At 42.5% G+C, this 72,089-nt stretch overlaps 1 pseudogene; it reads right to left on the bottom strand.

Moving 5' to 3' along the window:
• Positions 1-61,846: 61,846 nt before the first annotated feature.
• Positions 61,847-61,964, bottom strand: LOC126237566 (5S ribosomal RNA; annotated as a pseudogene).
• Between the last annotated feature and the right edge of the window lie 10,125 nt (positions 61,965-72,089).

The following is a 72,089-nucleotide window of genomic DNA, read 5'->3' as shown; positions in this document are numbered from 1 at the left end:
CAACAACAACAACTTGTGTCAACAATGTATTTGTTTAAATAAATTACTGTGTTAACTGTTTCACATGAAACGGGGGGGGGGCATATCAGTGTAATTTGTATGTAGCAAGAATGCATTAGTTTAAATAATGTAAAGCGCTGTGGTAGTTGTTAAACATTAAAAGTCTTGCATTTGTGATAATCTACGTGTGTATCTGGATGAGATACGTGAAAGATAGTTGAAAATGGGTATTTTTAATACTGGCAAGATGTCTGAAAAAATTGTAACAGATTGTCCCAAAACGGTAAATAGAAGTTTAAGGTGGTCGTACATTGGCGTTCATGCAGGAAATACCACTGGGTAACGTATCATTTTTCATACATTCTCTGTAATTTCGAAGTGTCTGATGTCATTTTTAGTTATAAATTATAGTAATTCAGCCGTGCCACCGTCACCTTATTGGAGTAGATGAGTGGGATAGGGTGCAAGGGGAAGGTGGCCATTTTTTGGGTCGTTAATTACAAGCATTAAAATTAGACTAAAAGCATCTGATCATAAATTAGTCTTGCATGAATATAACTTAAGAGCACAAGTGGCCATTTTGTTTACGCACCGAGAAAAATGGGTAATGGTACAGCTCCACTGCTGGCAGGTACTACACCAGTAGTGCCTTATTTTGCTGTAGCTCACATGTGCATTATGTATAAATCCACACTCTCAGCTGTACGTCATCCTTTACTGGATAAAGCCGTTCTCCAGACTTTTCCTTGCAATACAGCCTTCCATATCATCCTGCATGTTTTCTAATGTCGTTCACGCAACGTCCATTAGAGGACACCATTTTTATTTATTTATTTATTTATTTATTGTTCCGTGGGACCAAATTAAGGAGAAGCCTCCATGGTCATGGAACAAGTCAATACATGAAATTACAACACGATATTAGAAACAGATAAAATGAAACATAAAAAACGTATTCAGGTGACAAGTAAGTTTAAATAAAGAAAATCAACAATGTAACACTGGAATTTGCTTAATTTTTTAGATCTTCCAGGAGCTCGTCGACAGAATAGAAGGAGTGATCCATCTGCCATCCATTCGCCTGTCTACATGACCCATCCTCCTCCATTTCATTTCCACTCTGGCCATAGTTACGCCTCTGCCGCAGCCTGTCCCCTGAACCATTACTTTTTCTGTTTCTCCCAGTAATTTCGAAATTACACCTCACCATTGCTCACCGAATTCGGTTTTTCATGGTGTTTGCATTTAAAGTCTGTGTTTCACTGACATAAGTTGAAACCCGTAACATGCACTGACTGTAAGATTTCTATAACAGCCACATTAGACGCTCAGTTTCGGAAACACTGTTTAGATCAGCGTAAGCCTTCCATTCTCACCTATTTATTTTTCTCTGTCCATCTTGTCATTGTCTTCAGCTGTCGTGAATATAAAAACTGATCCTGTGTTCTATGATTTCATTGTTTATTTGTACTATCTGATTTTCGATATGTTGGCCATACACAATTTTCAACTCTGCTTTCAGACTTCTTCCATTATCGTCTTCTTTAAGTTGTTTACATTTGTTTTAGCTGCAGGCAAACAGTACAATGTCATGAGCAAAACTAAGGTGATTCATATCTATCCCATTAAGACATACTCCTTCTTAGTTTCCGCAGTTTAAGAATTTGAAAACTTCCATCAATAAAATAGTACTATGTGCTAGTCTTTTGAGTAATGTGCACCCCAATGCAGAGAGTCTTCTTAGGATAACGAATAACCATCGAATAACAAGAGCTGATGGTTTTATAAAAACAACCCTATGCGTCAAACATAAATTTGTACTTTCTATTTTGTTTCATAAGTCTCAACAACTATCCATGTGTACACGATGTTGACGCTTTCGAACGTGCGTTGTTTCTTGTCAAACATATTAACTCTACGCCAAAGTACACCTAGAGTATAACCAGTCGCATGTATACTTCAACCTAGTGAAGACAGACTCTAGCTATACCTACATATCCAATGATAACGGCTGGGATTCCCCAAAGCTATCCTGATTTTGTGATAATGATGAACTTTTTCTAATGTACATTTGAAGTCCTCTATAAAAACATTTTCACTTAACATTTAGTTGGTACACTGAACTATATTTTTTAACTTTGTAAATGTCTCTTTTTTTAAATAGAGGAGTTACTTTAGCTGTTTTTAAACTACTGTGTAAAGTACGAATTAAGAACGATGTTTTAACCATGTACCTTGCATTAGTAGTTTGGTGATGCAATATGTCTTTTAAATACATAATGTGGAACACGTCAAACCCGCACAAATACACATTATGTATTTAAAAGACATATTGCATCACCAAACTACTAATGCAAGGTACATGGTTAAAACATCGTTCGTAATTCGTACTAGGTGTAAAAAATTTAGAAACTATATGATAAATATAATAAAAAATTCCAGGAGACGCGATAATGATAACTACATTTCAGCCTAAAAAAAAGGAATGGCTGTCTGACAGGTGATCAGTTCAGTAAATGGCATGGAGATATCGTATTTTAAAAAATAATTCTTCTGATAGAAAATAAGCCTCTCAGATAGAAGAGATGTAGCTGATCATTTTAATGAGTATTCTGGCAACACTGTAAGTCAGCTGATTCAATAGTATTATGCAGATAGCCCCAAGTGACTTTTAAAACGTTTAAATATTGCTCTAGCTCAATATTCCTTGAAAACCTTACACAAATAGAGATGAACCAAATATAAAATCATTCCAAAACAATATTTGTGCGGGTTTCACGTGTTCCACATTATGTATTTAAAAGACATATTGCATCACCAAACTACTAATGCAAGGTACATGGTTAAAACATCGTTCTTAATTCGTACTTTACACAGTAGTTTAAAAACAGCTAAAGTAACTCCTCTATTTAAAAAAAGAGACATTTACAAAGTTAAAAAATATAGTTCAGTGTACCAACTAAATGTTAAGTGAAAATGTTTTTATAGAGGACTTCAAATGTACATTAGAAAAAGTTCATCATTATCACAAAATCAGGATAGCTTTGGGGAATCCCAGCCGTTATCATTGGATATGTAGGTATACCTAGAGTCTGTCTTCACTAGGTTGAAGTGTACATGCGACTGGTTATACTCTAGGTGTAATTGACCATGGTCTTCTCATCTCATTCTTAAACTGAATTTAAAAAAAAAAAGTGTATAAGGCATCCCAAGCCATTGAATAAGATCTTAGAAGAAATGGTTGGACGCCAATGTAACTTCGCTCATGTACACGCCATTGACAGCCATATAACTGATTAGATTTGCAATTCTCTTGACAGGTATAATGGCCACTGGAGTACATTAGTGTTGTTCACGTTTAGTTACTAGGTCTGGTGGAATGTATAAGGGGTGCAAACAGCGTCACATGCTGAGTGACGAGGCCCACGAGAAAGACAGGACGCGGCGCATACGTCACGAAGGTAGTCCTGAACTCAATCGCTCGCTCAACTCAGCAGAGAAAATGCCGTTCTAAACCTCTTAACTCGCGGCTGGGCGTGTAAGTACCAACGAGAATTGCATCTTCCATTGGAATCTGCTATTATGAAGTCTTACTGATTAACAGTACTACAGAAAAATTTAATTTAGGATCAATACTCGCTATAAATGGTATAACAGCGTGTTTATAGCATTTAGTCTCTTCTGCTTAACAGTACTCATTGCATGATGGAAGTGGTGTCTTATGCAACTGATAATCATTTTAGCATGATTTGATTTTATTGTACGCTAGTACAGCCGTAACAAATTATAAGTATGCCCATGGACTTCCCATCATTATAGGACTAATGTTGTTGTTGTTGTGGTCTTCAGTCCTGAGACTGGTTTGATGCAGCTCTCCATGCTACTCTATCCTGTGCAAGCTCCTTCATCTCCCAGTACCTACTGCAACCTAAATCCTTCTGAATCTGCTTAGTGTATTCATCTCTTGGTCTCCCTCTACGATTTTTACCCTCCACGCTGCCCTCCAATGCTAAATTTGTGATCCCTTGATGCCTCAGGAAATGTCCTACCAACCGATCCCTTCTTCTAGTCAAGTTGTGCCACAAACTTCTCTCCAATCATATTCAATACCTCCTCATTAGTTATGTGATCTACCCATCTAATCTTCAACATTCTTCTATAGCACCACATTTCGAAAGCTTCTATTCTCTTCTTGTCCAAACTATTTATTGTCCATGTTTCACTTCCATACATGGCTACACTCCATACAAATACTTTCAGAAACGACTTCCTGACACTTAAGTCTATACTCGATGTTAACAAATTTCTCTTCTTCAGAAACGCTTTCCTTGCCATTGCCAGTCTACATTTTATATCCTCTCTACTTTGACCATCATCAGTTATTTTGCTCCCCAAATAGCAAAACTCCTTTCCTACTTTAAGTGCCTCATTTCCTAATCTAATTCCCTCAGCATCACCCGACTTAATTCGACTACATTCCATTATCCTCGTTTTGCTTTTGTTGATGTTCATCTTATATCCTCCTTTCAAGACACTGTCCATTCCATTCAACTGCTCTTCCAAGTCCTTTGCTGTCTCTGACAGAATTACAATGTCATCGGCGAACCTCAAAGTTTTTATTTGTTCTCCTTGGATTTTAATACCTACTCCAAATTTTTCTTTTGTTTCCTTTACTGCTTGCTCAATATACAGATTGAATAACATCGGGGACAGGCTGCAACCCTGTCTCACTCCATTCCCAACCACTGCTTCCCTTTCATGTCCCTCGACTCTTATAACTGCCATCTGGTTTCTGTACAAATTGTAAATAGCCTTTCGCTCCCTGTATTTTACACCTGCCACCTTCAGAATTTGAAAGAGAGTATTCCAGTCAACATTGTCAAAAGCTTTCTCTAAGTCTACAAATGCTAGAAACGTAGGTTGGCCTTTCCTTAACCTATTTTCTAAGATAAGTCGTAGGGTCAGTATTGCCTCACGTGTTCCAACATTTCTACGGAATCCAAACTGATCTTCCCCGAGGTCTGCTTCGCCTGTAAAGAATTCGCATTAGTATTTTGCAGCTGTGACTTATTAAACTAATAGTTCGGTAATTTTCACGTCTGTCAACACCTACTTTCTTTGGGATTGGAATTATTTTATTCTTCTTGAAGTCTGAGGGAATTTCGCTTGTCTCATACATCTTGCTCACCAGATGGTAGAGTTGTGTCAGGACTGGCTCTCCCAAGGCCGTCAGTAATTCTAATCGAATGTTGTCTACTCCCGGGGCCTTGTTTCGACTCAGGTCTTTCAGTGCTCTGTCAAACTCTTCACGCAGTATCGTATCTCCCGTTTCATCTTCATCTACATCCTCTTCCATTTCCATAATATTGTCCTCAAGTACATCGCCCTTGTATAGACCCTCTATATACTCCTTCCACCTTTCTGCTTTCCCCTCTTTGCTTAGAACTGGGTTTCCATCTGAGCTCTTGATATTCATACAAGTGGCTCTATTTTCTCCAAAGGTCTCTAATTTTCCTGTAGGCTGTATCTATCTTACCCCTAGAGAGATAAGCCTCCACATCCTTACATTTGTCCTCTAGCCATGCCTGCTTAGTCATGTTGCACTTCCTGTAGATCTCATTTTTGAGACGTTTGTATTCCTTTTTGCCTGCTTCATTTACTGCATTCTTATATTTTCTCCTTTCATCAATTAAATTCAATATTTTTTCTGCTACCCAAGGATTTCTACTAGCCCTGGTCTTTTTACCTACTTGATCCTCTGCTGCCTTCACTACTTCATCCCTCAGAGCTACCCATTCGTCTTCTACTGTGTTTCTTTCCCCCATTCCTGTCAATTGTTCCCTTATGCTCTCCCTGAAACTCTCTACAACCTCTGGTTCTTTCAGTTTATCCAGGTCCCATCTCCTTAAATTCCCACCTTTTTGCAATTTCTTCACTTTTAATCTACAGTTCATAACCAATAGATTGTGGTCAGAGTCCACATCTGCCCCTGGAAATGTCCTAGAATTTAAAACCTGGTTCCTAAATCTCTGTCTTACCATTATATAATCCATCTGATACCTTTTAGTATCTCCAGGATTCTTCAATGTATACAACCTTCTTTTAAGATTCTTGAACCAAGTGTTAGCTATGATTAAGTTATGCTCTGTGCAAAATTCTGACAGACGGCTTCCTCTTTCATTTCTTAGCCCCAATCCATATTCACCTACTACGTTTCCTTCTCTCCCTTTTCCTACTCTCGAATTCGAATAGGACTAATAACCGTAAGATTCCATGACAGCGGATTCCAGTAGAAGATTCAGTTTTAGTTTGTTCGGACACGCCTAGTTACGAGTTAACAGGTGTAGAAACGTAGTTTGCTGATTTGAGTGAGCGAGCGCAAGACTACCTTCGTGACGTATGCGCCTCGGCCTGTCTTTCTCGTAGGCATCGCTGAGTGATCACTGTGAAGGACATGGAGATGCCACATACACGCGTGAGACAACTTTATCAGCACCTGACGGAGTTTGAAAGGGACCTCGTTGTGGGTCTTTATTGAGCTGAATCACGCAACCTTCAGATTTCTGCGGCATTCGGTTGCAACAGTGGCCCAGCGCTGAATTGCATCGGAATTAGAGGGGCTGGCAAATTCATCATCGAGATTCCGGCCAACCACGTCTTATCACCATAAGGGAGGATCGCCATACTGTGCAGCAAGGACGTCGTATCCGCATCACACCTGCGCCTGTCGCCAGAGAGCAAGTACTCAGCTCCCTAGAACATTGTACTGTCCGCAGCTCGTGGTCGTGCGATAGCGTTCTCGCTTCCCGCGCCCGGGTTCCCGGGTTCGATTCCCGGCGGGGTCAGGATTTTCTCTGCCTCGTGATGACTGGGTGTTGTGTGATGTCCTTAGGTTAGTTAGGTTTAAGTAGTTCTAAGTTCTAGGGAACTGATGACCATAGATGTTAAGTCCCATAGTGCTCAGAGCCATTTGAACCATTTTGAACATTGTACTCGTGCGTCAGCCCACACCACTGCTCGGAGGCTAGCAGCAGTCAGACTAGGTAATTACCATCCCATGCGAGACCGTCTTTGATACCGCAACTCAAAGAACTGCGTTTGGAGTGGTTCCGTGATCAGGAAGCATGGACTGCTGGTGGATGGCGCCGATTTGTGTTCAGCGATGAATCGCTTTACTGCTGTACTTCAGGTGATTATGGCTGACGAATATGGGGGCAATCTGGGGAGAGGTCCCATTCTTCAAATGTTTTGGAGAGGCATAGCGGTGTTGCTCCTGGCGTCACGGTGTAAGGAGCTATTGGGTACGAATTCAGATCACAGCTGCTAGCGACTAAGGGAAGTCTGACGGCACAGTGGTACATCACAGACATCGTGCGTCCTCATGTGTTACTCTCATGCGACAAGACCATCGTGCCATATTTCAACAGGACAATGGTCGTCCACACTCAGCAGATGTCTTTACGTAGCGCCAGCGTGAGGCCGAGTTACTCTCATGGTCAGTAAGATCCCCAGATCCATACCCGAAGATACAGCTCTGACGTCAACTGTGTCCCAGTGTGAGCACCCGCAATATCAAGGAACAGATACAACAGCTTGGCTCAGGAGAGGATACAACGGCTTTGTAACACCCTTCCCAACAAACCAGTTCATGGGGGTACAATATCGTGATGACAAGTTCTTTGGCCTGTGTGTTTCTACTGAGCAGATGTAGGAGACCTTTACCCAGCAGCGGATGCCAAGTGACAGACAACGGTAATGACAACAATAAATAAAGATGTTTTTCAGAATGAATTTTCACTTTGCAGCAGTGAGTGCGCTGATATGAATCTTCTTGGTGGATTAAAACTGTGTGCCGGACCGAGACTCGAATTCGGGACCTTTGCCTTTCGCGGGCAAGTGCGCTACCTTATGAGCGCACATTCCACTGCTGAGTGAAAATTCATTCTAGAAAGTCCCCCAGGCTGTGACTAAGCCATATCTCCGCATTATCCTTTCTTCCACGAGTGCTAGTCTTACAAGCTTCGCAAGACATGTGAACAGAATGAGATTTTCACTCTGCACCAGAGTGTGTGCTGATATGAAACTTCCTGACAAATTAAAACTGTGTGCCGGACCGAGACTCGAACTCGGAACCTTGGCCTTTCACGGAAAGTGCTCTACCATCCGAGCTACCCAAGCACGACTCACGCCCCGTCCTCACAGCTTTACCTCTGCCAGTATCTCGTCTCCTACCTTCCAAACTTCACAGAAGCTCTCCCCAAGTTTGGAAGGTAGGAGACGAGATACTGGCAGAGGTAAAGCTATGAAAACGGGGCGTGAGTCGTGCTTGGGTAGCTCGGATGGTAGAGCACTTGCCCGCGAAAGGCCGAGTTAGAGTCTCTGTCCGGCACACAGTTTTAATCTGTCAGGAAGTTTCGGCTTATGTGAAGTTTGGAAGGTACTGGAGTCAGTAACGCTGTAAGGAGTAGCTCAGTCTGTAGAGCACTTGCCCGCGAAAGGCAGAGGTCCCGAGTTCGAGGCTCGATGCGACACACAGTTTTAATTTTCCACGAAGTTTCAAAGACGTATTTCTTGACGATGCATAATGTATGGGCGCGGGATATCCAAAGGACTCTTCTTGTCGTGATGTTTTCTCTGTAATTATGATGGATTTGTTTTCATGGTAGCCTAATGGGCTGTGTAAAACACGATATCACATTGTTAGCTAATGACCAAAGTGATCCTTCACCATGCTCTTGTTGCGGGGTTTTATTCATCTGCTCAAATGAAACTATGATTCAACAATTTACAAAGATACACCTAAAATTACACTATAGGTTAAACCAGGTAATTGCTTTTTATGTGTCGGTAGCAATTGACATACTATATTATAGATTAAACCAGATAATTTGTTTTTATGCATTGGAAATTACGAGGGTTGGAATTTTCATAGTGGCAACTATTTATTTACAGCTCGTATAAAATAGACACGTGTTTCAAAGTTTTACTGACCTTCAAGGTATTCACCAGCATTGTGTATAATCATTTGCCAGCGGTGTGCAAGTCGTAGGATACTCTTAGCAGTGCCAATTGTGTTGACAGTGCGAGCGGCGCGGTCTATTGCCCGAAGAATTTGTAGCAGTTTTGGAGCGAATGCCGTGAAGTGTTTCCTTCAGTTTAGAAATCGTGTTGAACTTATGAGGGCTTAAGTCAAGGGATTGCAGTAGGTGGTATAGCACTTAGCAGCCCCATCAGTCAAACAAATCAGTAGCAGCTTGCACTGTACGTGCTTGAGCATTGTCCTGCAAGATGATGGTTGGGTCCTGCAGAATGTGTCATCACTTCTGTCTCTAAGCTGGTCGTAGGTTGTGTTTCAAAACTGAACAGCACAGAGACAGAAGTGATGACACTTTCTGCAGGACCTTATAACACCTCTGTCTGCTACTCCTATACCATAACCTCGAAGCTGGAGGCAGGTTGTGAAATAAAACTATCTTATTAAAGCAATTATGGTATAACGCAACAGAACAGTGTTACCCTCTGAGAGGAATTTTGCTATGTTGACCGTGTTGTACCTAACGGAAATGGCTTATCGAAAATGAAAGTCAGAATTACGTAAATATTCAAACAGTAACAAACAATAATTTACTTATCCACACTGTTCAAAGAGTAAGGAAAACGGTCGCCAGCCTAATTAGGCAAAAGGATGATTGACATTCTTGTGCAAGAAATTAAGAATGAGTAACCTTAACGGACAAACACAACCTATATTTTACCACACGCGAGTGCAATGAACTCTGACACCTGCATATGTTAACGTTAAGGTTGGAACTAACAGCTAGAGCAGCACAAACTATTTGCATAAATATAACAAATAACGAAACACACTAGTACTTTCAGTGCCTATTCAAACTGAATGGTCTTTATAACGTTATTATTACTATTCACTGCAGAATCATTAATTGGACATAGGTTCAGTATAATTGCTCAAATATTTTCCTAGCTGACATAAAATTATAAATGCAGTTCACTGCATTTTTATGAACTGGTCACAGGTTAAATATCTCTCAACTAAATACTATTCTATTTAGAATGAAAATTAAATGGAATTCACTAACAGGTTATTTCTCACTGTCTGTTGAATAAAGAAATTATGGTTTTCATAAATAGTGGTCTTCCCGTTACTTGTTACCTAGCATTAGCACAATAGACAAACTGTGGATCCTGTTATACTATTAATATGCACTTCCAATACACAAGAGAGACCAACACTTAACAATCATGAACATATAATTTTCTACTATTGCAGTTTTCCACTTTTTCTACAGTGAAACACAATGTTGACAAAATTGCAAGAAACTGACTCACCTTTTAAAATTTACTACAGGCAGCAATGTGATCATTTACCAAGCAAAACTTTATAAGCCTCAGTTTTATGAACTTTTAATCTTTAAAAGAAACAGAAAATTGTCTTTATTACCACTGTCTCCTACTTGCAAGTAAATTATTAAATAAGTGACTTTGAAACTCCACAAAACTATAAATTGGACTATTTCCATCACTGGGAGGCTTTCACAAAACTACATTTACTACCTCCCACAATTTCATGAAATCCACAGTAAACCTGAATACTCTCTTATTACCAAAGGTCAAACAACATCATTTAATGTTTTGAGGCTTTCATTTTTTCCACAAACTAGGATACTCGGTAATCATAGTTCAAATGGAGAGGAACCTGAGAGGTGTTGTAATAGGGAAAAAATCAAGGGTAGGTACATGAATTCAGTTATCAGTTACCTTATATTTGTGCACACTAAAACATCCAAAAATAAGTTGATCCTTCACTGTACATTATTATAGCATTCTGATATAGTGATTGCTCAATGTGGTGGCAACTGCATGTTGGTAGGTGGATTTGCTGGCAGAATAGCTGGACCCTGTCCCTTCTTGGTGGCGATGATGGATACCAATTCCAGCTATTTATCCATCCATCCGAGGCATTGGAAAGTGGCAGAAAAAGCCTTTCTCAGAACCAGCACAATATACAACTTTTACATGGTAGAGCACAGTTTGGTAGCTCGTCCCCGACTAACTCTTGGTTCCACTTTTCTACCTAGCCAACCACAATTTGCGCGCGCTACTAAGTTCCGTTCCCGAGGGGAACCACACTACCTCTTACATACAGAATAATTAAGAACCTTAAGTGAGGATCAACAGTTTACATAACAGCAACCAAACACATTAAATAAAACAGAACATTTGCACATATTGACATTTCTACAAAAAATTATTCACACAGAAATTACAATTATATACAGTAAGTTTTGTTCCCTCCAAATGGGACAAAGAATTTAAATGACAGATATACTACATTACATAGAATCAAATCATGACATCAAAGTTTTAACAAAGAAATGAGTATACAATTTTGTGTTATCGATTCAATCAAACATATTTCCAGAAGCTCAACGATGTAACATTAAATAAAACAAAAGCAAAATAAATCAGTAGAGTAGTAGAGCTATGGTGTTACAACCTGACCATCAATTTGCAGGACAATGCTCAAGCACGTAAGCACATATAGTGCAAGCTGTTACTGATTTGTTTGACCGATGGGGCTGCTAAGTGCTATACCACCTACTGCACTCCCTTGACTTAAGCCTTCGTAAGTTCAATTCAATTTCTAAACTGCAGGAAACACTTCACGGCATTCGCTTCAAAACTGCTACAAATTCGTCGGGCAATAGACCGCGCCGCTCGAGCTGTCAACACGACTGGCACTGCTAAGAGTATCCTATGATTTCCACATCGCTGGCAACGGGTTATACATAATGCTGGTGGCTACTTTGAAGGTCAGTAAAACTTTGAAACACGTATCTATTTTGTACGAGCTGTAAATAAATAGTTGCCACTATTAAAGTTACAACCTTCGTATTAACATACGAATAAGGCTACATGTGAATGCATATTTTCTTTGACTGAAGATCTCTGACACGTGAAAGAAGTGAGATGACCTTTTGGAAAAACATCTTTAATGTTTTCATCAGTGGCGTCAGTACGTGCTTTATTACCTCGAGCATTGTAATGGGAACAGAACAGAGTTTCCTGCCACGTGTGTGAAAACTTATTTGCGCTTTATGTTTTTAGGTTTTGAATCAACGCTGGTAATAACGAGTTATTCTCTGTTGGAAAATGCATTTGACTCGCTGCTTGCTGACGTTTAGGAATGAAGAGCACGTGCCCTTTGGCTCCATCCATTTTTACTTACCGTGCCGTGTTGCGGGAATGAGAAAGAAAGGCTGTTGCGCGGAAATGGGAAAGAAAGACAGACGCAAGTCAGCGGTAAAATTCAACTGATTACAATAGGATAAGCCGTTTTCTGTTGTTGTCTGTAAGTTGCGTTTGTTTTCAGGGTTCTCCAAAGTAGCACGACCGTTTTTAGGCAATGTTTGGTATATTTGTTGCTACAGACTGTTTTCATACAACCTGCTCTGGAACTCATCGAGCAAATAGGGCATTAAAGCGCTTTCATGTATCAGATAAAAGGGAAATACAGACAGTCCGTGAGATGAAGTTCACGCCCCACAGCTCTCGTACAATTCACTTTACACTCCGCTGCGCGCATGGAATTCCCAGAGAACACAATGTGCTTTCTTTGGCGTGATGTTCTCCGACTGACAACTATTACGCTGTTTATTTACTCAACAGAACTCCGAAAAGTCTTGCGTGGAGACGGAATTGACATAAGGTAGTTTCGAACACCTTAAAAACTTCGAAATAACGACAAACAATATTTTTCGTTGATTCCTTAAGGAACATAACAAGATTATGAAAACTGTCAAGATCTGGTATTATACAGATGCTTGGAAAAACGGAAAGAGTGGGAATATATTAACGCAATTTTATCGTATTATTACCGATTTTTATGAAAACAGCTAGTAAACAGAGACATTGAAGCGTTGATCCATGTTTCCATCGACATTCTATTGATAGATATGACTGAAATGCTGGTGTTATCTATAAATAGAATGTGTTTCTTTGCGTCACTAAAATAGTTAACATCATTAAAATAAGCAAAAAACGGTAGAGGCACTGGGAGAGGGTCCTGTATTAAACCATAAATTGTTAATAATTTACTGACAAGTATTTTATTTTTTTAATTTTTTTGTAGGTTCCGTGCATCAATCTGTAAAAAAGAATTGCTTTGTTGTAGGTCTATAAGTATGTAAGTATGTGTGTATGTATGTATGTCCGTGATTTAAGAACCCTTTTTCTCACGAACAAATTGACGATTCAAGTTCAAATTTATGTCACATATTATGATCTATGGTCCCTTGGCAGTGTAAAACAAAGTTCTAAATCAATTCAGTCAAACGATACGGCCATTTACTGTATGTCACATATTTTGATAGTCGAAAACTCATTTGAAATTTGAGAGGAAGCAAGGTTTCACAGAATAACTAAAGGAAAATATCCTAAAATTGTTAGTTTGTTATTATGTTACACGAAAAAATATTTTTGTTATTTTTTATCCGTCTGTGTGTTTGTCCGATTCTTAAGAACGTTTTTCTCTGAAACCGTTTGTCGTATCAAGTTCAGATTTATGTCACATACTGAGGTCTACTTTTAGATATAGAATAATCTGTATAGTCAGAGAGGGTATGGGAGAGAAAGGCCTTTCATATACAGTGTACATGTCACATTTGAAACTTACGTATATTTTGAATAGTGGTCCATTATGTGCGTTTTAAGTACCTTCTAAATTTTGTAGGGGAAACTGGGTGGTTAAAACAGCGAGCAAGCAGTCGCTCCTGGTCATTCTGCACCTGCGGTGGGGAGTTGATGCGGTTTCAGACTGGGGAAAGTGATAGAGGGGAAACAGCAGCAGGAATACTTTAATATTCGTTTACACTTTAGAAAAATCTGAGCCAAGTGGGACTTGGAACTCTGAGAGCTGGCTGGAACATCCACTGACCTATAACTTACTTCAGTTACATTTTGGAATTAATGCTGGACAGAGTGCGAGAATCTATTCATGATTTCGCTAGTTTTAGTACGCTGGCCGCCATAGCGAATATTTTATGTTTAGTTTAATGTAATGAGACTTTGTTTTGCGCATACACTGATGTTTTAAATAATATTTGGGCGATCTGCTGCCATTGTATTATGTATTCAAGCAAACTTAACTACATATGAATATTCTTATTATTTCAGTTTTGTGTTTAATTGCATTATTGTGGGACTACCATTTTAACTATATCATTACCTTGTCTGATTGAATAAATTATCAGTTCGTTCTATCTGAATACTTTGGAGTCGTCTACCTAAGTTATTCAGTAGAGTATAGCTCTTTTTTCCATATTACATTATTATTCTATTTTATTAAAACTTTTCTTTATTTGAAAATTCACATTACATGCCAGTGCTTGGATAATTAGACTGAAGGATCGCAGGTTATAACTATTTTTTGCAGCAGGTTTAGCTGCTGCGCATGAAAGTAGACGACTCTGTGACTATATCGAGCTATAATTCTAAACAGAGCCGTGCCTCGCCCACTATTTCTAGCGCTTAATCTCATCTCAGGGGTTTTATTTAGTAAACAGCTTTAGGGCAGGTCTGCCACAACGAGTGGCACGTAATGCACCTTCTTCATCTGCTGCTCTCGTTGTCCATGAACACCAGTATGTTTCATACTTGCTTGAACCTGAGTCCCATTTATTATCATTTTGAGGTTTTGTAGGTATTGTTACACGCCCATCTTTATCTTTAATGATGATGATACGTTTCATGTCCTTTGATTGTCGTTGTTTCTTATGTCGCTCTACTGCCATTTGCTTGTTTTCCATAGGGACTTATTAATGGAGATTTATTGTTATCAACAATATACTGCATGTTCTAAAGGATATGAAAGGTTTAATTACCGAAAGTTCCTTGGACAGATCATTTGAGCTGGAGATACAAAATTCCCATTTCATTTTCAGGCACCTGTGGCTCTGCTAGTTGTGTACCTATGAAGTTTTTGATTAATCGCAGAATCAGGCAGATCATTATAGTTTTTCTAAAAGCACTGATAGTTTCAAGAATAACAGATTCACAGAATATACTGAATACTTGTGCTTACTTCATAAGTTTGTTTGGGGTGGAGACTAACCATGCCACCATAGCCTTTCATGTAGCCTTTTCGTATGGACTATTGTCAATTAGCATTACGCTGCTGTGACACACATAATTAGAAGGTCGTCGAGTGATCAAACATCGATCAAAACAAGTCTAAATGGACAGAAAATAAAAAAAAATACGAAAAATATATCATAAATCTGTCCCAGGATAGATTTGGAATCTCATAGGAGACTGATCTAGAGTTCCAAATTTAATAAAAATAGCAACTACACCTAAACGCCTGTCACAATTAGAACGCAATATTAAAACAGCAATCTTTAATTATCAGTAACTAAATTATGGAAAACTTGTCATGGGACGTCAGTATATCTCTTTAAAGTTGACTAGGTATTGGACTAAAGTATTACAAAACAAATTTTGCAAAATTAAAGTATAAATGAACAGAAAAAAGCAACTGCTTCACTAGTTCTGGCAGATTTTTTAACGCCTTTTACAAGAGTTCACTATTGTCCGACCCAAAATCTTTATCACTTCATCCATCGAAAGAGTCGCCCAGAACCGAAACTGAACGACCAAATGTATTTTGCTTTTTGATCCTTATGGATAGTGACAGAACAACAACGGAAAAACCATGTTGATCTCTCTCTATCCTCCACCCAAACTGTGATGTTCAGTTGTATAATTTGTACGAAAACATCTCTCCCTACATACTGCGAAAATTGCTGAAAGACCCACACTTATTCCTGTGTAGTATATATGGCGCTGCTGTCAATATTGTCTTGTGAGGAACTTTTATATTTACTCAGTAATCTGTTAGACATTTCATCGTAAGCGGGTCACATAATTACTTAATTATTTGTTTAGTTATTTATTGTGCAGAGTGTAAATTTTACGTTGACTATGTCATACACATAGTTCATCTCAATACCGGTAGTACTAGCGGAGCCTCATAGATGTAGATCATTAGAGGCACCTCATAACTTAAAAAAAAAACATTATATAGTGTCAAACATTCATGAAAGAGCAGAATGAATTTTATGGTAGTTCGTTTCATTTAGTCAGGTAACCAATAGGAGATTTGACATGAACCAGTAAGGCATTATACAGGGTGTAAAATTTAAGTTGGCAAACCAGAATAACTCGAAAAATAAGCTTCACACGAAAATATGTGTGGAATCAAAAGTTGATTATTTTCGAGGGGGACATCTGCTGGTGCTAAAACTACCTCGCCACTCCAGCACCAAGGGGGTGGGGCGGGAGGCAACTTTAAAATTTCAAATGAGAACCCCCATTTTTATTGCAGAATCAGATTCTACATAAAAACCTACCTACATTTTGTCTTAAACATTTGTTTTGATTCTTGGTAGTTGGCGCTGTGATTCAAGAAAAACCATGTTCTCATTTTCGCGTGGAAAGTGGTTACGGATACATAAAAAAATACTTATTTACTTCCTATTTTTGATCCGCTACAACTAAAACTTTCCCTCTCTCCCCATAGGGTGGGGTTTGAGAGAGAAGAATTTGAGTATTACAAATGTTGACCCAAATATTAATTTTTTCCGCAGATTCGGATAAGTTTTGTTTGTTTCGTGGTCATGATGCCACACAACTTTAAATTATCAAACAAATCATAGGCTATGGGGAGAGAGGGAGAGTTTTAGCTTTAGCGAATCAAAATTTACGAAGCAAATAAGTATTTTTTATTTATCCATAACCATTTTCCATCCAAATATGAGAACATGGATTTTCTCGAATTACGGCGCCAACTACCAAGTATTAAAACAAATGTTTAAGACAAAATGTACTAGGTTTTTTATGTAGAATCTGATTCTTCAATAAAAAATGGGGGTTCCCATTTGAAATTTTAAAGTTGCCTCCCGCCCAACCCCCATGGGGCTGGGGTGGCGGGCTAATTTTAGCATCTGCAGACGTCATCCTCGAAAATAATCAATTCTGTATTATACACATTTTTTCGTGTGAAGCTTGTTTTTCGAGTTATTCTGGTTTGTCGGCTTAAAATTTACACCCTGTATATTGTAAGGTGAAAGGAAAGAGCCTCACAAATTGAAAAAGTCAGTAACGTGTTGCTTAGCCTCTGTCCCTTACACAAGCAGTTATTCGGCTTGGCACTGATTTATAGAGTTGTTGGACGTGATGCTGAGGGACATCGTGCCAAATTCTGTCCGATTATCTCTTTAAATTGTCAGAATCGGGGCCTGCCCATAATGCTCCAGACGTTCCAAGTTGGGGAGATATCCGGCGACCTTGCAGGCCAAGGTACGATTTGGAAAGCATAAAGTCAAGCAGTAGAAACTCTCACCATGTGCGGGCGGGCATTATCATGAAAGACAACAAAACGGCGCGTAGAATATCGCCGACGTATCGCTCTGTTCTAAGGGTGCCATGGATGGCGACCAACAAGGTCCTACTATGAAATGAAATGTCGGCCCAGACCATCACTCCTGGCTGTTAGGACGCATGGCGGGTGGCAATCAGTTTCGTAACACACTTCTGACCGGGACATTTTCGGACGTGTTTTCTCTTGTCGTCGGGCCTCACTTCGAAGCGGAACTGATCACTGAAGACAATTATGGTCCATTCAATGAGATTCCAGGCCGAAGACGTGTCCGGAGACGCTTATAATAATAATAAAATAAAATAAATGATAATCAAATAATTAATTAATTAATTAATAGGAAATGCAGTAAATGAAAAGTAATATGAATTTAAATATTTCACTCGCACACACAAATCACTTTCTTAATCATTTTTACCTTTTTTGCTGTTTGAAGTGAAGGTCGGTAGACTCTTGTCGTGCTGAAAAACGTTTAATTTGCTTTCCTATGAGCTCAGGGATACGATTAGCTGTCTCTTCGCCTCCCGAGAAAATTCAGACCAGTTTAATTTCGTGGCTATCGCTTTGTCAACGTAAGAAAAAATGTTGTAAAGCAAAATCTGTAACATTTTATAAGTTGGGGTAGATGATCGTTACTATGAAATGAAAGCAGAAATACCAAATTAAACAATTATTATTTCACAAAGTAAGTTTTTTTTATACTGACATCTGACCTCTCGAACTTTAGCCTCACAGTTCTGGACATAATAAAGAACTGTGCCGTATTTCGGCGAAACACGCAGAAATTATAATAATCTTAGCTCGGCTATGGAGCGAAAGAAAAAGAAAGTGTTCATAGTAAATTCATATCGGTAATCGCAATTGACGATAGTAATGGCGACCGCTACGGTCGCAGGTTCGAATCCTGCCTCGGGCATGGATGTGTGCGATGTCCTTAGGTTAGTTAGGTTTAAGTAGTTCTAAGTTCTAGGCGACTGATGACCTCAGAAGTTAAGCCCCATAGTGGCCAGAGCCATTTGAACCATTTGATAGTAATGACACAATTAAACAAATTCATAATAGGAATACAATTTGAGTTCATTTGAACAAAAATGGAAGAAAATAGGAGTCTGATAGCGTAAGATGCTGTCGGAAAGGAGCGCGACTAAAGTGAGAGAAAGAAAAGACGAGCGCGCATTCTTATATAGGACAAAATACAGATGATAATGCTACGCCGCTCTCATTATCCTGGGTACACATATTCGCTGACTTGCAGCGCAGTTAACTGACACAAAGATTAAATTATATCTTTAACTTTTGACATTTCGATAGGAAAAGAAAATAGTATGTTATTACGTCGCGGGCAGGGCACAATATTACACGCTTTGGACAATGGTCAGATACCAGCATGCGCTGTGGCCGAGCGGTCCTAGGCGCTTCAGTCCAGAACCGCACTGCTGCTACGGTCGCAGGTTCGAATCCTGCCTCGGGCATGGATGTGTGTGAAGTCCTTATGTTAGTTAGGTTTAAGTATTTCTAAGTCTAGGGGACTGATAACCTCAGATGTTAAGTCCCATAGTGCTTAGAGCCATTTGAACCATTTTTGATACCAGCATGACTGTTGGCCACCGTACGGCCCGACAAATAGGGTAAATGGCCTTGTGTGCTACTTCTTTTCATAGCAGGACCCCTTTCGTTGTCATCCGCTGCACACCTACAGCACAGCGGTACGTCGACGATATTCTTCGTCCCGTTTTGTTACCCTTCGTGGCAAGCCATTATGGGCTTACATTTCAGTAGGATAATGCCCAGCTGCAGATGACGAAAGTTTCTATTGCTTGTCTTTGTGCTTGCCAAACATTGCCTTGGCCAGCGAGATCTCCGAATCTCTCCCGAATCGAAAACGTTTGGAGCATTATGGGCAGGGTCCTCCAACCAGCTCGGGACTTTGGCCATCTAATGCACCAATTGGACTGAATTTGGCACGATATCATGACATCCAACAACTCTATCAGTCATTGCCAAGCGGAGTAACTGTTTACATAAAGACCAGAGGTAGAACAAAGCGTTATTGTGTAGTTCTTTCTCTTGAATAAATTACCCATTTTTTTCTGAAATTATAATCATTTGTTTGTCTGTTTGTACATCACATCTATCGATTTCCGTCGCACTCGGATAATTCCTTCGTGGTGCGTCGTTTTTTCCTTTTTTGTCTTAGAGTGTATTTTGAATTATCATATACTTAATGTCTTTGATGATAGTAGATCATTTGTTTCATAGTTCACCAGAAGACATGAAGAACATCTTTGAAGCAGTGACACTAGAAAAAGGGCTTGTGACTAAAAGTCAGCTAACATAAAATTAAAAAAAAAAAAATAGTGAAACACAGGCACAAAAGTGAGTTTACTTGTGTAATAATTACAATGTTTCTTCAAAAGGACACAGTCGAGTCATCTAAAACAGTTTGCTGTCAATATGCACATGAAACGTAAGTCTGCCCCTGCAGTCCTATTTGCAGAAAGCTCCTCTTTCTTCCTTCCATCCCCTACCATTTTCTCTTCTTTTTTGTGTCTCGCAACCAGTCTGCGCCGCGGTGAGATGCGAGTTAGCGTTATGAGAGAGGAAGGGCGGAAAGTCTGTGTAGCTGGGCAGACCACTGCCAGCGGCCCAGCCACCTTTCTTCGAGCTTACTTGCAGGAAGGGGCCGGGCTGCCGGGTCGCTGAATAATCGCAGTCCGATAAGCACCTCCAAGACTTGGCCAAGAGGGCCGACAGCACGCCACAGGGGTGGGGATTTCCCGGCCCTACTGCTGGCGAAGCGCGGTACCGCGGCTCGCCGCCATAGCGCCCCACCGATGCGCCGCGCTCCATTAATTTTAACGAAGGCAGCCACCTCCCGTTAAATAGGAGCCATTACTCGCTGGGCTTTGGACTCTATATAACACTTGTATCCCGCGGATATACGGAAGGGTGAGCTACTTGTTTCCAGAAACGAGTTCAGAATCCAGGTAAAGGGAGTTGATGCTTTACCCCGGAAAGAAAAATTTCAGGAGAGGCTCTGTGGTGCTCGAAGAAATATTTGGTTCAAGTAAGAACCTCATAATCGAAGACGCGATGACTGTCTTCCCTCCACATCTTAAATGAACGTTCTAATTTAACCGCATTTGGTATTTGTGATCAGTAAAATATGGTAACTGGTGGCTAAACACACCGGACAATGTTTCTGCTATTATTAGCATCGAACGATGGAACATCGACACATTACAATCATCTCAGTTCTTACATGTGGAGTTACAACTGTTGTAAGTAGCTAAACTATATCCGAACAGGTCTCGAAAGGCCCAGTGGTACCGACCGATCACCGCGTCAGCCTCAGCCCATAGGCGTCACTGGATGCAGATATGGAGGCGCATGTGTTCAGCACACCGCTTTCCCGCCCGTTACTAGTTTTCGTGACCGTAGGCGCTACTTTTCTGTCAAGCAGCTCCTCTATTGGCCTCACAAGGGCTGAGTGCAACCTATTCAGGTGCTAGCCAAGCCTGACAGCGCTTAACTTCGGTGATCTGACGGGAACCGTTGCCACAGCTGTTGTACAAAGTACTATTTAACTGGGTCTACCCACCCAAAGTGATGCGTGTATAATTTCGGCACCCAAAACAGGTTGACCTCAGGGTAATCCAGTTAAGGAATCCCGGATTGTTACGGCAAGCTGAAAAAAAAAAAAAAAAAAAAAAAAAAACGACAGAGAGAGGGTGAGCGATATACGTGCATATGATAAGCCCCTTGCCTCGAAAATTTCTCTCGTTTATACCTCCTCTGTGTCACTACAAACGACGTGTCACTGATCTCATTTGTACTAAGACTGCACTACACGTGAGGTGCGTATTTGCTCCCATCGCCCTGAGGGGAATGCATAAGCACTAATTAATGTTCACCAACCTGCAGTCTTCTTTAATTGTTGTCCCCTGAGCACAAAAACAGCACGTAGGTCGTGAATCCGTTATCTTGAGGCTGTAAGAATCCCTTAGCGAGGAGCTGGTATTATGCGAATAATTAAATTTTCAGTTACTTTGTTTATACGGGATGCCACTCTCTTTTTATTAGCAGAACACGAGAAACTGCACAATTACACTGCACTTTATAGTCGCAAATACTGAAATGCATATTTCCGTAATTACTATCAAACTGTTCTCAACTATATGCCAAAATAAACAGAGTTTGCTAATAAAGTCTTAATTGACAGCAACCGCAGCAGACAACATGTCTGCCCTCCGACACTGCCAGACCAGGTCTACTCTTACAGCCAAACCGCTACGCCCGCCACCCAAGTTATGTGCGATCCGAAGATCACCGAAGTGCTTTGTCTGTCTTTTCGTTTAGCTGTTATTTATTATTATGCTGGTTATTAATGTTTGTGGAATAATGGAATGATAGCACGCTATTGAGAGATGCTTTAATATGAAATGCAAGTAAGTATGCTGTTTAATTTTTCTAATATTAATAATAGAAGATTATCATTTTGGCGCTCACCTTCAATACGCAGCAGCCAATCGCTGAGAAAGACCGCAATTTGGGCGGACTTCCTCACGATACCCGTACCAAACAAACCATCTGTCATCGGTACGTCACACCACATTACGTTATCTTGCCACTGCTGCCTTCTCAGCTGCTCTAAAACTAACTTCTAATAACTGCAAAGCCAGAAATATTACACGGTGAGGGATTTTATACCATCACTCTCAAATGAAATGTTCATTTCGCTAAAAGATACCTCACTGGGTATGAATCCACAGTCGCCACTCCAGTACAGATGGCAATATCCAGAATTTATGGAAGTCCGGCGATTGTGAACAGCAAAAAAGAGTTTTAGTTTTGCCTTGTGTTCATCAAGACAATCTGAGAACCTCGCAGCCAAAGTGTGTGAGTGTATTGTCGTCTTCAGTCATGCTGCCCGCTGGTGAGAACAATGCCTCCGCCGTGGCTATGTAACATGGGGTCATACAGCTTACCAGTAACTCGCAGTGTTTAACTGGAAGACACATCTGTATTCTTTATTGCTTAAAGGTTGGAGGTTAGAAACCTCATTTTTGGTTAAAAATAATAAATGATAACATGCATAAGCACTCGAACGTTTAATTACATAGACTTTTTAAGTTACTAGTCTTCTAATTTGTATCACACCTTTCTGAATCTCTACAGATTGCTATAAAAATTACAACACAATGATGGATAGAAAATGACGACATGTTACTTACTCTGTCTGACCTTTGGCAACATACTTCTGTACTTTTATTTATTTTCATCAAATAGTTAATATGTGACATTACTTTATCTAACCCATCATTAAGTTTTGCAGAGCACTGTACTACACCAAGCATCTTCGATAATCTCTCTTATGTAGTCCACTCTTTCTTTTGCCACAACAGTTTTCCTTCAGAACTGCTTTTTGTAGCTGCAGGTTACTTTCGTGGCTGCGATAATACACTCCTGGAAATGGAAAAAAGAACACATTGACACCGGTGTGTCAGACCCACCATACTTGCTCCGGACACTGCGAGAGGGCTGTACAAGCAATGATCACACGCACGGCACAGCGGACACACCAGGAACCGCGGTGTTGGCCGTCGAATGGCGCTAGCTGCGCAGCATTTGTGCACCGCCGCCGTCAGTGTCAGCCAGTTTGCCGTGGCATACGGAGCTCCATCGCAGTCTTTAACACTGGTAGCATGCCGCGACAGCGTGGACGTGAACCGTATGTGCAGTTGACGGACTTTGAGCGAGGGCGTATAGTGGGCATGCGGGAGGCCGGGTGGACGTACCGCCGAATTGCTCAAGACGTGGGGCGTGAGGTCTCCACAGTACATCGATGTTGTCGCCAGTGGTCGGCGGAAGGTGCACGTGCCCGTCGACCTGGGACCGGACCGCAGCGACGCACGGATGCACGCAAAGACCGTAGGATCCTACGCAGTGCCGTAGGGGACCGCACCGCCACTTCCCAGCAAATTAGGGACACTGTTGCTCCTGGGGTATCGGCGAGGACCATTCGCAACCGTCTCCATGAAGCTGGGCTACGGTCCCGCACACCGTTAGGCCGTCTTCCGCTCACGCCCCAACATCGTGCAGCCCGCCTCCAGTGGTGTCGCGACAGGCGTGAATGGAGGGACGAATGGAGACGTGTCGTCTTCAGCGATGAGAGTCGCTTCTGCCTTGGTGCCAATGATGGTCGTATGCGTGTTTGGCGCCGTGCAGGTGAGCGCTACAATCAGGACTGCATACTACCGAGGCACACACGGCCAACACCCGGCATCATGGTGTGGGGAGCGATCTCCTACACTGGCCGTACACCACTGGTGATCGTCGAGGGGACACTGAATAGTGCACGGTACATCCAAACCGTCATCGAACCCATCGTTCTACCATTCCTAGACCGGCAAGGGAACTTGCTGTTCCAACAGGACAATGCACGTCCGCATGTATCCCGTGCCACCCAACGTGCTCTAGAAGGTGTAAGTCAACTACCCTGGCCAGCAAGATCTCCGGATCTGTCTCCCATTGAGCATGTTTGGGACTGGATGAAGCGTCGTCTCACGCGGTCTGCACGTCCAGCACGAACGCTGGTCCAACTGAGGCGCCAGGTGGAAATGGCATGGCAAGCCGTTCCACAGGACTACATCGAGCATCTCTACGACCGTCTCCATGGGAGAATAGCAGCCTGCATTGCTGCGAAAGGTGGATATACACTGTACTAGTGCCGACATTGTGCATGCTCTGTTGCCTGTGTCTATGTGCCTGTGGTTCTGTCAGTGTGATCATGTGATGTATCTGACCCCAGGAATGTGTCAATAAAGTTTCCCCTTCCTGGGACAATGAATTCACGGTGTTCTTATTTCAATTTCCAGGAGTGTATATCCTTTCTTCTGATAAATATACTTCATTGGTACACTAAAAAAGAATGTGACGAAAGACAGCAACACTCCCTTACCAAAGCAAGCATTAATAAACAATTCTGTCCTGCCCCGAGGCTTGTGTCTGGACACACCCCGGACAGCAGTGAGACGTCGCATGCTGTACGGCCCGACAGCGAGGAGTGATGGTGTGGGATGCCATTTCTGTTCGTAGCAAGATCCCTCTGGTTGTTATGTGCGGCACCCTTACAGCACAACCGTACGGCGACAATATCCTACGCCCTATTTTGTTGCCCATCGTGGCAAGCCACCCTGGACCTGCTTTTCAACAAGATAATGTCTGCCTGCTTGTGCATGCTTGCTTGTCAAGCACGCAGTAACGTGTGAGTAGCCACCTTAAGGCTTGATCATCTAAACTTGTGCAAGCATCTGTAAGTGAATATGCTTGACAGTGTGTGTCAAAAACGTGAGGGCTCGGCCAAGCAAACGTAACGGCACAAAGTCGAGCGCAGTGGGGCTTATCAACTGCAAACTGCTGGCCTTATTTCAAGAGTACTAAACCAAAAGCCTATCATGGTAAGAAGTTTTATACTTCTAACAAATGACGAAGCAACAGACCTCACAGACGAAGTTATCATTATTTTTTAAAAAAATTAGTTATTCCGAAACAAGTCGCAGGAGAGGAAAAGAAAGAAAACAAATCAAAGTTATTTATTAATCCGGAACAGGAAGAGATAAATAGAGTCAATACTCCTGTACAACATGTGAATAATCACCAATCTCTCTCTCTCTCTCTATTCGTTTAGTCGGTTCCGACTCTTCGTGACACCATGAACCAAATCACGCCACTTTTTCCTGTCTTGCACTTTCTCCCGTAGACCTTACAGGTTGGAACACATTGCTTCTGCGATGCCATCGATCCATCTCATCCTCTGACGTCCTCTTTTTCTAGTTCCTTCAATCTTCCCCAGCATTAATGATTTTTCCAGCGAGGCATGCCTTCGCATTGTGTGTCCAAAGTAGGTCAGCTTTTGTTTTAACATTAGACCTTCCAGGGAGAAATCTGGTTTAATTTGCTCCAATATTGATCTGTTGGTTCTCTTTGCAGTCCATGGAACTCTAAGATGTTTCCTCCAACACCACAATTCGAAGGAGTCAATTCTTCGCCGTTCAGCCTTTCTAATGGTCCAGGTCTCACATCCATACATCACAACTGGAAATACCATAGCCCTCACAATACGGATATTTGTTGCTAGTGTTATATCTCTGGACCTTATAACCTTGTCAAGGTTTGACATCGCCTGTCTACCGAGCAACAGGCGTCTCCGGATTTCATGGCTGCAGTCACCATTAGCAGAGATCTGGGAACCGAGATAACTGAATGTGGTCACTACCTCCATGGTTTCTCCTGCTGTATCCCACGAATTGGTAGGTGTAGTTGCCATAATTTTCGTTTTCTTCACATTCAGCATAAGACCGGCCTTTTCACTTTCGTCTTTCACCTTCAGTAAGAGTGTTCTCAATTCTTCTTCACTTTTTGCCAACAGGATCGTATCATCCGCGTACCTGAGGTTGTTTACATTTATCAGTTGCATAAAATAAATTTTATTTTCTTAACCAGTTTCAAGCACTTAGTGTCCTTCTTCAGAAGATTATAAATATCGCAATATTTGCAACTGGCAACAATAAGATGCGTGCAGCAAACTGCTATGGTCATGGTACAAAAATGGAGTAAAGAAGCCAAACAAGTGCAGACATCAGTTCTGGCATGATGTCTGCCCTGGTTGTTTGGCTTCTTTATTCCATTTTTGTACAGCTACTATGAACGACATAACCACAGCAGTATGCTGCATGCATCTTAATGCTGACACTCGCAAATAATGCGATAGTCATAAACTTCTGAAGAAGAGCACTAAGTGCCTGAAACGGGCTAAGGAAATAAACTTCTTTTAATGCAACTGGCTGCTGATTGTTTAGATATACACAATTACAGTTGCTGAAGACTGATTGGTTCAAAAATGGCTCTGAGCACCATGAGACTTAACTGCTGAGGTCATCAGTCCCCTAGAACTTAGAATTACTTAAACCTAACTAACCTAAGGACATCACACACATCCATGCCCGAGGCAGGATTCGAACCTGCGACCGTAGCGGTCGCGCGGTCCCAGACTGTAGCGCCTAGAATCGCTCGGCCGGCTGATAAAACACTGGGCTCCTGTACTACTTATACATTGAAGAGCCAAATAAACTGGTATACTTGCCTAATATCGTGTAGGGGCACCGCGAGCATGCGGAAGTGCAAACACGACGTGGCATGGACTCGACTAACGTCTGAAGTAGTGCAGGAGGGAACAGACACCATGATTCCTGCAGGGCTGTCCATAAATCCGTAAGAGTACGAGGGGCTGGAGGTCTCTTCTCAATAGCACGTTGCAAGGCATCCCAGATATGCTCAATAACTTTCATGTCTGGGGAGTTTGGTGGCTAATGGAAGTGTTTAAATTCAGAAGAGAGTTCCTGGAGGCATTCTATAGCAATTCTGGACGTGTGGGGTGTCGCATTGTCCTGCTGGAATTGCCCAAGTCCGTCGGAAAGCGCAATGGACATGAATGGGTGCTGGTGATCAGACAAGATCTTTACGTACATGTAACCTGTCAGTCGTATATAGACGTATCAGGGGTCCCAATCACTTCAACTGCGCACGCCCCACACCATTACAGAGCCTACACCACCTTGGATACTGCCTGCTGACATGCAGGGTCCATGTATTCATGAGGGTGTCTCCATACCCGTACGTAGACTTCCATCCTCTCGATTCTGTTTGAAACGAGACACGTCCGACTAGGCAGCATGTTTCCACTCATCATCACTCCAATGTCGGTGTTGATGGGACGAAGTTGGCGTAAAGCTTTGTGTCGTGCAGTCATCAACGGCACACATGGGCCTTCGGTTCCGAAATCCCATATCTATGACATTTCGTTGAATGGTTCGCACGCTGACACTTGTTGATGGCCCAGCGTTGAAATCTGCAGCAATATGCGGAAGGGTTGCATTTCTGTTACGTTGAACGATTCTCTTCAGTCGTCGTTGGTCCCGTTCTTGCAGGATCTTTTTCCGATCGCATTGATGTCGGAGATTTGATATTTTACCGGATTCTTGATATTCACGGCACCCTTGTGAAATGGTCGTTTGGGAAAATCCCCGCTTCATCGCTACCTCGGAGAAGCAGTATCCCATCGCTCGTGCGCCGACTATAACAACACGTTCAAACTCGCTTAAATCTTGATACCCTGCCATTGTAGTAGCAGTAACCGATCTAACAACTGCGCCAGACACTTGTCATACGTAGGCGCTGCCGACCGCCACGCCGTATCCTGCCTGCTTACATATCTCTGTGTTTGAATACGCATGCCTTCATTGGCGCTTCAGGGTATAATTGTTGTGTTAGGGCGGACTGACCACAGTATGACTGAATCAAGCCCTGAAAACGGGATTGAGAACGTTGTAGAAACTGCTGCCGAAGAGCAATGGAGCTAATTGGTGAGCGATAATACTGACAATAAAAGTCAGTCAGTTTGCGAGGTTGCCTTCAGTTCAAATGGTTCAAATGGCTCTAAGCACTATGGAACTTAACATGTGAGGTCATCAGTCCCCTAGACTTAGAACTACTTAAACATAACTAACCTCAGGACATCACACGCAGCCATGTCCGAGGCAGGATTCGAACCTGCGACCGTAGCAGCAGCGCGGTTCCGGACTGAAGCGCCTAGAACCGCTCGGCCACAACGGCCGGCTTGCCATGAGTGTTACTGATAACATATGTGATCGGGAACCTCAGAATGCGTCTATGGATGTGTAAGAGAATATGGGGATGCCAACGAGCGTTAATGAACCCAAAGCCAAATTGAAACACAGTGAAGCTAGCTAGCTATTCTGAACATGCAGAAAACAAATGCCACGGCGAACCTTCTACCGATGGGAGAACAATCTTGGAAACATCGGTGACATTGAGTGAATTATTTTGTTCGTCTTCGTTTTTTGTATCTGCTCGGGGCGGACGTCGCAAGACACCCGTTTCAGTTCGTCGTTGATCCATTAACTCAGTTTTTTTTTTTTTTTTTTGTTATTACAGAGGGCAGCTAACCCTCTGACCGAACACGTTGAGTTACCGTGCCGGCATTTTTCACTTGTCAGTATCGTTATTCACCATGCTCTTTTTTTCTGTTGATCGTTGTGTTTGGTCGTTGCGGTCGTTACATGACATCAGTTAAAGCTCGTTTGTTGATCCTTCCACTCAGTTTTTTATTACAGAGACCAACCAGCTCTCTGACCGAACACGCTAGGCTACCGTGCCGGCTCGGACGAAGCAGCGGACCCACCGGATGAAGCCGAACTTGGACCGTGCGATAGACGGTAATGGTCATCTGACGCAGAATAATATGGACAATATTGCAATGGCTTTGTGTTATGGACCGTGACAAGTGGAACTCGTGTGAATATGTGAAATACAGGCATACTCTTTTCTATTGCATGTAGCAACTTCAGTAGTACTTGTAAGTGTTGGGTGATGAAATGTTACTGAATTTGTGGAGCCGCAACTTCAATAGTACTTGTAAGTGTTGGGTAATGAAATGTTTCAAAAATATGTTACTGAATTTGTGGAGCCCTTTTGTGATTGAGTGGAAGAACAATTTTTTCTGTTGTTTCTGACTGCTAAAACCTGTTTCTTGTATTTTTTTTCTTTTTTGATTTCTAAGAGTGTGTGATATTAGAAAAGACTTACGAAGTCCGTTTTCTGTTCATTCCACGAAGAAACTGAGTGTTCTCCAGTCAATATTTTGTAATGCAGTCGTGTATAATCTAAGGATGCCACATTGTATACTAGTATTTCCTGTTAATTTTACAACTGCCGACAGCGGAACGCGGAACTAAGCTTTATTTACATACTGACGGGGCGAAGGCGTCCGACAATATTCGACAGTACACGACTCGGCATTGAAGTCACGCTATTGTCATAGTGCGTTACTACTGCTCTGTATTCTTAGCACCTGCTGCAATGGACGGTGATCGTGCAGATATACGTTATCTAAGAGTGCGCTCAGACGGAAAATTCTTTATCAGTAAAGTAGTTCAGTTCTGGTGAGATGCTATCATACTCCAGTGCTGGACGCTATAAAAGAAGAGTTACGTATCCCGGAGAGGTTTACTGTGAAAATTACGAGAACGTTCGTTCCAGGAAGAGTCAAAAAGTATAATACCTCGATATGGAGACTTAACAATAGTTTCTTGCCACACATTATTCGCAAACTGAACAGGAAAAACGAGAAATGTTAGTGGTACTTGAAGTACCTATCGCCACACCGTAAGGTGGCTCGTGGCATTTAAAAGTACTTGCCGATGCAGATTCTAGAGCCTCTGCTCTTACATAGTATCTCCCTCGAGTGCAAGTACATTCGTTGGAGCTAACGCACCTAATTCATTACCCGCTAACGCGGTGAATACCCCATGACTGAGACCCTTTTGATTCAGCACACCTCTTGGTATGCGACGGCAAATGGTCTCTCAATGGCAGAGACAAACGGCTATTACTCTGCTTACAGGCAGCCCCATCTGTCCGCCGTACGCAGCCGTGACCTTGCCTGGCCGCGTCTGACCGCCACCAGATGGCCACCCGGTCAGCACACTGCCCTCGTTATCCAATTCAGATCCTGTTCCGAAGCCACAGGCCACAGACTCGTCCCGTCCAGGTTATTTCTGCAGTGAGGCCACGCAACTGTACTATCGCGGTTAACCTGCTGGCCCGTTATCCTTTTGACCCAAGTAATGCTCCTCATACACTACAAGATTTTTTCTCTAAATTCACATCTTACGTTTAAGTTCGATTAGGCAGTAAATTACAAGGCGGCCGCCTGTTGTTCTATATTTTGCATGTGGAGAGGAATGCCAAGACGAGATATCATACGAAACAATACTAAGTATCTCCTCTGAAAACTGCCAGCAACGGATAGTTTAGAAGCTCACTCATGCTGGACATATATAAGAAGATCTCATTTAATGGCAGCAAATAGACCTGACATCTTTGAGGATGCCCACACTGACACTGGTATCAGTGACCACAAGACGTTGGTAGCAACACCGATTATCGATATACATTGCAAAGAGCAACTAAAAAAATTTAGAAAGATTTACATGTTGAACAAGTTGAATAAAGAGGCAGTACTGTCAATTCCAATCAGAATCTTGAAATCTTTATCTCTGCAGCTGAAGTTCAGAATAATAGTTGATTACACACTGAATACATATGTACCTACTAGAACACTTCAGTATGGGAGGGAGTCTCCACTGCATACAGTCTCTATGATGAAAATTCTAAAGAGGCAGCTATTATTTTACAATAAGAACAAAACGGAACGTAGGAGCCGGCCGAAGTGGCCGTGCGGTTAAAGGCGCTGCAGTCTGGAACCGCAAGACCGCTACGGTCGCAGGTTCGAATCCTGCCTCGGGCATGGATGTTTGTGATGTCCTTAGGCTAGTTAGGTTTAACTAGTTCTAAGTTCTAGGGGACTAATGACCTCAGCAGTTGAGTCCCATAGTGCTCAGAGCCATTTTTGGAATGTAGGACTACGGATAGTTGTTGTTGTGATCTTCAGTCCAGAGACTGGTTTGATGAAGCTCTCCATACTACTCTACCCTGTGCAAGCTTCTGCATCTCCCAGTACCTACTGCAACAGACAACCTTCTGAACCTGCTTAGTGTATTCATCTCTTGGTCTCCCTCTACGATTTTTACCCTCCACGCTGCCCTCCAGTACTAAATTGGTGATCCCTTGATGCTTCAGAACATGTCCTACCAACCGATCTAGTCATGATGTGCCACAAATTCCTCTTCTCCCCAATTCTATTCAATACCTACACATTAGTTACATGATCTAACCATCTAATCTTCAGCATTCTTTTGTAGCACCACATTCGAAGGATTCTATTCTCTTCTTGTCTAAATTATTTATCGTCCGTTTCCCTTCCATACATGGCTACACTCCACACAAATACTTTCAGAAAAGACTTCCTGACACTTAAATATATACTCGATGTTAACAATTTCTCTTCTTCAGGAACGCTTTCCTTGCCATTGCGTCTACATTTTATATCCTCTCTACTTCGACCATCATCAGTTATTTTGCTCCCAAAATAGCAAAACTCATTTACTACTTTAAGTGTCTCATTTCCTAAAGTAATTCCCTCAGCATCACCTGATTTAATTCGACTAAATTCCATTATCCTCGTTTTTCTTTTGTTGATGTTCATCTTATATGCTCCTTTCAAGACACAGTCCATTCCGTTCAACTGCTCTTCCAGGTTCTTACAATCTCACTGGCAAACCCCAAAGTTTTTATTTCTTCTCCATGGATTTTAAGTCCTACCCTACATTTTTCTTTACTGCTTGCTTAATATATGGATTAAATAACATCGGAGATAGGCTACAGCTCTGTCTCACTCCCTTCCCAACCACTGTTTCCCTTTCATGCCCCTCGACTCTTATAACTGACATCTGGTTTCTGTATAAATTGTGAATAGCCTTTCGCTCCCTGTATTTTTCCCCTGCCACCTTCAGAATTTGAAACAGAGTATTCCAGTCAACATTGTCAAAAGCTTTTTCTATGTCTACAAATGCCAGAAACGTAGGTTTGCCTTTCCTTAATCTATCTTCAAAGATAAGTGGTAGGGCGAGTATTGCCTGTATTCCAACATTCCTACGGTATCCAAACTCATCTTCCCCAAGGTCGGCTTCTACAAGTTTTTCCATTCGTCAGTGAAGAATTCGTGTCAGTATTTTGCAGCCGTAGGCTTGCGTGCCTCAGCGATACAGATGGCCGTACCGTAGGTGCAACCACAACGGAGGGGTATCTGTTGAGAGGCCAGACAAACGTGTGGTTCCTGAAGAGGGGCAGCAGCCTTTTCAGTAGTTGCAGGGGCTACAGTCTGAATGATTGATCTGGCCTTGCAACACTAACCAAAACGGCCTTGCTGTGCTGGTACTGCGAACGGCTGAAAGCAAGGGGAAACTACAGCCGTAATTTTTCCCGAGGGCATGCAGCTTTACTGTATGGTTAACTGATGATGGCGTCCTCTTGGGTAAAATATTCCGGAAGTAAAATAGTCCCCCATTCGGATCTCCGGGCGGGGACTACTCAAGAGGACGTCGTTATCAGGAGAAAGAAAACTGGCGTTCTACGGATCGGAGCGTGGAATGTCAGATCCCTTAATCGGGCAGGTAGGTAAGAAAATTTAAAAAGGGAAATGGATAGGTTGAAGTTATAGTGGGAATTAGTGAAGTTCGGTGGCAGGAGGAACAAGACTTTTGTTCTGGTGAATACAGGGTTATAAATAAACATGGACGATAAATCGTTTGGACAAGAAGAGAATAGAAGCTTTCGAAATGTGGTGCTACAGTAGAATGCTGGAGATTAGATGGGTAGATCACATAACTACTGAGGAGGTATTGAACAGAATTGGGGAGAAGAGGAGTTTGTGGCACAACTTGACAAGAAGAAGGGGCCGGTTGGTAGGACATGTTCTGAGGCATCAAGGGATCACAAATTTAGCATTGGAGGGCAGCGTGGAGGGTAAAAATCGTAGAGGGAGACCAAGAGATGAATACACTAAGCAGATTCAGAAGGATGTAGGTTACAGTAAGTACTGGGAGATGAAGAAGCTTGCACAGGATAGAGTAGCATAGAGAGCTGCATCAAACCAGTCTCAGGACTCAAGACAACGACAACAACAACAACAACAACAACTTATTAAATTGACAGTTCGGTAATTTTCACACCTGTCAACACCTGCTTTCTTTGGGATTGAAATTCTTATATTCTTCTTGAACTCTGAGGGTATTTTGCCTGTTTCATACATCTTGCTCACTAGATGGTAGAGTTTTGTCATAGCTGGCTCTCCCAAAGTTCTAATGGAATGTTGTCTACCCCCAGGGCCTTGTTTCGACTTAGGTCTTTCAGTGCTCTGTCAAACTCTTCACGTAGTATCATATCTCCCATTTCATCTTCTTATACGTCTCTTCGATTTCCACAATACTGCCCTCAAGGACGTCGCCCTTATATAGACGCTCTATATACTCCTTCCACCTTTCTGCTTTCCCTTCTTTGCTTAAAACTGGTTTTCTGTCTGAACTCTTGATATTTATACAAGTGGTTCTCTTTTCTCCAAAGGTCTCTTTAATTTTCCTGTAGGCAGCATCTATCTTACCCCTTAGTGATATATGCCTCTACATCCTTACATTTGTTCTCTAGCCATCCCTGCTTAGCCATTTTGCTTTTCCTGTCGATCTCATTTTTGAGACGTTTGTATTCCTTTTTGCCTGCTTCATTTACTGCATTTTTATATTTTCTCCTCTCATCAATTAAGTTCAATATCTCTTCTTACCCAAGGATTTCTACTAGCCCTCGTCTTTTTACCTACTTGATCCTCTGCTGCCTTCACTATTTCATCTCTCAAAGCTACCCATTTTTCTTCTACTGTATATTTTTCCCCTGTTCTTGTCAATCGTTCCCTAATGCTCTCTCTGAAACTCTCTATAACCTCTGGTTCATCAGTTTATCCAGCTCCCGTCTTCTTAAATTCCTGCCTTTTTGCAGTTTCTTCAGTTTTAATCTACAGTTCAAAACCAATAGATTGTGGTCAGAGTCCATGTCTTCCCCTGGAAATGTTTTACAATTTAAAACCTGGCTCCTAAATGTCTGTCTTACCATTATATAATCTACCTGAAATCTTCGAGTGTCTCCAGGCCTCTCCCACGTATACAACCTTCTTTCATGATCCTTAAACCGAGTGTTAGCTGTACAAAATTCTACTAGGCGGCTTCCTCTTGCATTCCTTACCCATTCCATATTCACCTGCCACTTTTTCTTGTCTTCCTTTTCCTACTATTGAGGTCCAGTCACCCATTTCTATTAATTTTCTTCTCCCTTCACTATCTGAATAATTTCTTGTATCTCGTCATACATTTCATCAATCTCTTCATCATCTGCGGAGCTACTTGGCATATATACTTGTACTACTGTGGTAGGCGTGGGCTTCGTGTCTATCTTGGCTAGAATGATGCGTTCTCTATGCTGTTTGTAGTAGCTTACCCGTACTCCTATTTTTTATTCATTATTAAGCCTGCTCCTGCATTACCCATATTTCATTTTGTATTTATAACCCTGTATTCACCTGACCAGAAGTCTTGTTCCCCCTACCACCGAACTTCACTAATTCCCACTATATCTAACTTCAATCTACCCATTTCTCTTTTTAAATTTTCTAATCTACCTGCCCGATTAAGGGATCTGACGTTCCACGCTCCGATCCGCAGAACACCAGTTTTGTTTCTCCTGATAACGATGTCCTCCTGAGTAGTCCACGCCCAGAGATACGAATGGGAGAGTATTTTACCTCCGGAATATTTTACCCAAGAGGACGCCATCATCATTTAACCATTTAGTAAAGCTGCATGCTCTTGGAAAAAATTACGGCTGTAGTTTCCCCTTGCTTTCAGTAGTTCACAGTACCAGCACAACAAGACCGTTTTGGTTAATGCTACAAGGCCAGATCAGTCAATCGTCCAGACTGTTGCCTCTGCAACCATTGTAAAGTCTGCTGCCCCTCTTCAGGAACCAAACGTTTGTCTGGCCTCTCGGCAGGTACCCCTCCATTGTGATTGCACCTACGGCACGGTTATCTGTATTGCTGAGGCATGCAAGCCTCCCTACCAACGTCAAGATCCATGGTTTATGGGGGGAGGACTACAGATAGAGAAATGCGAAATGACACACAGCTGAGTGTCAAGGAGGCAGTGCGTGAAACCTGAGTGACTATTGTTTCAGAACTTAGGAAATCTCAAAAACCTAAATAAATTCTGGTCACACAAAAGGCTGTAAGTGTCACGAAAATTTGAATCCAGACACTTATGGATGACACAGGAGCTGAACCTTAGAGCAGGAAACCAAATGCAGTAATGTTGAACTCCATCTTCAAATGTTCATTTATAGTATTTATTACAAGTGAGTAGTATATCTATGCTGACTCCAGTGCACTTTGCACTTAAGTGACCTGAAAAAGTGCATCTAGTATAGAAACTCTATTCTATAATGCCTAAGACATCACAAAAAACGCCTTCCCTTGTCTGTCTCTTGAAAAACCACACATGTTATCTGTCATGTGAGAAACGACCTACTATGTCACAAACCAAGATAACACACTCATACACACACAACGTTTATACCATGAACATGCACGTAAAGCAGCACTTCCAAACGTCCAAAATTCAGTTTATGTACCAAGCTTCATGTAAGGCACAACGAACCCTCAAGTTAAATATTTTCCACGTCTAAATTCATTTATGATAATTGTCAAGTGACACACAGTTTCCTTTCCACATCTAAATGTATGTAAAAATATGTCGACAAAACAAGAAACGCAATGTTTATGTGAAGTGTCACAATGTTGTTCTCCATACACACGCACACAAACGTGCGCGCGCGCACTCACACACACACACACACACACACACACACACACACACACACACACACACACACACACACATATCCGTCAAACTGGCGCCTAAAACATGATTATGAACTCTCAAATTAAGTGTCATAGCGCTAGTTTCATGCCTAAATAGTTACAAAATATACGTGGCACTTCATGTAAGGCCTAAATAAGGCGATGTAGCAAAATTGACTTGACCAATTTTATAATTGCAGAAGACACATGGTGGTTTAAATACTATGCAAAGCAGACAAGCACACAAACAAATAGGCAGTCTGAATTATTGCCAGCTATTGGCAGAATGCAGTGAATTCTATATTTCTGCCTACACTTGGTGTAAGGCAAATCTAATATTTCCACATCAAGATTATTTTATGATGTTTGTCAATCTCCACATCTAAAATACGTAAAAGGTGTTGGCACTTCAATCTGTTCTAGAAAAATCTAGTTCATACTAGTTTTTGGTAATGTTTCACCTTAGAAAGCATTATTTTAGGTGGGAAGAGGATAGTGCATCACATACTGAACTAGAAAAATATAATAAATGATACTGACCAGTAATTAATTCTTTTCATTACAAATGTTACAGGCCTACTCGAGATTAAGTACGAATAACGACTTTTGAGGAAGGCTACAATATTTATCACTCGAAATTATGGTGCCAAGACTATCTAAAGTTTTTACAGAATGTATTTCCCATAATAAACTTCTAAATAACGCAGAATCCCACGTGTATGATGATCTTACACTTTCTGAGCTAATAACCAAAGCAATATGCCATCCTGCATGAAATGGGAACCAATTGAAGTTGTCCGCACTGATGGAAATATGCCTTTTTCCGTAAATGGGACAACTTTAACTGGTTCCCATTTCAAGCAGGATAACTTGTTATATTGTTCATGGTTATTATCTGAGTAAGTATAAGATCATCATATACATGACATTCTGTGCCGGTTTTTACACTATGTGAGACTGCGCAATACTCGATACTCTATATTAATTACTAAATAATACCGGACTCTAATCAAAATACATGATGTAAAAACACACAACAAAATGTTCAAATGTGTGTGAAATCTTATGGGACTCAACTGCTAAGGTCATCAGTCCCTAAGCTTACACACTACTTAACCTAAATCATCCTAAGGACAAACACACACACCCATGCCCGAAGGAGGACTCGAACCTCCGCCGGGACCAGCCGCACAGTTCATGATTGCAGCGCCCCAGACCGCTCGGCTAATACCGCGCGGCCGACACACAACATACGGTAGATGAAAGAGAAATGAACTAAACAAACACAATTTTAGGAAGGAAGGAAGAAGATTTTTGGCGAGATCTATATTATAATGTAACACTTAATCTGCCTATTTTTGTAATACACAAGAAGAACATCATAATGTGAAATGTTTACACACTACACGACACAACCAAGGACGGTGGTGGAACGAGACAGGGATAAAACATGGCCAAAGTTAATGGTGGAACAACCGGGCGGCGTGGCCGCACGGTTCTAGGCGCTTCAGTCTGGAACCGCGCGACCACTACGGTCGCAGGTTCGAATCCTGCCTTGGGCGTGGATGTGTGTGATGTCCTTAGGTTAGTTAGGTTTAAGTAGTTCTAAGTTCTAGGGGAGTGATGACCTCAGATGTTAAGTCCCGTAGTGCTCAGAGCCATTTAAACCAATGGTGGAACAAGAGAGAAATGAAAGGAGTATATCTCAAAAATACAAACTTTGCCACTGAAATGTATTTATTTATCTCAATAAATAACAATTTCAAAATAAAAACACATTCACACACACACACACACACACACACACACACACACACACACACACACAGGTTGCCTATTGTAATATGCAAATATAATTACAGACCTCTGATCAACTAAGAAAAATGCACGCATGCTTATTGACTCTACTCAGATAAATTACAGATTAGTAGACGAGTAGTTTGATCTCTGTACCACGCGTCAATACCAGGCATTACATTCGTTAAATACATAAAAATTGGTTTCTTGACGCTGCAAAACACACATTAGCATTACAGCTGAACTGACTTACGGCTTAAAGTCCACTTTTTAATGAGAAATATCAAAGTAAAAAATGTTATTTCCTTGCCTAACATTGTCAAAAACTTGTCTCTGAAACCAATATCAAAGACAGCCAGACATTATAGTTACTCCATGCTAGAATATTAACTTTATTTTGCAGGAAAAAAGGTTTGCCGTTTTCTGCTGATATTATCAACCATTACAGTGATCGTCACGCTATGGTGTTAACTTTACCCTACAGTTAAAAATTGTTAGTCATCTTCTGTTTCACAGGTGAGCCTACGACACTTCGATGAAACAGCATTTTGAATAGTAGCGATACACATTTGTACAAATAAGGGGCATGACCTTTATTTTGCAGCACGGAACATTTGTTATCTCATGCTATCGCTCAGTGGAGACTGCGTGACACTCCGTCCATTAACTTAATTTTACAGTACAAAACGTTTGTCATCTTCTGATGATAATACTGCAACATGCTATCACACAGTGGAAACTGCGTGACATTTCAATGAAATAGCATACTGAACATAAGTAATACACATTTGTATCGGAAAGAAACGAAGGTTGTTATGCTTCCATCTACCCACCTTCAATGTCAGCCAAAGATTATAGTGACTCCGTGCTAAGGGATTAACTTGATCCTGCAGTCAAAACGTTTGCCGTCTTCCGCTGATAATGTCAAACATTAAAGTAACTCTCATGCTAGGGTATTAACCTTATTTTGCAGTACAAAGCAGTTTTCATATTCTGCTGAGAATGCTAACCCATGCTATGGCACGGTGGAAACTACAACGCTTTGCAACAAGGTTCGCACGTGGGATGTGGGCTAAGGTCGATCGCAGTCCTCGGATTTGGAGCAGGGTGGAAGGTCTAAACCAGAGTCTCAAACGATTCGGCAGTGAGAACTCCCCGTCCGCTATCGGGTGGAGTATTGTGGCGTTCCCCTTAAAAGGTCAGGCGTGCGTTACATGCAGGAAGTGGCTACTAGGGTAGCAGAGTACGTGTGGCGTGCACATGGTGGATTTTTTAGGTTAGAGGATCTCTCCATTTGGATCAGATACGAGCTGCGTCTCAAAATCGAAGATACATCAGCCACAATGTTCTCAGAAAACGCTCATTCTCGCAGATCAAGTATAGAAAAGATTAATGTGATTTTAGTGAACTGCAGGAGCTTCCAAGGAAAGCTCCCAGAATTAGTATTGCATGCCTAGGTAATATTAGGAACAGAAAGTTGGCTGGCACCGGAAGTGAATAGCAACGAACTCGTGAAGTTCAAACTGAAATGTTTGTAGTAATTACTGCAATTAATACGCCACATCCATTGGCGACTAATGGTGGTGGCGTATTTATTTCAGCAAAGAACTCCATAATATCTAGCGAGTTTATGATGGATTCCGAATGCGAATTAATCTCGCTGAAATTAAACATCAGAGGTCGGCCAAAAATGATAATCGGATGCTTTTGTAGACTGTCTGGGTCAAGAGCTGTAGCGGTAAAACGCCGCAGAGAGGACTTGCAGAATATCGTTAGTAACTTTCCTGACCGTGCCGTTGTAATTGCGGTGGCTTTAAATTGATAGGTATAGATAGGACGAGTCATGCTACGAAAATAGGTGCCGGAAACAGGGATTCGTGTGACATTATTCTGAATGTCTTGATCGAAAACTACTTCGAACAGATGACTGGAGAACCAACTCAAGATGGTAACGTCGTAGCCTCGTAGCAACGAACAAACCTGAATGTATCGAATCAGTTAACGTACGGGAAGGTATCAGTGATCATAAGGCTGTGATAGTAACTGTGACTATGGGTATTATAAGGAATTTTAAGAAAGGGAGGAAATTATGTTTGCTTAACAAGAGTACCAGGGTACAAACTGCAGAGTGTCTGAGTAGTTAACATCAAATATTCAGTGCTGAGGACTAAGATGTGGATCAGAAATGGGAAACTTCAGTATGCCTCAGACAAGATGTTCCGAGCAAGTATTAAAGGATGGGAAAGATCACCGTGGTTTAATAGCCATACCTGTTTTCTACGTAAACAAAGAGAGCTTCAGTACAGAGGTCCAAGCCTTGTATACAAACAAAAACTGAACGAAGCGAAAATAACCACAAGGAGAGCAATGAGAGAAGCGTTCAGTGACTTTGAAAGTAAAAATTTGCCATCCGATCTGACTAAAAACATAAGAGGATTTTGGTCTTACGTGCAACTAGTAATCAGTTAGAAATGATCTGTTCACTCACTCAGTGACCATACAGGCACCGAAACAGAAGATAACAGAGAAAAGGCCGACGTACTGAATTCGATCTTCCGAAATTGTTTCACCGCGGAAGACCGTAATACGGTCCCTCCTTTCAGCCATCGAACGAGCGTCGAAATGGCAGATACTGAGATAACTGATCGCGAAAATAAAAAGTAACTACAACCACTTAACTGTGTAAAGGCTTCGGGATCACACGAGATACCTGTAAGACTCTACAAAGATTGTGCGAAAGAACTTGCTTCCCTTCTAGTAGCAGTTTTTCGTAGTTCGCTGGAGCAACGAAGGGTACTTAGCGACTGGGAAAAAACGCAGGTCATTCCCGTTTTCAAGACAGGTCGTAGGACGGATGCATATACTGTAATTATAGGCCTATATCGTTGATGTCAATCTTTTGTAGAATTATGGAACAAGTTTTACGTTCAAGAATTATGATGTATGTGGAGAAAGAAATTGCTATAAAAATCAATATGGAGGTCTTTGCGAAACTCCGCTCGTTCTGTTCCTCCATGAGATCCATAACGCGTAGACAACGGCGCTCAGGTTTGTGCCGTGTTCCTCGACTTGAATAAGGCATTTAACACAATTCCGTACTGCCGTCTGCTGAAAAAAAAAAAACGAGCTTACCGAGCATCTGACCAGATTAGCGACTGGATTTAAGACTTACTTACAGACAGAACTCAACACGACAATCTTAACGGATCAAAATCGAAACATTTAAAGGTAATTTCGGTAATACCCCAAGGAATGTGATAGGACAGTCACAATTTAGTGTGTATAAAAATGATCTAGTTGAATGTGTCGGAAGCTCTTTAAGACTGTTGGCAGATGATGCGGTTGTCTACAAGAAAGTAGCGGTTCCAGAAGACGTCATCGATCTGCAGACGACTGATGAGTTGTGCAGGCTCTGGCAGTTGACCCTGAGCATAAATAAATGTAACATTTGGAGCATACATAGGAAAAGAAACCCACTAGTGTATAACTACACCATCGATGACAATTTTCGGAGCAACATTAAGTGGAATGACGACATAAAACAAATAGTGGGAAAAGCAGATGCCAGACTGAGCTTCGTAGGAAGAATATTAAGGAAATGTAACTCACTCACGCCGGTCGTTGTGGCCGAGCGGTTTTAGGCGCTTCAGTCCGGAACCGCGCTGCTGCTACAGTCGCAGGTTCGAATCCTGCCTCCGGCGTGGATGTGTGTGATGTCCTTAGGTTAGTTAGGTTTAAGTAGTTCTAAGTCTAGGGGACTGATGACCTCAGACGTTAAGTCCCATAGTGCTTAGAGCCATTTGAACGATTTTAATTCACCCACGATGGAAGTGAGTTAAAAGGTGCTTGTTCAACCGATTTGTTCACCAGTCTGGGATCCTTATCGGGTATGACTGATAGAAGAGATAGAGAAGATCCAACGAATATCGGCACGTTTCGTCACGGGATAGTTTTGTCGGAGCGAGAGCGTTACAGAAACGCTCAAAAAACTCAAATGGCAGACGTTACAAGAGAGGCGTTGTTCATCACGGAAAAGTTTACTGTAGAAATTTCGAGAGTGCACTTTTCGGGAAGAGCCAGGCAACATATTACTTCTTCCCAAATACATCTCGCGAAATGATCGCGATGAGAAAATTCCAGAAATTAGAGATAATACAGAGGCTTACCGACAATCATTTTACTCACGCACTCGTCGCGAGTGGAGCAGGGAAGAGGGGGACCAGTTTGTGGTAAAAGAACTACCCTCTGCCACACAACGTCAGGAGGCTTGGGTAGTATTAATGTAAATGTACCATGCATTTCGCAGAGGTCTGAAGAGTAAAGCAAACATAAACATAGCCAACGCCTTGCAGACAAACCAAAATTATGCGAAGCGAAATGTAATGTGAGGAGGGCCATGCGAGAGGCATTCAATGAATTCTAAAGTAAAGTTCTATGGACTGACTTGGCACAAAATCCTAAGAAATTTTGGTCTTATGTCAAAGCTGTAGGTGGATCAAAACAAAATGTCCAGACACTCTGTGACCAAAATGGTACTGAAACAGAGAATGACAGACTAAAGGCCGAAATACTAAATGTCATTATCCAAAGCTGTTTCACAGAGGAAGACTGCACTGTAGTTCCTTCTCTAGACTGTCGCACAGATGACAAAATGGTAGATATCGAAGTAGACGACAGAGGGATAGAGAAACAATTAAAATCGCTCAAAAGAGGAAAGGCCGCTGTACCTGATGGGATACCAGTTCGATTTTACACAGAATACGCGAAGGAACTTGCCACCTTCTTGCAGCGTTGTACAGTAGGTCTCTAGAAGAGCGTAGGGTTCCAAAGAATTGGAAGAGGGCACAGGCCATCCACGTTTTCAAGAAGGGACGTCGAACACATGTGCAGAACTATAGACCTTTATCTCTAACGTCGATCAGTTGTAGAATTTTGGAACACGTATTATGTTCGAGTATAATGACTTTTCTGGAAACTAGAAATATACTCTGTAGGAATCAGCATGGGTTTCGAAAAAGACGATCGTGTGAAACCCAGCTCGCGCTATTCGTCCACGAGACTCAGAGGGCCATAGACACGGGTTCCCAGGCAGATGCCGTGTTTCTTGACTTCCGCAAGGCGTTCGATACAGTTCCCCACAGTCGTTTAATGAACAAAGTAAGAGCATATGGACTATCAGACCAATTGTGTGATTGGATTGAAGAGTTCCTAGAGAACAGAACGCAGCATGTCATTCTCAATGGAGAAAAGTCTTCCGAAGTAAGAGTGAATTCAGGTGTGTCGCAGGGGAGTGTCGTAGGACCGTTGCTATTCACAATATACATAAATGACCTTGTGGATGACATCGGAAGTTCACTGAGGCTTTTTGCGGATGATGCTGTGGTATATCGAGAGGTTGTAACAATGGAAAATTGTACTGAAATGCAGGAGGATCTGCAGCAAATTGACGCATGGTGCAGGGAATGGCAATTAAATCTCAATGTAGACAAGTGTAATGTGCTGCGAATACATAGAAAGAAAGATCCCATATCATTTATCTACAATATAGCAGGTCAGTAACTGGAAGCAGTTAATTCCATAAATTATCTGGGAGTACGCATTAGGAGTGATTTAAAATGGAATGATCATATAAAGTTGATCGTCGGTAGAGCAGATGCCAGACTGAGATTCATTGGAAGAATCCTAAGGAAATGCAATCCGAAAACAAAGGAAGTAGGTTACAGTGCGCTTGTTCGCCCACTGCTTGAATACTGCTCAGCAGTGTGGGATCCGTACCAGATAGGGTTCATAGAAGAGATAGAGAAGATCCAATGGAGAGCAGCGCGCTTCGTTACAGGATCATTTAGTAATCGCGAAAGCGTTACGGAGATGATAGATAAACTCCAGTGGAAGACTCTGCAGGAGAGACACTCAGTAGCTCGGTACGGGCTTTTGTAGAAGTTTCGAGAACATACCTTCACCGAGGAGTCAAGCAGTATATTGCTCCCTCTTACGTATATCTCGCGAGTAGGCCATCAGGATAAAATCAGAAAGATTAGAGCCCACTCAGAGGCATACCGACAACCCTTCTTTCCACGAACAACGCGAGACTGGAATAGAAGGGAGAACCGATAGAGGTACTCAAGGTACCCGCCGCCACACACCGTCAGGTGGCTTGCGGAATATGGATGTAGATGTAGATGTAGATGACATCTGTACTCCTATATCCATAGCACGGGGTGCGTGGTACTCGTATATCAGAATTTATTCCTCCTCCCCTTCATGTTCCATTCTTAGATAGTGCAAGAGAAGAAAAGTTGTTAGAATCTTTCTGATTAAATTCATATTTTTTTCATTTAGCCGTCGTGTCCGTTAGGCTGAATGGTATATGCAACTCGACTCTCGAAATTATTTAAGGAGTGGAAGTTGTAGAGTCCAGTAACAAAAAAAAAGTAAACAGCGAAGTCTCAAAGCATTCGACTCTGAGAACCACCAAATTTTACTCAAGAAAGTAAGTGGGAAAACAGGGATGTTGCACAAATCATTTTCAAATAATAGAAACAAGAAGACACCTCTAAACAAAACAAATAGAACACTAGCTTCTTCTGACTAGGGTACCACGATCTGTAGGATCCTACAGGGATCCATGCTGAGACCCCTGCGTTTCCTTACCCATACAAATTATGAAAATGGATGTACCGGGTGATCAAAAACTCAGTATAAATTTGAAAACTTAATAAATCACGGAATAATGTAGACACAGAGGTAAAAATTGACACACATGCTTGAGATGACATGGGGTTTTATTAGAACCAAAATGCAGGATGGCGCTCCACGTCATATTGCTAGACTCGTGAAAGATCTCTTGCGCGCGTCGTTTGGTGATGATCGTGTGCTCAGCCGCCACTTTCGTCATGCTTGGCCTCCCAGGTCCCCAAACCTCATTCCGTGCGATTATTGGCTTTGGGGTTACCTGAAGTCGCAAGTGTATCGTGATCGACCGACATCTCTAGAGATGCTGAAAGACAAAATCCGACGCCAATGCCTCACCATAACTCCGGACATGCTTTAAAGTGCTGTTTACAACATTATTCCTCGACTACAGCTATTGTTGAGGAATGATGGTGGACATATTGAGCATTTCCTGTAAAGAACATCATCTTTGCTTTGTCTTATTTTGTTATGCTAATTATTTCTATTCTGATCAGATGAAGAGCCATCTGTCGGACATTTTTTGAACTTTTGTATTTTTTGGTTCTAATAAAACCCCATGTCATTACAAGCAAGTGTGTCAATTTGTAACTCTCTATCTACATTATTCCGTGATTTACTCAGTTTTCAAATTTATACTGACTTTTTGATCACCCTGTACATATGTATGTTCCTCATCTCCTCCTAAACCACTGGACCAATTTCGACCAAACTTGGTACACATATCATTTACTGTCTGGAAAAAATCACCACGGGTATAAGAATCTCCCGCCTGTCAAAGGGGCGTGTTGAAAAAGCAGTGCAGCCCACGACGCGTGAATTCCCGCACATCACTTATCCAGCATTTGAGAATGAGAGCATTTAGAGGTTTGCAACAAACTTTATACACAATTTCACAACTTTACCAAACTTTTCCTCGCTGACGACCTCCACAAAATGTTCATATAGAAAGCGGGAAAGCGACGCTGAGCTGTTCAGCCAACTTCGGTGGCAGATGCTGCAGTGCTGCAAAAGAAGCGTTAGGCATTACAGCGTGGTTCCGAGAGAGAATGTTCCTAGAAGAATCAAATAAGATATTTTCTATCTAAATATATGTCGAGAAAAGACTAGGAGCGTAAAATGAGAGAGGTTCGAGTTAATATAGAAAATTGCCAACAATCGTTCTTCCTGCGAACCATTCGCTGCAATGCAAAGTCTCGTACTCAGGATATGAGCAGAGAGCAGCAGGTGCAGGAACCCGCCAATCAGAACTAAACAGTTGCGGAGTACACGCGGTGATTCAGCTGCCCCTACCGACATCGTTTTATGGTTCAAATGGTTCAAATGGCTCTTAGCACTATGGGACTCAACTGCTGAGGTCATCAGTCCCCTAGAACTTAGAACTACTTAAACCTAACTAACCTAAGGACATCACACACATCCATGACCGAGACTGGATTCGAACCTGCGACCGTAGCGGTCGCGAGGTTCCAGACTGGAGCGCCTAGAACCGCTCGGCCACTCTGGCCGGCATCGTTTTATGCAACCCGCCATTTTCTATATGGCCTTCGAGAATCCAGCGCGTTATTTTCACATTCCCTCGCTCGATACGCGCAAACTACACGCGTCAAAAAAAGTTTTGAATCACCTCGGGTCCCAGAACTCCTGAAGATAGACATTGACTGTGGATATTGAATCACAGACACAGTCCCTTTGTTCAGAGATGTCACTAAACCCGCCCAGCCGGCCAGAGTGGCCGTGCGGTTCTAGGCGCTGCAGTCTGGAACCGAGCGACCGCTACGGTCACAGTTTCGAATCCTGCCTCGGGCATGGATGTGTGTAATGTCCTTAGGTTGGTTAGGTTTAATTAGTTCTAAGTTCTAGGCGACTGATGACCTCAGAAGTTAAGTCGCATAGTGCTCAGAGCCATTTGAACCATTTTTTTGAAACCCGCCCAGAGATGTAAACAACCATGCACGATCAGGACCCGTTAGACGGAGGGGGTCCGACAGCCGATCAGTTCCAGTCATTCCACCAGGAAGGAGGTACACGGCTCGTCTTTCCTGTAGTTCAGCCATGCCTGGGCGGTCAATATCGCGGTTCAATCGCGTCCGCATTGTTACTTTGTGCCAGGAAGGGCTCTCAACAAGTGAAGTGTCCAGGCGTCTCGGAGTGAACCAAACAATGTTGTTCCGACATGAAGCTGATACAGGGAGACAGGAATTGTTGATGACATGCCTCGGTCAGGTCGCCTAAGGGCTACTACTGCAGTGGATTACCGCAACCTACGGATTACGGCTCAGTGGAACCCCCTGACAGCAACGCTACCACGTGAATAATGATTTTCGTGCAGCCACAGGACGTCGTGTTACAACTCAAACTGTGCGGAATATGCTGCATGACGTGTAACTTCACTCCCGACGTCCATGGCGAGGTCCATCTTTGCAACGCGGTACAGATGGGCCCAACAGCATGCCGAATGGACCGTTCAGGACTAGCATCACGTTCTCTTCATCAATGAGTGTCACATATGCCTTCAACCAGACAATCGTCGGAGACGTGATTGGAGGCAACCGGGTCAGGCTGAACACCTTAGACACACTGCCCAGCGAGTGCAGCAAGGTGGAGGTTCCCTCCTGTTTTGGGGTGGCGTTATGTGGGGACGCCGTACGCCGCTGGTGGTCATGGAAGGCGCCGTAACGGCTGTACGATACGTGAATGCCATCCTCCGACCGATAGTGCAACCATATCGGCGGCATATTGGCGAAGCATTTGTCTTCATTGATGACAATTTGCGCCCCCATCGTGCACATCTTGTGAATGACTTCCTTCAGGATAACGACAGCCGGCCGCGGTGGTCTAGCGGTTCTAGCGCTGCAGTCCGGAACCGCGGGACTGCTACGGTCGCAGGTTCGAATCCTGCCTCGGGCATGGGTGTGTGTGATGTCCTTAGGTTAGTTAGGTTTAAGTAGTTCTAAGTTCTAGGGGACTTATGACCTAAGACGTTGAGTCCCATAGTGCTCAGAGCCATTTGAACCATTTGATAACGACATAGCTCGACTAGAATGGCCAGCATGTTCTCCAGACATGAACCCTATCGAAAATGCTTCGGATAGACTGAAACCACCAACCACTCTGAGGGATCTACGCCGAATCGCCGTTGAGGAGTGGGACAATCTGGACCAACAGTGAACTCGTAAGGGACCAAACTGCTCAGGTCATCGGTCCCTAGACTTACACACTACTTAAACTAACTTATACTAAGAACAACACACACACACACCCGCTCGAGGGAGGGCTCGAACCTCCGGCGGGAGTGGTCACACAGTGAGTGACATGTCGCCTCTAACCGCGCGGCCACTCCGCGCGGTCCAACAGTGCCTTGATGAACTTTTGGATAGTATGCCACGACGAATACAGGCATGCATCACTGCAAGAGGACGTGCTACTGGGTATTAGAGGTACCGGTGTTTACAGCAAATTGGACCACCACCTCTGGATGTCTCCCTGTTTGGTGGTACAACATGCAATGTGTGGTTTTCATGAGCAAGAAACAGGGCGGAAACGATGTTTATGTTGATCTCTATTCCAATTTTCTGTACAGGTTCCGGAACTCTCGGAACCGAGGTGATGCAAAAATTTTTTGATGTGTGTATTAGCCCTACAGAAAAAATGAACAGAATATTTTTGTAGGAGTCTTAATATAGTTAAATGGGATGCGTTTTCGCTAGAGGCCTACGAAACTACAGCGCTTGTAAGGGTTAAGTTTAGATCGGATTGTCAATGTAATTAGTATTGGTGTAACCTTTACAAAAGGCGTTTTCCTTTCAATGCTCTTACGGGCACATTTAAATTAACGATATCAACGAAATAGGCGACTATGTTAGTGACGTAATAATCAATTTAACAGAGCAGAGAAAAGGTCGAATATCGGGAATAGTTCGTGTAGTCGGGAATTTTGTGGTAGAAGGGAGTGCCACAAACAACGTACTTGAAATCTTGGCTAATGAGGGATGAGTGTGGTGGTGGAACTGCGTTTGAAGGTCACTTTTGTACGTTTTTCCTGAGTAACTCGAAAACCGTGGCCTCCAGCGAAAACGTATCTCAGCATAAAATTTAACTACATTAAGTTTCCTACGAATAGGATCTGCTCATTTTTTCTTTAGAACAAGCAGTTTACTCGTAGCTGGCGAGAGAATACGAAAATCTCGCGCGTGGTTCTTGAAGGCCGGATGTACCATAAAACGAAATCGGTAGGGCCGCTGAATCACCCTGTATGTGTACATTCTAACACATACCTGCTTCTTGCAAATAAAAGTCAACGTTTATATAGAATGAGCAGTGCGCACCATAAGCATGATAGAAGAAACTAGCAGGATTTACACACTGAATTAAAAAACTCAGCACAGTACAAAATGGAGTTAGCAATAAACGTGAACAGGGTGATTCAGTAAGCCATGCATCTCAAATACTCGCGGAACAGTGGAAGATATTGTACTTTTGCTTTCGGCCAGGTGAATTGTAGAGAATACTTCACTAAATGATGTATAACGCAATCTAGATTTTCAATTGGATTATAGTAATTTCTGCTGCTCGTGTTGTTTATATCAAAGATACCAATTCAGCGGCGTTTCACTCTCCGAAATTCCATAGGTAGTGTCTGAGAAATTGCAGTATGTAGGACTTTGTATTTATCTCTTTTTGCTGTCTTATGCAGAAGTTCATAATTTCAAACGCAAATAGGAAATACGTCACTACGGATGAGTTTCACTTCCGCGATGTCTGCATTTTTGCTTCATTTGAATTCACTGGATTTTTCTCTCTTGGGTAATCTCAAAAATAAAGTCTGTGCACAATTTCCGACGACTCAGGAGGTTTCAAAACATAGCATTGTCAGTGAAGTTCAAAGGTCCTTGCACCAGCGACTGCGAACACGTTTTGCACTAGATGGTTAACATTTCGAACACTGTTGACATCAACTGAATTTTATGGAACTTTTAAACCACTTCCTTTTGCAACTCCTTTTTTTTGCTGTTACTGATGTAATTTTACAATGAAAGTGTGTCTTTACAAGTTAAATTCATGTTAATTTTTTGTTCAAGCGGTGTTATTATTTAACAGTCTTTATACCCGAAATTCCTGTTTTACAAATTCATTCAATTTGTGACATTCATCTTTCTTTCAAGGTTCTGGAAAAAACAAGAACGGAACTGTTCCCGTAGTTAACTGGTAAATCACATTGGATGCAATGTCCTTTGTCTTCCAGATTGTGTCGGTCCAACCCCACGTAGCGTTTGATTTCAGATTTGTATCACATTTAAATTAAATTTTTCTCAGATTGCCCGAATTTTTAATTAAAACCTGATTTGGAACGACTCATTAGCCTGATGTGACAGTTCCGATGGTTACACGAATTTCCACATAAGACAGCAAGCGGTTGGATGTTCAAAACAGGCAAATCCTACGTTCTAAGTATTGTAATTTCTGCGGAACTACGTACTTGATTTCGGAGGGTGAAGCGCAGTTGAATTCATCTCTTTGAGATCTGTAATACTAGCAGTAGTATTAGTGCAGATGCTTTTCAATAAATCAAAGTTGACTTCGATATCTCTGTAAGTAACGGTGCTACGGCAAGATACTATACGCTATTTAGTGGTCTTCCGTACAATTCATCTGGGTGAAAATAGGATTACTGTGTTTTAAACGTTTCCAGTGACATTGTAGTGCAGTCTGTATTGGACTATACAATCCGAAGCAATGTTCCTTCAGACATGCATGCGTGCAGTACAACGCAGACACTGCGGTAGAATATTTCACGCCATGCAAGGGAATATGACTGAAATGTCAGTGGACGTCCGAGGATAAAGGAACAACTAAACCGGTATGGAAGGTGCAGGGCATTTATCACAAGTAATTTAGTACTTCACAAGAGCTCTACAATATTTTATTGCACAGATAAATCTTATAATTAAGCTGCCTGACAAAAACACATTTCCAATGAATTCTCTTATTCCATCTTACCACCATAAATATGGAGCATTGTTCAAACATACATTAAAAATGCAAACTCTTCAATTCAGATTTACAGGTAAACAGAACACCAACAGGTTCAATATAAATAAATAAATTTTGTTTATAACAAAGGCCAAAGTTAAATCACAATTCCGAAAACATATTTGATCAATCAGAGAAGGCTCTTTGGCATATTCAAGACACTGGCGTGGAAAAATAACAAAAAACCATTTAACAGTTGAGCATTACATCTACCACGTTAAAAACCAAACTTCAGACAGGGAAACCACGGAAGCGGCAGGTACGGCAGGCCAGGTCTGAATAAGATGGAAGAATAACGGGCAGTGCTGGGTAGATTAACGCCTGATTACTACGAGATAGAAAGTCAGCTTATAAAGGATGCCGTAGCAAGCCAGGAGGCCGTAACGTCTGAGAGCCTACGGTGAGACGGGAAGCAGCGCGCCGCCAGCCTGCACGTACAAAGCAGACGCGGACCGGCGGGTAACAAATAACATCCCGGAGCAGCGCCTCCAAATGCTACTAACAGTTCGGAAGCCCGAGAGAAAACAGGCAAACATATAAATCGTTTATTATTATTATCGTTTGCATCAATTACAGTAATACACATGTAGCAAAACAAAGAAATATACAGGGTGTTTCAAAAATGACCGATATATTTGAAACGGTAATAAAAACTAAACGAGCAGCGATAGAAATACACCGTTTGTTGCAATATGCTTGGGACAACAGTACATTTTCAGGCAGACAAACTTTCGAAATTACAGTAGTTACAATTGTCAACAACAGATGGCGCTGCGGTCTGGGAAACTCTATAGTACGATATTTTCCACATATCCACCATGCGTAGCAATAATATGGCGTAGTCTCTGAATGAAATTACCCGAAACCTTTGACAACGTGTCTGGCGGAATGGCTTCACATGCAGATGAGATGTACTGCTTCAGCTGTTCAATTGTTTCTGGATTCTGGCGGTACACCTGGTCTTTCAAGTGTCCCCACAGAAAGAAGTCACAGGGGTTCATGTCTGGCGAATAGGGAGGCCAATCCACGCCGCCTCCTGTATGTTTCGGATAGCCCAAAGCAATCACACGATCATCGAAATATTCATTCAGGAAATTAAAGACGTCGGCCGTGCGATGTGGCCGGGCACCATCTTGCATAAACCACGAGGTGTTCGCAGTGTCGTCTAAGGCAGTTTGTACCGCCACAAATTCACGAAGAATGTCCAGATAGCGTGATGCAGTAATCGTTTCGGATCTGAAAAATGGGCCAATGATTCCTTTGGAAGAAATGGCGGCCCAGACCAGTACTTTTTGAGGATGCAGGGACGATGGGACTGCAACATGGGGCTTTTCGGTTCCCCATATGCGCCAGTTCTGTTTATTGACGAAGCCGTCCAGGTAAAAATAAGCTTCGTCAGTAAACCAAATGCTGCCCACATGCATATCGCCGTCATCAATCCTGTGCACTATATCGTTAGCGAATGTCTCTCGTGCAGCAATGGTAGCGGCGCTGAGGGGTTGCCGCGTTTGAATTTTGTATGGATAGAGGTGTAAACTCTGGCGCATGAGACGATACGTGGACGTTGGCGTCATTTGGACCGCAGCTGCAACACGGCGAACGGAAACCCGAGGCCGCTGTTGGATCACCTGCTGCACTAGCTGCGCGTTGCCCTCTGTGGTTGCCGTACGCGGTCGCCCTACCTTTCCAGCACGTTCATCCGTCACGTTCCCAGTCCGTTGAAATTTTTCAAACAGATCCTTTATTGTATCGCTTTTCGGTCCTTTGGTTACATTAAACCTCCGTTGAAAACTTCGTCTTGTTGCAACAACACTGTGTTCTAGGCGGTGGAATTCCAACACCAGAAAAATCCTCTGTTCTAAGGAATAAACCATGTTGTCTACAGCACACTTGCACGTTGTGAACAGCACACGCTCACAGCAGAAAGACGACGTACAGAATGGCGCACCCACAGACTGCGTTGTCTTCTATATCTTTCACATCACTTGCAGCGCCATCTGTTGTTGAAAATTGTAACTACTGTAATTTCGAAAGTTTGTCCGCCTGAAAATGTAGTGTTGTCCCAAGCATATTGCAACATACGGTGTATTTCTATCGCTGCTCGTTTAGTTTTTATTGCCGTTTCAAATATACCGGTCATTTTTGAAACACCCTGTATATAAAAATGAACATGTGAAATTATATACAGTACAAAAGCTTTAAAACGGATCAGACTACACTCGGATGTTGATGGACTCGATCCAGCAGAGTGCCTCGTGGGATGCTTGATGGAGCTTCTCAATGCCACCAGGGAAGCGTCTGATTGGACATTCATGCACAATGTGGCCCATTGTTTGGGTGTCACCACAGTCACACACACTGTCACTCGAAAACCTGCACTTGTGCGTGTTGTATTTGCACCTACCCTCTTCACTCCGATATCTGTTTAACTGCGCCCACACCTCCCTTGGTTGGTGGAAGCCTTGAACTGGAACTGTTGGATTGTCTACAAGTTCGTGGTTTCGGGTTCTTGCGGCTTGCCACTCATGTTTCCACTCTGCGTCCTGGTCGAATCCTGTGGATAGAATTTGAACTCCCATTTCATATGCTGGTCTTCTAGATTTGGGCGTTTCCTGGGCAGTGATAGCAAATCGTCATGAAGAGAGTCGAATTGTTTTCAAAAACCTGCTGACAGAGGTTGTAAAGAGCAGCCTTTGACGGAGGTCTGGTGGACAAATGTTTGAAAGCATTGGTAGCCAGCAAGTAGGTGTAGACCGAACTGTACCACTAATTACTCTCATAACTGAGTTCAGTTGGACGTCTACTTTTGTTACGTGGGTGCTTCGGAGCCAAACTGGTGGACAGTATTCTGCTGCAGAGTATACCAATGCAAGGGATGCTCCTCGGAGAACTTATGTGGTTGCTCCCCATGTACAGCCTGCCAGTTTTCTCACAAGGTTCCCTCGTGTTTATATCTTCTTAGACAAGTTGGAAAGGTATTTTCTGTATGTTAAAGTTCTGTCCAGAGTGACTCCCAGGTATTTTGAACTTTCGTTGTATCTGACTGTGCCAAGAGGGCCGAACTGTGGACTGATCTTTACTACAAATCATGCATAATAATCATGGAACATATGAAAAGCCTCAGACCAAGACACGAAGCTCAAACGGAGCGTGGGCCCAAGCCCCTACCAAACCTTACGTGTAACAACAAGAATTTTAAAATAAGAATTCCTAGGGATTAACCTGTTGATCTTACAATAAAATATAGCAATTTAATGCAATAGGCACATTAACATGAGTGGTTTAGAAAGTAACAGGCAAATCTGGAGGGCTAACATTCAGACAACTACAATCGTAATCATATTTGAAACAATAAATATTGATTTTCTTGAAAGGGCAAAATCTCACCAGTGTTATGGAACTCAATTACGCAAAAGAGCCAAGATTCACTGTGCTGCTAGCGGTTGCTTACCACAGTTGTAGGCATAGTTGTTCAAAAAATGGTTCAGATGGCTCTGAGCACTATGGGACTTAACTGCTGAGATCATCAGTCCCCTAGAACTTAGAACTAGTTAAACCTAACTAACCTAAGGACATCACACACATCCATGCCCGAGGCAGGATTCGAACCTGCGACCGTAGCGGTCGCGCGGCTCCAGACTGTAGCGCCTAGAACCGCTGGGCCACTCCGGCCGGCGCATAGTTGTTACATCAGTTAGAAAGTAGAAACTTCCGATACTAATCGGACTCAGTTTCGACCTCAGTGGTCAATAACACACGTGGCAGCCTAAAACATATGACTATTAATTTCTGCGCGGATGACAAATAAGCAGACATTGAACAAGTTGTAACTAAAAGATATTTAACACACAAATGTGGCACTCAAATAATACCAAACAGTGGCACTAAAGGGTAAATCCAATTCTTGAAACAGAATGCTAGAGAACAACAGGAGATCCAGCGTAGCGGGAGGAACTTCAACACGGGTGCACATGCGGCAATCAACTAACGAGTACCTTACCCGCAAGGGCAGAACAGACGGCATTAGCAAATGAACAGAACTCCAACTTCTATATCAGTAACTATGCCTCATTAATGCAGGGTAAATCAGCCGGCCGGAGTGGGCGAGCGGTTCTAGGCGCTTCAGTCTGGAACCGCGCGACCGCTACGGTCGCAGGTAGGAATCCTGCCTCGGGCATGGATGTGTGTGATGTCCTTAGGTTTGTTAGGTTTAAGTAGTTCTAAGGTCTAGGGGACTTATGACCTCAGAAGTTAAGTCCCATAGTGCTCAGAACCGTTTGAGCCATTTCCAGGGTAAATCGGCTGGCTGCGACAGACTGACCGCCAATGTCGTCAACAAGCTGCCCAAGGAACTACAACCAAAGACTCTATTAATAGGCGACGGAAGGGCCGCCTGACGACTACACGGAGACGGATCGCGCTAGTAGACAAGGATGTAAAAACATGGAATGAGCCAACACCACTTAATAACGACAGAAAACTGTCTCAACCTGTACGGGAATCACGGGAAGATAGTGCGAGCACAAAGGAGTGTAGAGACATCAGGACAAATGGAGAACCGGGCTGCTCCTGGAAGCGTGCTCGGATAGCCGAAGTTGTTAATGCGACCACTCGCGACAAGAGGGAAATCCGGGCTTTCATTTGTTCTGAAATATTCTACAGCTGATACTGAACCGTAGTCGCAATTTGTGAGTTCATTCTTGCTTCCAGTAATATTTACAGTGAATAGCTTAGCGGAATCACCCTATATAATGCCTTACTAGTTCATGTCAAATCTATTATTGGTTACCTAACTAAATGAAAGGAACTACCATAAAATTCATTCTGCTCTTTCCTGAACTTTTGACACTATATAATGTTTTTTTAAGTTATGAGGTGCCTGTAATGATCTACATCTGCAAAGTATAAGGCTCCGCGAGTACTACCGGTATTGAGATGAACTATGTGTATGACATTATTGGCCGGGAGACCCCACTGGATGTACGGCCATGTGATGCAAGTATTTTTATTTGAAACGACTTCGGTGACTTGCGCGTCAATAATGATGATGATGAGGGCATCACACATCCAGTACCGAGCGAGGAAAATCTCTGACTCGGCCGGAAATCGAACGTGGGCGTCACTATCGAGAGTCATCGACGCTAACCACAAAAACTGCTGATAGTGAATAATATTGGTATAATATCTGAGCGCCGGCCGCAGTCGACGAGCGGCTCTAGGCGCTTCAGTCCGGAACTGCACGCCTGCTACGGTCACAGGTTCGAATCCTGCCTCGGGCATGCACGTGTGTGATGCCCTTAGGTTAGTTAGCCGTAAGTAGTTCTAAGTCTAGGGGACTGATGACCTCAGATGTTAAGTCACATAGTGCTTAGAGTCATTTGAACCATTTTTTAATACCTGAGCACATTACAATTAGGGTGTAATGAACTGCTTATTGACACTGTAATAATCTGTAAGTGTTCTTGAGACAATATCTTCTGAAGGAGGGACGAAAATTAAGATTTAACGTCCTGTCGACGACGAGTCAGAGATGGGTCACAAGGTCGGATTAGGGAATGATAGGGAGGAAATCCGACTCGTTCCCTATAAAGAAGCCATCTCGACGCTTTCCTTAGGAAATTTAGGAACACCTTAAGTTAATGGCCAGATGAAAATCTGAATTTTCAAATTTCTCGTTCAAGAAATCATTCACGCAGGAAGATCGTTCAAATATACCGCCGTTTGACCGTCGCATAGACTCCCATATGAAGGACACAGAAATAGATGTTCCCGACGTAGAGAAGCAACTGAAAGAGTTGGAAACAAGTAAGTCGCCAGATCCGGATCGAATCCCAGTTCGGTTTTACAGAGAGATCTCTACGACATTGGCCCCTTACTAAGTTTGCATTTATCGCGAATTTCTCGTCCAGCGCAAAGTCCCAAGCGACTGGAAAAAAGTACGAGTGTCTCCAAAATGGACGCGAAAAGTTACAGACAAATATCCTTAACATCGCTTTGCTGCAGACTTCTTGAAAATATTCTCACTTCCAATGTAATAAATTTCATTGGAGCAGCACAACTCCCGGCCACAGTTCAGCACAGTCTTACAAAAGAACCGATCGTGTGAAACTCAGCTTGCCCTTTTCTCACCTGATATCCAGCGAATCATGACTGAAGGCCAACGAGCAGATTCCATATTCCTAGACTTCCAGAAAGTGTTCGGAACGGGGCCCGTTGAAGACTGTTAACGAAGGTATGGTCATACGGTATCTGTTCCCAGATATGTGAGTGGTTGGAAAACTTCTTCAGTAACATAATGTAATAGGACTGTTCTTGTTCTCTACATACATAAATTATCTGACATACAGTGTGAGCAGCAAACTGCGGTTGTTTTGTAATGATGCTGTGGTGTAAGGGAAGATGTCGCCGTTGAGTGACTGTAGGAGGATACAAGCCGACTTATGTTAGACAATATTTCTAGTTGGTGTGATGAATGTCAGCTAGCTGTAAATGTAGAAAAATGTAAGTAAATGCGGATGAGTAGGAAAAAGAGTCCCGTAATGTTCTGATACAGCATTAGTACCGTGCTGCTTCTTACAATCACGTCGATTAAATACTTAGGCCTCACGCAGCAAAGCGATAGGAAATGGAACGAGCTCACAAGGACTGTAGTAGGGAAGACAGGTGACCAACTTCGGTTTATTGGGAGAATTTTAAGAAAATGTGGTTCATCTGTAAAGGAGATCGTTTGTAGAACACTCGTGCGACCCGTTCTCGAGTACTGCTCCAGTGTTTGGGATCCCTACCAGGTCAGAGTAAAGGAATACATCGGAGCAGGTCAAAAGCGGACTGCTAGATTTGTTACCGGGAGGTTCGATCAACACGTGAGGTGCTTTGTGAGCTCATTTGAGAATCCCTGGAGGGAAGGTGACGTTCTTTTCTCAGAACAGTACTGGGAAGTTTAGAGAACCGGCATTTGAAGTTGACTGCAGAACAATTCTACTGTCGCCAAAGCACATTTCGCATAAGAACCAAGAAGATAAAATAATAGAAATTAAGGTCCCTACGAGGGTACAGATAGTCGTTTTTCTCTCTCTCTGTTTGCGAGTGGAACAGAAAAGGAAATGTCCAATAGTGGTACAAGGTACCCTCCGTCACGCAGCATGCTGTGGCTTTTGGAGTATATATTTAGATGCAAATGTATATGATAATGAACTGCCATGCTACCAAATGTGATTCCAGTGTGCTAACCACTGCGCCGCCTGGCTCGGTAATATATTGTCATTTGTATGACGGTTCAGTGAATTGCACTGTGTCGTAGAAGACTATAATCCTTATTGACGTAACGTCTAGTTATTTACATAACATTATACATGTAACTCTTTCTGTAGGAATACGATCATAAAGTAGTATACTGAATTTATCGATGTATAGCCTTCAATGAAAATTTGAGACCAGTTCCACATCCTAGCGACACACTTTTGCGATAAATCCATGAACTCGTTATAAAACAAAAACAAAACAAAAAAAATCTTCCACAAGGTAGAGCGCTTCTCTTGTAGCGTCACTCATTGCGTTCGCGGAGCGTTTCTGTGACGCTGTTACATTAAACAAACCCCCAGATGGAGTGCGCAAGTTTTATTTGTCCTCTCTAACTTGATTTTTTATTCAGATTTGGTAAGCGTCCCATAACGACGGAAGAACACTCAAAAATTTTTCGTAGAAGGTTCTTCCAGCCGATTTTCTTCGTGGACTAGTTACGCTGCCTTAGGGTCCTTTTGTTAAATGTCAGCCTCGCAGTTGCGTTCGCCAAGGCTGCATTTTTGAGGTCGTCCACCTTAAATCACTCTAACTCACATTCCTTCCTAGGTAAGCACACCAGACAAATAGCTAGTCCAGCCCAGGACATATGATCCTAAAACCGTCTGTAGCTACTTCAGTGAGGAAGAGTGTCCTCAAGTTTTTCCGATATGCCACAGCGTGCTGAGACCACACACTGATGATTATATTCCGTAGAGCTACCATACTGCTGGAATTTTGATTGCCAAGTTTTATCTGCTGTTCCAAATAGTTCCAGATGAGGAATTTGAAACTTTTATCACAGTCATAGTACAGGAGCACGTAGAGGCACAATAGCTTAAGTTTAAAAAATAGTTAATCATGCATTGGATGGGTAATGTACCCAGTAGAACGGTTCACTCTCGGTAGTGAAATGTTACTATTCCTGACCACTTCGCGTCATCGCTGCCGTAATGTAAGCGAGATAGCTTCGCTCTGGGAATTACAAAAAAATGGTTCAAATGGCTCTGAGCACTATGGGACTCAACATCTGAGGTCATCAGTCCCCTAGAACTTAGAACTACTTAAACCTAACTAACCTAAGGACATCACACACATCCATGCCCGAGGCAGGATTCGAACCTGCGACCGTAGCGGTCGTGCGGTTCCGGATTGAAGCGCCTAGAACCGCTCGGCCATCTCGGCCGGCCAGACTTACAAAATTTTAACCGTTTGCTGCCTTACATAAGGTTGGCATGCAAGAGCAAAATACTTCTTAAGAAACAAAAATTGCTACACAATAGGTGTAACGCAGATCATATGTCGGTAGGTACAGAGATGCTGAATGAAACGTGTTTTGCTGACAAGAGAACAAGGTGTGAAGCCTTCAATGACTACCATAGCAGAATAATGTAAAATGATCTTTCACAACACAGAGAAATTCTGGTCGTATGTAAAGACTGTTAGTGGCGGCAAAATTAGCATCTAGTCCATCGCAGATGAAATAGAAACTGAAATTCAGAGTATCAAAGCAAAACCAGAAATGCTTAACTTTGTTTTCAAATGTTCCTTTGCAAAGGAAAACCGATGAGAGTTGCCCTAATTTAACTCTTGTACCACTGAGAAGATAAGTGAAATAAGTATTAATGTCAGTGGCGTTGAGAAATAGCTAAAATGGTTTAAACTGAACAAAGCTCCAGCGCCTGATGAGTGAAAGACAAATTGCAACCCTTGCCACAGAGTGATGTATATAAAATCACTTGCAAGTAGTGAGTAAAAGCATTTATTGGTCAGTCAGGCAAATCTGTGGCAATTAGGCTACGTGGACATGAGAGAAGCTGGAGATTAAGGAACTAATATTCAACCTTAAGTGTTCATCTTTTAGCATAAAACCATTCATATGATGTACAACGTGAAGTTTTATATTCTGTTAAGAAAAGCAGAAAGATGAACCTACTGGAAATCAACAAACACATGACACATATTACATGATCAGACTGAGTCTCCATCCTTCGTTAAATTAAGTTTCCGATACAAATATTAGATTCAAACTGTAGATTCATCTTATTTCTCATCAGTTGTTAAATATGTCTCCTCATAAAAACTTTGTTTTCTCTCCTTTTTTAGTTAATATAATTATTTTTATGTGACAAAAAAATAATGTTTTCCTATGCAAGCATCCTGTCAACTTTGTATCTTCTGTACAAAGTGTAAGTCGCACGTCATGTTTATCTGTGCTTGCGACATACAGCTGTCACCTGGCCTGAAGCCACGGAAGCCAGTTCGTCATCAAATAAATGTGATTTTGCAGGACATTAGGAAGTGTTTTCCTTTTAAATGTTAGACCCCTGTAGCTGGAAGACAGCACAGATGACACCTGTCTTCAAGAACGGTAGCGGAAGTGCTCCACAAAACTACCGGACAATTTCCGCGATGTCAATTTGTTGTAGAATCTTAGAACATATTTTGAGCTCAAACATAATGAAGTATCCCAACAGAATGACCTCCTCCATGTCAACCAGCATGGGCTCGCACTTTTTACACATGGCACACTGAAAGCTTTGGAGCAAGGCAGCCGAGTATATGCAGTATTCCTGGATTTCTGAAAAGCATTTGACTTAGTACCACATCTACGCTTATTATCAAAAGTACGATCGTGTGGGGTATCAATCAGAATTTGAGACTGGAAGGGGAAGAGCGCGCCAAGTTATCTTGGATGGAGAATCATCGACAGATGTAGAAGTAACTTCGGGTGTGCCCCTGGGAAGTGTGTTGGGACCCTTGTTCATGTTTTATCTTAATGATCTTGCGGACAATATTAATAGGAATCTCAGACTTCAAAGTGGTGGAAACATTGACAACTTGCTTTCAATCTTCAGAAGTGTAAAACAGTGCACATCACAAAACAATAATATCACTGAGTCACTGTTCGAATCAGTCAACTCATACAAATACCAGGGTGTAACACTGCGTAAGGACATGAAATGAAACGATCACAGAGGCTCAGTCGTGGGTACAGGAAGTGTCAGACTTCGGTTTGTTGGTAGAAGATTGAAGAAATGTAATCAGTTTACAAAGCAGATTGCTTACAAATAACTCGTGCGGTCCATCCTGGAATATTGCTCGAGTGTGTGGTACCGTTATCAGATAAGACTAACTTGGCATATTGAACGTACACAGAGAAGGGCAGCACGAATAGTCACATATTTGTCTGATCCTGAGCAAGCCTGCGCACAATAACCTAGGAATAACCTACAGCCTCCTTCGTATCGCTCTCATAGAGATCGTGAGGAGAAGATTAGATTAACTACAGTATGCAGAGAGGCATTTAAACATCCTGATTCATGTACACAGCATCCTGAATGACTGACGATTGTCAAGCTACGAAAAACACTCCAAAATACCTCTGAACCACCTCCGGCCTAAACTTCACTCTCCACACACTGCGAGCTAAGCGCTTTACTGTCATACTGATACACTCGCAGCCCATTTCAAAAGAAGCGAAATCACGACTCGTTGTGCCACACTACACACTTGCAGTCAGTTACCGGCCAGTTTCCGTATTGTTTGGTCCATGAATAGGCTGGTGGATACACATTCACTGAGAGCTCCAATTCCTGTTGGATTTAGACTCTTTTTACGACTATTGGTTTCACGAAAACGTGTCACATGATTGTGAGTGGGACACCACTCTGCGTTGACCCATTGGACAGTACGCTTTGATACATCAGTAAATAGGGCAACTTTATTCACAGTGTAGTCACGGGCGCGACCAAACATGATAGTTCTTTTCTGTTATTCTGCCACGTTTCCACATCCATCCACATCATTGCGCTCATTCCATACAACCGAATGGCACTCACACAGCACCTCAGTGCTATGACTTACATCAGCCTAGAAAGCCAAGTGACCGCCTTGTACAAGTTCTACGCCATCTACAGTGCCCCAAAGCTACAAGTACCAAAAAAAAAGCACTCCCTCTTCAGGCCACGAGTGGCCTACCGGGACCATCCGACAGCCGTGTCATCCGCGGTGGAGGATGCGGATAGGAGGGGCGTGGGCTTAGCACACCGCTCTCCCGGTCGTTATGATGGTATTCTTGACCGAAGCCGCTACTAGTCGGTCGAGTAGCTCCTCAATTGGCATCACGAGGCTGAGTGCACCCCGAAAAATGGCAACAGCGCATGGCGGCCTGGATGGTCACCCACCCAAGTGCCGACCACGCCCGACAGCGCTTAACGTCGGTGATCTCACGGGAACCGGTGTATCCACTGCGGCAAGGCCGTTGCCCGGTACAAGTACACTAGATGTTAATTATTTGGCAAGTGAGATTATTTGACTGTTGAAACTGACTCCAGTAATGACGACGTGATCGCTTACCAAAATATTGTGCTCATTCGACACTGACATCCGTGAACTATTTCATCTAGTCAAACTTAATTTACTCGAAATATTTAAATGATAATTGACCAGCTCTAGTTTGAGATATGACCTGTACACCGATATGAAAACCTAACGCAATCTATGGACCTCTGATTTTTAATGGCGGCTGGAGTAATCTCATGGCAGAGAGTAGGATATCAGAGAGAAATGCGTTTGTCGTCATCCGCAGCTCGGTTGTCGACCCTGACAGCGAAGCCACAATGACTCTGCCACATGCAACAATGTAGCATCGCACCTGGCGAAGATGACTTCAAAAGTATTCATGACGATAGCAGACGAGCATCATTGACTCTGTTACAAAGCTACACTGAAGTTCTTAAAATGTCCGTGGATTCGAATCCTAAGCATTTTGGTGTAAAATGAAGACGCCCATCGTGCAGCAAAACATCAGACCGCATTCCTTGTGTCGGAGGCCGTTGGTGTTTCTGTGAGAACGGTAACATAACTTGTCTCACGTAGCGTATCTGATGCGATGCCTCCCACTGTTAGCGCCAGAGGTTAATACTCCCCCACTTCCTTCATAATGCAATCTCGAACACAATGATAGTACGTTTCTTTCCCACAGAGGAATTGCAGAAAGTGCACTACAGTATCACTCAATAATTTTAAATGTTCCGTGGCAGTACATACTGCAAACAAAATAATAGTAGCTCCAATACCCTGGTTCTGATCAAGATTTTCAGGAGGTTTCCCTGCTTTGCAAGACAAATACCGAAATAGGTAGTACCTTCCCAAATATTAGCAACTGGGAACCTCTCTGCGACATAACCAGTTGTACAATGGACGGTATCTCAACCAGTCCAATTTGCTCTTAAGAACACTAGAACCGAGCGAGGTGGCGTAGTGGTTAGCACACTGGACTCGCATTCGGGAGGAATTCCTGCGTCCGGCCATCCTGATTTAGGTTTTCCGTGATTTCCCTAAATCGCTCCAGGCAAATGCCGGGATGGTTCCTTAGAAAGGAAGGGCACGGCCAACATCCTTCCCCATCCTTCCCTAATCCTATGAGACCGATGACCTCGCTGTCTGGTCTCCTCCCCCAAACAACCCAACCCAACCCAACACTAGAAAGTCAACTTGTACATTACAAAAGTAAAACAATAAACGAATACACACGCATACGTGTGCACTTAAAACTTTTGCCTGGGATAATTACTTCCAAAAAACAAATTAAAAGTATCTCAGTGGCTTCAAACTTTTCGGAGTGGCAATATGGGTACAAGTAATTCTGAACGTTCTGGGCGCCCTGTGGAGGTTACGACTCCAGAAATCATTGATAAAATCCATGATATGGTGATGGATGACAGAATAGTTAAGGTGTGTGAGATTGCTAGTGCTGTGGGCATCTCGAATGGACAGGTACATGATATTTTGCATAAACATTTGGACATGAGAAAGCTATCCGCAAAACGGTTTCCACGATTGCTCAAGCTTGACCAAAAACGGAATCGTGTGAAGTGTTGCAAGGATGGTTTGCAGCTGTTCAGGAAGAATCCTCAGGATTTTTAAGTGTCGATTCGTCTCTGTGGGATACATACGCATACGTGTGCACTTAAAACTTTTGCCTGGGATAATTACTTCCAAAAAACAAACTAAAAGTATCTCAGATAGCCCGATACCAACAAATGTTTTCAGGAAAATTCCTTTTGCTGTCAGGAAAATGCTGAAACTCAGAGGCAAGGGGGTGTAAGAGCAAGCAGTAATTTTTACTCATTACAAAATTCTCACACAAGCATTTCCAGAGCGCTCCGGGAAATACTGTGACTTTAGCAGTTACTGCTGATGTTCCGTTTGTTTCGCTGGCTCACTATTCATCGGAAATTATGCCATTTTGTTGGTTCGGTGGCAATATCGGAGTTGGACAGCGGTCAAAGTGAATGCGAAGCTTTTGCATAACAGAGCTGAAATAGAGTCTCCAACCTTTTCTACGTGGGTTTTTCGTGCAGCCCTTATGCAGCTGCAGAAAAGGACCATTCCAACATCCTGGCCTGTGAATTCCGATGACACTGCCCATCGCAATATAAGCATGGCTGCAGTACAGCTGCTAGACAACCGTCCCAAATTCGCTCAAGTACGCCTCTTGCCCATATTGCACAGCATAATAACAGTTGTAGCTCGCCCTGTGGGCATAAACGATCCGCGACGCCTTGCGGATCTAAATTCAATTTGACACGTCAGTGTTGTTGTAGCAGACTGGAGACCATGGCCATGTTGGCCTGTAGGTTTGTACATGTAAAATTTATACGTCTATGCGCCCAAAAGCAGCAGTCGAAAAGAGAAGCAACAATGTGAAATTTCAAGATCAAAATAAGAGGGGCGTTTGAAAAGTCCGTGCGAAGTCCGAGAGATGGCACCACCAGCGTGTATCAAGGTCACGTTTAGTTAGTAGCATTTTTGGAAAGAACGCAAACCAAGTTTCAGCCATATTGGTCTATTTCTTTGTGTTTGGCATTCGTGTGGATCAAGGAAGTCGAGTGATTGTCAAAAAATGGATGAAAAAAATTTCGTGTGGTGATTAAACATTACTTTATGAAAGGCAAAAGGCTTCAGGGGACTAAAGAGAAGCTTGATGAACATTACGGTGACTCTGCACCTTCGAACAGTTTATAAGTGGCTTCAAACTTTTCGGAGTGGCAATATGGGCACAAGTAATTCTGAACGTTCTGGACGCCCTGTGGAGGTTACGACTCCAGAAATCATTGATAAAATCCATGATATGGTGATGGATGACAGAATAGTTAAGGTGTGTGAGATTGCTAGTGCTGTGGGCATCTCGAATGAACAGGTACATGATATTTTGCATAAACATTTGGACATGAGAAAGCTATCCGCAAAACGGTTTCCGCGATTGCTCAAGCTTGACCAAAAACGGAATCGTGTGAAGTGTTGCAAGGATGGTTTGCAGCTGTTCAGGAAGAATCTTCAGGACTTTTAAGTGTCGATTCGTCACTGTGGATGAAATATGGATACATTAGTATACTTCTGAGACCAAACAACAATCTAAACAATGGGTTACAAAGGGAGAATCTGCACCAAAAGAGGCGAAGACCATTCCTTCGGCCGGAAAAGTTATGGCGACTGCCTTTTTGGATTCGCAAGGGATAATCCTCATCGACTATCTGGAAAAGGGTAAAACTATTACAGGTGCACGTTATTCATCGTTACTGGACCGTTTGAAAACCGATCTGCAAGAAAATCGCCGGCGATTGGACCGCAAAAAAGTCCCTTTCCATCACGACAATGCACCAGCACACAGTTGTGGTCACTAAATTATTGGATTCCAACTCGTTTCACATCCCCCCTATTCTCCAGACTTGGCTCCCTCGAACTACTATTTGTTCCCTAATTTGAAGAAATGGCTGGCGGGACAAGTATTTTATTCAAACGAAGAGGTGATTGCAGCAACTAATACCTGTTTTACAGACATGGACAATTCCTATTATTCGGAAGGGATCAACAAAGTAGAACGGTGTTGGACGAAGTGTATAAGTCTAAAAGGAGACTATGTCGAAAAATAAGAAAGGTTTATCCCAAACATGTAAGTAGTTTTTATTTTGCACCGACTTTTCAAACGCCCCTCGTAATATCGTCTTCAGGAATGGGGACCTTATCATACTCCTTTCGGCCAAATTAGAATGGCTACATAATAATGTGACAAACGGGGGAGACAATGAATGTCTTGATTCGTTTCTAAGCTGTTAAACTTCGATTAGCCTACGCCAGGCAATCTAGGAGTGGTTTTGAGAAGTATCCCTCATTCATCCAGCCAAATGCTGTCCCAGAGTTACGCTTAAAAAATGTACTTCCTGCTACGTTTTGTTTTTGGAATTCTCAGATTCATGGAATCAGTTACATGGAAAATGGTAAAAAATGGCAAATTTCTGCAGACGTCTAAGCCAAAACGGTTATTCCCCTCTTGACTTCTCCAGTTGACAGCTAGCCGAAATTTGTCTGGAAAGAACTGAGTTCTACAACAGACTGCCTCGCCTTTTAGAGTAGACAATAAAAGGTATAAAAAGTTTATTTACTTTCTCATTTGCCCTGGCTGGATATATTACGGCATACCATTCACCTCTGTGTTTATCGTAAAAGGGTGTTTCTGGTAAAGTTACAGATATTGTGATCGCTGGTTACTTAATAAGTATCCACTTCAATGTGTCAGTTGTTTTTTATTCTGCGTCTAAGTCTTCCCACAAACACATCACATAATTCTCTACCTGATGTTTTCTGCCCAATCGTAACTGTAAGTAGAAGTGGACTGTACCTGTCAGTATAGACCACCCATTTTGGGTCCACGCTTCCACACTTCAGTACCTAAACTGCTGCCAAGGGGTAAATAAACGTTAACGGTTTTTTTGCACTGTGCATACTTGGGTTTACTAACCAATCTAAAAGCAAACTATTGATAATAGCTGTAACTGTTAGTCTGTAAGGGAAGTAAATAAAAAATAACGTATTAAAGTGAATAAATTGTATATATTGTGCTAGCAGTACGGCCTAGCCTGACGAGAAATACAACACTACTACCTCAGCACATTACTTGTTAGAATTTACTGCACACTCCTGCTACAGGAGGTGTTCCACACGTCATCTGGCATTTGCATCGGCAGTGGTGCAAATTCTTTCAAATATCCCCCAGGTCACCCCCTAAATATAGGCAAGCAGTTCACTGCTCCAGTTATTTGTGCAGCTCGCCTAATCCGTGTAGGGGTATCGCGAATTTATATTGTTATTTCAAAATTTTTTTCCTCCCTTAAATTTTCATCTGTGATGTCCCAGAACAACTCGTTGTGGGCTGTGTGCCAGGTAGGATCGCCGCCTCAGAAGAGACTGTTTGATCTCGTAAAAGACTCTGACCAACAAGCCTCTAATTGCTGCTTCCTAACAGCCACGAGGACTACAGAAGAGAAATCACTCGTTGGCTGCAAGCTGCTGCTGGAGCATCGGTACTAGACGGTATGCTCTTTCTGGTCCCAACTTTCTTAATGTCACATTATCACTGAGACCAAACCACATCTTTCCATGACCACCTTCACGGGTTAATGGTATCGCATTCTGACTGTTGTGTCCGATTGAATTCTACTTATCAGAACTGTATTAAATGTTTGCAAATGAGAAATCTCTTATTTAAAGTGAATTCCCTTCACATACATTGTCATCTCTCCTGGCCGGCACCCACTGCACTGTACAAATACTCCACCTTTTGGTCTGTAAGGAAGGCTGTAATTTTTGTGGCAACATTTGCCATGAATCAAAAGCTAGTTGAGTCTGGTGAGAATTAGAGTCCACTGTTGGTACGCAGCACACCACTGCCACTTGCAGACACTGGTCGCCGTACTGCTTGGCACATTCCATGGCCTTACTGCGCCTCTGGCAAAAGAGCCAACCAAACCATGCACCATCACAGACTGCAGCAGCCATGAGGGTCTGGATCTCGTCGCACAAGACATTAATGTTTCGTCATGTCAACGCCAGCTCAACCTCAAGACAGCTAATCTATGTGCGCTAGAGCACTGCATCACAGCTGATGACCTGCTCAGATGGAGTTGCAACAGCTGTCAGGGAATGAAACAATAATTTTATGTTGATGCATTTCTCAGATGCTGAGTCCATGACATAACTCATAACATCCTTCCATATTTAAGTTTGGATTTTTGCCGTGCCTCTCTTGTCAATAATTTTAGTGCTCGAAATGTCCAGTACCTGCTCGCAAATGAAGGTTATACAGAGGCAGGCACTGCGATCCACTTAAAACACTACAAGTCGGATAGACCCCTTTCTTTGATGAACATGGAACAGCAGAAACAGCTGCAGGCAACGAGCACTGCCATCTGATTGAAAAGTATACTTGAATGTTCAGACAGCTCTTGACGATTCTGCTAGGCGCATTGAAAGTTTTTCTCTTGTATCACAGTCAAGTGCAATAAACTTTTTTTCTTGCTGTTACTTTCATACCTCTATTCTCAGGAAAGAGAAGTGAAAATGTTGCTACATTTTTCCAAAACGTGCAGTTTGTTGGCCGAATATGTTATTGGTCTGACAAGTGTCAGTTGTATGTTGCACGTCTGAAGTTGACTGGAGACACAAGAGCCTATGTCATTAGAGTTGAAGATCTATGTAATGCTGAGAGATGTATTAGCGAAAGAGGTACCTGACTGACGCATCATCAAAAAGTGTCTGTAGACTGGGAAAGACTTTGAAGCCTTCACTGACCACATACGAAATATTTCATGTCATATTTATGGCCTGGGTTCGGACAAAGGGAGAAATGAAGTGTTTCTTGAAGAGGCAGAGGTGAGAGCTGTGGATTTATTCATTAAGGGAATAATCCTGCAAGTTGGCGAAGAATCAAAGATAGCATTACCCTCATCTTTACAAGAGATATATGAGACCAATCGTTTTGTCTTCTTTTCATGGTAATGACTCCTACTGCGTCTTCACTGTGGAGACAAATGGCACGTATTTGAGGCGCTCTGGACACATAGTCGATATGTGTCGTGCTGTTCTCACCGTAGAGAGATTGGTTGTTTAAGTGCCGAATGTAACCATTCGTGGACTAGGCATTACAGAGGCCTCGGGTGATTTCGAGAAAGTAGAGACAACTGAAGGTATGAAGGGTTAACTGAGGTAGCGAATGTGATTCTGAAGGGAGACATAAAAGAAAGACTGGGATATACCTTAGTAGACTGGGGCACTCAGGTGAGGCCCTGGCGATAAGCAGACATTGAAGCTGCTTCACTGTCATGTTAGTGAGGCAGCAGGCATCTGTACACACAGCCCATTGGGAACATGATATGTTTGGATGGAGATCAGTGAAGTAAAATATAATTTTGATCTGCAGGTGCTTGGGAATGATTTCCTGCACCACTTTCGGGGAGTTATGGACTTTCGAGAGCAAACTGTCCAACTCAGTGATTCAGTTCACCAATCTGATGACGGCAGCATGCCGTAATTTATTAATAATAGTTCACTGAAGAACAAGTCTTAAAACACTTCATAGAAAGGCTGGTTAAATAACTGTTCCTTTGATTAACCGGGTAATAAATTCTGAACCAATAACAGTAGCAAACAACATCACTTCCAAATAAAAACTTACAGAATCGTAATGGTAGAAAGGTACCTTACAAACTTTAAAATTAAATTTCATTTAACACACAGATATAAAAACATATCCAAAACTCACAGTTAGCATATTTGTCAAATATCGGCACACAGCGCATCTTAATATGGAAAGAGTACACGTCTAAAATTATTCGTGACGGAATGGGGAGAATTCTCTGGATAACAATTGAGATCAAAGAGCCTACATGAACTATCTTCCCTGTCTATCGGATCATCAGAAATTAAGTGCTAGATTGCCTCCAAGTGCACGCAAAAAGAGGCATTTGATGAGCCGAAAGCATTAATGGAGGAACATGTGCTCCAACGTGCTTAGAAAATTTTGGAATACAAGAAGTAACAATTCCACATTGAAGAAACTGATCGTTGTACAAGAAATAGAATTTCAAGCTATTCAAGGACTCACAATTGTGTTAGCAGACATGGAAGTCAGTCCGTGAAGCATATAAAATTGTTCTTGAACTTGTAAGTGTACACAGTCACACAACATTTACAAATCCAACCGAGAGGGAAGTAAATGAATTTGTGAGTCAGCCGGGAAACTGTTGTATGTGGTATCAGAGGAATTTGCTTGGCTGTTCGAGGAAAGAAAGCCTGTACCAGCCACAGTCCTAATACAGCATGAAATTCCGAATGGACATGCACAGTCGATACCTCAGAAACCTGATCACACACTGAAGCACCTACAGTGAGTCATAGAGGAAAGCATTCAACACAGCAGTTAGATGCGGGAATAATTTGGCCTTTCTCTAGCCTGTAGGCACCACCCACTGTTATAGTGCCAAGAAAAGAGCATCAGTAGAGGATAAACTTACCGCCTTTGTGTTGACATGAAAATAGTAAATTGTGTTAACAACATCAAACACGTACTCATTTGTGCACAACAATAAAACACTTAACCACTTGGGAAACAGCAAATATTTTACTAGCTACATATATGGTTGGGTTATCATCAGATGTCCATAGTTTCCCAGGATATAAGAAGGCATTTGTTGTCCCTTCTGGGCTATGTGAATTCCTCAAAATGTCATTCAGGCTAAGAAATGCAGCTGCTACTTTTCAGTAGTTGTAGTGTTGCTTGGCCTGAAATCCCTCATCCGTCTGGTGTACTTTGACAGCTTCATTGTCTTCTCAGGGTGAATGGAAAAACACAAAGAATGATTTAGAAGCACACTGTTGCATTTACAAAGTACTAATTTGGACCTAAAACTAGAGAACTGTTCATTTGCAGTCTTGGGTGCTGTATCTGAGCAACATAATAAAATCTGTGGATGTCAAACCTGCTCCACGCCTCTTGGAAGCAGCTCACGACTTTCCTACACCCATATATGATGATGGCGTAACAGCTGAAAACCTATTTATAAAATAAATAATAAATATTGTAGAATATTACACCAGCATTGTGTGTGTTTTCATTCAAAATGTAAAAGAACAACAATTATCTCTAGGTTTCGCAAACTATTGTCACAGATTCATGCAAGAGAATTGTAGTGGCAACTTCTGGCACCGAATGTAAAAGCAACACCAAATATAGCTGGAAGAGGTAGGAGGCACCCTATTAAGACTCGTCCAAGCTTTTGTTTCCAAATACAGTGCCCCTGTTCCTCTCGATCTGCGTCAATGGGTCCGCAATGCTGAGGACACCACTTTGCTGTCTGCAAAACGGCTTGGCGCAGAATGCTGCCTCAGCAACCCATGCACGCACTGCTGTGTGTCGGCCTTGTACGACAGTGGAGTTGTGGCGTCGTCAGGCTGCTGGCAGTTGACTCAGTGGTCTGCGTCGCTGCTGACTCAGCGCGGCTCGGTGTGAGCCGCAGGCAGCCAGCTGCGTGCTTCTTGCCGGCGTGGTTAAGATCGCGGCGACAACAAGCGCCCACGATCCAGTCTGAATCTTCGGCCCTCACCTCATGATGCCTCTGGCAGTAGCGAGCCATAGAGTGGCGCACTGCTGGTTGGCTTCAGACCCCACGTTGGCCTCAGAGGGCCGAACCATCGACCTGCTGTGGACTGGACCGCTGGCGCCCCATCTGCTGCTACATGTAGCTGGTGGTGTGACATGCCCCACCGTCCAGAGAGCTGCCACACTTGAATGAATCTCGTTAGAAACCTGCACCTATTTATACGCGGCTGTGCACCTCTGTTTTGTCATAAGTGCTGCTTCACCTCACGTACTCATAAAACGCTAGGTTGGTCAGTGGGCCCCATCTGCCTATGATTTGCGACATGCAAAACCACTATGTATACTCTTTCAGCAATTTGACAGCCCTGTAGCCTCTATTCTACTTCGCAACTGTCGGTATGCGTAACTCACTGCAATCCGGCCTGCACCTGGCTGTAACTTGTGCTCAGAATTTTGCACAAAACTAACTTTCCCCAATCCTAAACGGTGGTGCCGCTACATTATTCCCCTCTTCGGAAAGACCCGGTACCCAGGTCGATCCTTAACTAGCTCTTAACTAGCCTTACTATTAGATAACTTAAATGTGGTCTAGCCCCTTAAAACCATGACATGAAACAGAACGTAAAAATTCCTTACTGGACGACCACTGCTCGATCAACCCCTTACCTACTCGTCTCACGCCCTCGGTATTCAATCCATTGGGACTTGGACTACCCCTGGTTCCCTCTTGGAATTAGCTCTCCGCCTGATCAGTAAGAAAAAAAAAAAAAAGACACATAACAGAATTAAGGCTTTGAAGACATTTCGCACAGAGGTGCTAAAATGATCGTTATTTGCCATTGCCTTTCCCTATACTGAGTGACATATTGCACAAGCTGTTCGGCTGTTATGCGCCCCTCTTGCTCTAAAAGCAACTAGTTTACGGATCTCAAAAGACCTGGCTCCAGAATTTG

Source organism: Schistocerca nitens, chromosome 2 (genome assembly GCF_023898315.1).
Source record: "Schistocerca nitens isolate TAMUIC-IGC-003100 chromosome 2, iqSchNite1.1, whole genome shotgun sequence".
In the NCBI taxonomy this organism is placed as follows: Eukaryota; Metazoa; Arthropoda; class Insecta; order Orthoptera; family Acrididae; genus Schistocerca; species Schistocerca nitens.
Note: the sequence above shows the minus strand (reverse complement) of the source record. Positions and strands in the feature narration are given on the sequence as shown.